Below are 72,089 nucleotides of genomic sequence, written 5' to 3' on the forward strand. Positions count from 1 at the left end.
TTGTAATTTCCATGTTGCATTTTTATGCCTTAGGAAATAATTAATTAGGCTCTCATGATTGATTTAAATTGATTATTTGATTCAGGACCTTGATGAATTTTATTGAATTTAAGCACATCAGTCGATATTAGGGGCCCATGGTTTTGGATGACCATTTTTAGGGTATTACAGTAACCTCTGATAAACTTATGATAAAATATCATAATCAGTGTCTCATAAATAATGCATGAAATGAAATATAAACAAGAACATCACATGAAAAAAATTCCACACACGAACACCATAAGTTTTTGACGTAGAAACCCAAATAGGGAAAAAACCACGGTGGGAGTTGGCACCCACAAATATTTGTACTCTTTTGAAGTATGCTCTATTAGGAGCTTACAATACACCCGATTAAGAGAAAACCTTGTTACGAGTCACCCAGTTAGGGGATTTTGTTAGAGTCAATGACAATCCCAAAGACACTAAGGGGGGGGGGGGGGGTGAATCAGTGTCTAACCAGTTAGCAGAATATTTATACTTATTTAAAAATTTGCATCCCAAAATAGTGTATCGGTAAATAAGAATTAATGCGGCAAATAAGAATAATAGAGACAACATAGAAAACACACCATAACACAAGATAACCCAGTGTGGGAAAAACCTCGGTGGGATTTGTGACCCACAATATTTACTCATTAGCCAATGAATAAATACTACTTACAATAGGGGGACTTCACATGCAGGGAGGCCAAAAACCTAGAGCTCACTGCTCAATAAAGAGTCACACTAACTACAAAATGGATTATCAAAATCCAATACAATGTACTACTTGAAAACAACATCTCGCATGCCAGGTTTAGTACCGGTTTAAGCTCAGTCAATAACCAAAACCTTCATTGTCAACTATATCACCTTATACAAAATTGCCTTATCCTTCTCATCCATCTACTAACTTACAAAAATGACCTATAAGATCTCATACATATATGAGTCTATTACAATGTACCATATTGGGTTTAACAAAAGATAATTACATTACAAAACAATAAACAAAATTTTATTCCATGTCAGCCTAAGTGTCGGTATGCATTGTTGTCTATGCCGGTGAAGTGCCTGCCGGTGTATGTAGAAATCTATTGCTGGTGCCGGTATTTGCTGGTGGGTTACCAGTTGGTTTCCATCAATGACAACATCAACTATTCTTATAAGAGTGTAGAATGCCAACAATCTCCCCCTTTGGCATTGATCACAACACTCATGAGAAAAATCCAAAAACTATTTCCAAAAACTAAAGTCCCAAAAGATTCCAAAATGATGTGCTCCCCCTAAGCAAGTGATCTCCTCTATATAAGAATTTTTCTCTCCACTACTCCCCCTTTGACATCAATGAAAAAGGTTGTCAAAAATAATCAAATGAGTGCAATAATTTTGCCTCAAAGTCTGTAACCGGTTGGTTACAATCTGAAAAATATCTACCCAAACTAAATTTAGACTCTGCATAAACCTTTTGCTATCATTCAAAGTTGCCTCTGTCTGTTGGATCGTGCTAGTGAGATAATGCATGTGTTCTTCTGATGATTGCTCTCCTTGAACTAATGCCTTAGATATTTCAATTCTCTAAGTGATAAGATTGTCCAACTTAGGACCAAGTTTATTTTTAAGTTCTTGGGCATTTGACCTTATCCTTGCCTTCTCTTTCTCAAGTTTCTCTAACTTTTCCTAAAAAACTGCCATTTCCTGCTCAAAAACTGATATATTTCCGGATGAACCAATTATATTATCAGCTATATCATCAATTTCTTTCTCTATTTTTATGATCTCCTCATCTATGTCCTTTGTCAAAAGGTGAGGTTTGCATGTTTCCCTATATAGCTCCTTATACTCCAAATATGTAGAGTTAAGTACTGATAATAATGTATTTAGGTGTTCTATACACTTCTTTATAGTGTCTTCAAAGAATGAGTTTTTCTCTTTTTCAACTCTCTCCTTAATTGTGTCCTCATTCACCTTATCAATAGTTATTACATTATTAGCAATAAATTTGGACAATGTGTCCAATTTACCTAAAGAATCCTTAATGTGATCTATTTTACAATTTGGTGCAATCAACTTAAGAATAGGTAAAGTGTTGTCAATTGCCTTGTAGGCCAATGCATTGCAATCCGTTATCTTCTTGATTGAATCCAAAAGTACCTTTGTAACATTGGTAGGTCTGAATTCACTTGTAGATGTGTCAGATGTTTGACCAATCATCTTTATTACCTCTTTGTTTCCATCAGATGTATCCATTTCGCTTGTATTTTCTTCTGGTGGATTAGTATGTATTTTCATCTCAACCTTTAAATATTTCTTAGATTGTTTCAATGTTTCTATGATTGCTAGTTTCTCTATCTCTATGTGCACCTCTGCCTCAGTTTGTTTCTTTGAAAGTTCAACTATCGGTTGTTCTGTCTTCGGTGGCCCTGTGCTAGTACCTTTATCTTCAGTAGGTTTTTTAATCTATGTCGGTTGATCTATTTGTGTTGATGTCTCAGTTTCAATAGTTTGTACCAGTTCCTCTGCTATGTTGCTATTGTCAACACTGTCTACCTTAACCTTTAAATTATCCTTATCCACAACAATATTTACCTCTTGAGTATCCACATTCATTGTAAAAAGTATCTCTGACTCAAGACTAGTATCATCATGTCTTATTCCTTCAGTGTCAATAATTGGTAGATCTTCTAAGTGAACCAGTGTAGTATCCAAAGGTGGCGGTGGAAGATTGTCAGTAATCTTAATGTTTGGAAATCCACCAATTTTTCCTTTACCCTTGTCCTTTTGGTAAACCTTAAATGTCTTCTTAGGTCTGTTCATTTCCTCTTGTTTTTCTTTCTCCACAAAGAATATATCCCAATTATTTGTTGTTTCATCTACAATTTCTTTCACTCTTCCAGCCATCAGGCTCACTTGCTGGTGCCCACTAGCAAATACTGATCAGTTAGCCTCAGAAATAAGTTCATCTATTTCTTCTTTGGAGTTAACCGGGTGAGCTACCAAGAGTGCTTCAACTTTCAATTTCTTGTCTAATTCCATCACTGATAGCCTTTTAGCTTCTAATCTCATGTAGAGATCATTTGCTAGCTCATCAAAAACTTCAACCAAAACTTTCTTATAAATGTCCAAGTGTAGAATAATGATTTCCTCAATGGTGTTTCTGTTAGTATCATTTGAAGAAGTATACCATTTATTCATATTAGACAAATTACCTTCCTCTATTATTTCATTCAGTAAGTCATTCAATGTGGGGGTTGTCAGTGTCTATTTCTTCTTAGGTGTGAGTTTCTTCTTTGGTTCCCTAACCACCTGTTGTTTCTTCCTTAATGTTCTTGTTTTCTTCAGAGAATGAGAGGGTACCGGTGAGGGTTTTCTCTTCCTTTTCACTCTTTTAAATTTAGTTGCCTTGCTACTGTCACTATCAGAAGATGTGTCAACCGGTGAAATATGTGCCTCCGGTTGAAGTCCTTCAAGCTCACTAGCCAATATGCCACTAAGGTTCATGATATTTTATTTGATTTCCTTTACTTTCTTGGATGCATCCCTAATGTATTTTTCTCTTCTCTTAGTCCTTTTCTGCATAGACACTTTACTCTCTATGGTTTTTGCATTTCCAAAGAATTCTTCAGATGGCTCTCTTGGTGCATCAAGTAGTGCTTTTGCATACATTTCCATAACATGTAGATCAACCTCATAACCCATTTCAGTAACCCAAATAGTTATAGGGCTTATTGCTTCCATCCAGGTTTCATCTATTTTAATGACAAAATAGATTTCTTCACCATATTTCTCAACTATGCTTTGAGGGATCCTTTCCCTATCTCTCATCTTAGATTGGAATGTTTTAAAGTAATTTGTTATGTCATTATCTCTATCAGTTCCCATGCTGGTAAAGCTTCCTGTAGTTGTTTTCCTACCAGTATATCATAACCAAAGTCTTTGAGTCCTCTACTAGGGATCTCTTTGGTGAAATATAACATCAAACATACTAGAAGGTTTCCAAAGTAGAAAGTACCCTTCTTGTCTCCCTTAATCTTTTTCAGGTTGTCAATAAGCTCATCTTTTAACCATTCACACACATCTATCTTAGCATTGTTGTTTATCATTTTATATGCACTATAAATACAAAGACTGGAAACAAAATTGAGTCTGTTAGTATGTGTGGCTTTGTATCCAAGAACCATACTTACATATCTCACATTAATGTCCTTAATGTCATTTACTCTAAGTGATCTAGTGTTAGATGTTGCTCTAGTTAGGCTTATCACCATTTTGTTGGGAATCTTCTTTGTCTTATTAGGTCTACTATCAGTTGAGGGTAAACAAGTAACTGCCCTAATTGCTTGTCGGTTTATCTTACAAATAAAATCCAACCATAAGAATTCTCCATGTGCTCTACTCAATACAATCCTTACCACTTTCTCTGGAAATTGAGGGATATTCAGTATCTCCACAAAACCTAAAGTTTCCACAATCTTATGTTCAGGTTTAACAATTCCATGTTCCTCACAAATGACCTTACTAAACATTTTCATTAACTCCTCTTATCCTAGATCTTCTATATTGCAATGTATGTAAATTCTAGGGTCTTCTACAAATGCTACACCCTTAGGTATTTTTGAAAATGCTCCTACAGAGTCATCTTGCTTCACAATCTCGCAAATTATTTTGAATACGGGCCTAGGCCATTTCACATTCTCCACAATGGTAGGGTTCAGAATAAATTCAAGAACAGAAGATGAAGCAACCATTATGAAAAATACCTCTTATCCGGATGTTTGCTAAATTCTTGAAAAACACTTCTCAGATTCACCTTGAATGCCTTTGCTCAATTTCGCACTCACAAAAAGTTTGAATGCTCAGTGAGTTTGAAATGAGGGTTTCCCAGTGCTTTATAGCCAAAAAGTTCTCTAAAACATCATTAAATGCTGGCCAGGTTAAGTGAAAACTTAATATACCTGCTGGTAAAGAAGAAATGTATATTCTCGCCATCAACCAAGGGTAGAATGCATGATCTTGAACTTGTCACAATAACCCCAAGGGATTGTTCCTCAATTAGATGAAGAATCTCTTACTGGTGGAGGATTACTCTATTCTACTAGTGAAGATATAGTTTCATCAATTCTCTAATCTCTTTTCTTAATCCACTGTTTAGAAATTCTTGCTTTACTTCTTCTACCTTCTCTTTTCCCTTCAAGCTAGATCTCATATTGTTTGTCAGTGCATTCTTGCTTCTACAAAATTTAGCAATATGTCCAATCTTGTTACAAGCATAACAAGTTACATTATTCCTTTTAATAGCCTTTCCATATCCTTGACCATTTTGTGATCTGCATTGATTAGATAGGTGCCCAAATCTTCCACAAACATAACCTTTCACATTCATTCTGCAATTTTCTAAATTATGACCAGCTTTGTTGCATTTGGAACATTGACCGGTGGGTGAGTTCATATTCTGATTATTTCTAAATATACACTGATTTTCTCTATGACCATATTTGTTGCAATTGAAACATTTTCCATTAAATTTATAAGCATTAGGTTGTCTTACTGGTTTGTTCTGATCTTGATTGTTTGCAGTACTGGAACTTTCTCCAACTTCAAATCCAAGTCCATTAGTATCTCCATTAGGCTTCTGACTTCTCAGCATGTCATCAAGCTCCTCTGAACTTTTCTTGAATTTGTCTTTGTGCTTATTTGTAGTAGCCAACTCATTTTCCAGAATTCCAACTTGTCTCATAAGCTCAGTTTTATCACGTTGCATGTGAATCACATGTGTCTTTAACATATCATTTTCATGTGGCTAAGTCTCATATTTTCATTTCCAGCATCATTAAGTCTCCTAGTCAAGTCTTCTTCATTCTTCTTCCTATCTTCAATACCTTTACTTAACCTCATAGGCATATCTTGCATTTCATTCTTCATATTACTGTTTTCTTGTCTCTAAGAGTTTCTTTTTCATCATCATCTTTCTGCATCTTCTCATGAAGTTCTTTTCTTTTATTTTGTGCTATAGCAAAGTTCTCCTGAAGTCCTTTAATGAATCGTGCAATCCTTAGATAATCTTCAAGTTTGATATTCTTCAATTTCTCTGCATCAAAATCTTCAATGGCTCTTTCCAACTTTTTTCTTAAGTTCTCCATCTGTACCGGTGTCAAAATCTTCCTCAAGTTGTTAGGCCTTTGAAAATAGAGGACCAGGCTCTGATACCAATTGTTAGAATCAATGACAGTCCCAAAGACACTAAGAGAGGGGGGGTGAATCAATGTCTAACTGGTTAGCATAATATTTATACTTATTTAAAACTTTGCATCCCAAAATAGTGTACCGATAAATAAGAATTAATGCAGCAAATAAGAATAATAGAGACAACATAGAAAACACACCATAACACAAGATATTTAACAAGGAAACTTAGTGTGGGAAAAACCTTGGTGAGATTTGTGACCCACAATATTTACTCACTAGCCAATGAATAAATACTACTTACAATAGGGGGCCTACACATGCAGGGAGGCCAAAAGCCTAGAGCTCACTGCTCAATAAAGAGTCCCACTAACTACAAAATGGATTATCAAAATCCAATACAATGTACTGCTTCAAAACAACATCTCTCATGCTAGGTTCAGTACCGATTTAAGCTTAGTCAATAACCAAAACCTTCGCTGTCAACTATATCACCTTATACAAAATTGCCTTATCCTTCTCATCCATCTACTTACTTACAAAAATGATCTATAAGATCTCATACATATATGAGTCTATTACAATGTACCATGTCAGCTTTTACAAAAGATAATTACATTACAAAAAAATAAACAAAATTTTATTCCATGTCGGCCTAAGTGTCGGTATGCATTATTGTCGATGTTGGTGAAGTGCCTACCGATGTATGTAGAAATCTATTGCTGGTGTCGGTATTTGCCGGTGGGTTACCAGTTGGTTGCCAGTTGGTTTCCAGTTGGTTTCCATCAATGACAACATCAACTATTCTCATAAGAATGTAGAATGCCAATAGATTTGCCTTGCAACCTGGTTAGGACCTTAATGATCTGTTAGGATCAACCTCATGAGAGGATTTAACACTCTTTTGAGAGCTTCCCTATTAGGGGACTTAAATGTTTAAGGCTTGTTAGAACCTACTCGATTAAGGGATTTAACCTGCTGCAACTATTAGGGAATAATAGTAAGAAAATGATCTGTTTACTTTCACTTCTCTGCTTGCTTGACTAGATCTAGTTATACTGAACACTCTGTAACTCTTAGGAAGATCTCACAGTTCACTTGGATGACTTAACACATTCTCTAAGACCACCAACACAATGAACATCAACTATGTCAATATAAATAGCCATCTCAACTAGGTCGGTCACAAAACTAATTACATCATAAATTTGCAATCAGATCACAATAGATCATCATAGATTGCTATACAGATCATTACAACAAATTACAATGCAATAACAATTGTTGGTTGTGATAGCTCTGAAAATTGATTGCATGAGAATTTTCAATTTTGAGCTCAAATATTGATCTTTCTGGTTTTATTTGCATCCTCTGTCAAGGTTTAAGGTCTAGGGTTTCGGGTTTTATTTAAATTTCTTATGTCTTGTGAATAAAACCCTAGCAATGATATATCTCATTGTTACTTTTTCCCACTAAAGAAAAGGGTTTTTTACCATGGGCGGGGCCTTTTCATTTCCTAAGCACTAAGTTGTGGTAGACTGGCTTTAGAAATGATTTTCCAAAAGTCGGTGCAAAAATTTCCCTATAGTCAGTCTCTTTTGATATTTGTGCCCACGCCTGCATTTTCCTAAGTCTAAATTCCTAAGTATTTTGGTCGTTTGATAAAAGAAGAATAGATCTGATGGTCCATGCTTTCTTGTGGTTGAAAGTGCAGTGAAGATAAAGATCGTGACATCACGAGATGATGCCACATGTTTTCAGTGGAAAAGGACAAGCTAGCGGTGTAACTTGTTGAAGCCTTGTATCACTGATTCTTAGGTGGTAAAAAATGATTTACTAACAGTCCTATCAGTTGGCATGTGTTCAAGATGAACAATGATGTTATATTCTGAGATAAAAGGTGCCCAATTTTTAATTATGAAAGGGTTAATGAGCACTATTCAAAGCAATAAAGTGTGAACAGATCCGAGGACCCCTATATCCCTGCGATGGAAGTCATAGGGAGGTTACGAACCGTGGCATCATGAGATGATGCCATGTGTCTTGAGCTGACCAGGAAGACCTACGATGGGGTCGCTGACAAAGTCTGGTCGAAAGATGATATGGCACTGATTAGTAGTGACTTAGTGGGTCTGTGGATACAGATGGAAGGTCAAATACCATATCAACAAATAATGATCATTTGATTTACTAGGCTGGGAAAGATTTATGACTGAGTTTCAAATTTGAGATTGAAAGGGATCATTAAAGATATTGGTCATAGCTCGCACAGGAAAGATAGAATGAATAGGATGCATACTTGTTGACATAGGAATGATGGCAATGAGTTTTAAAATTTGAATGTCGACTCACCCCTGAGGAAGCTTGTGTGAGGTATTTTTTGGGTAAAGGACTAATTAGACAATTAAGAATGATATCTCAGAGATGTGAAAGGATCAGGATAAGCAGTTTTAGATATGATGGATCACGAGTTCTCTGATGAATTAGAAGATTTGCTTGTTGACAGGAATCCTGAAGCAGAAGAATGTACACTCAATAAGGAATAAGATCAGAACATAATCATTCACTCAAGGTGAACATATGCAGGTGTCAATGGAGTGATAGCCTAGAAATGATGGTGACCTGAGTTGTAGGCATGATTGTCAGAATCCATAGCTGGCAAAGATGAGCAAAAATATAAGGATAATGACTCTTCACATGGATTAGCACCGCCACTTTGAATGGAATTTTGATTATAAATTTACTAGGTTGGTGATAGAATGGGTAGAAACAGATACAAACTTCTTCATTTTTTTTAGAACAGTTTTTCATCAGTAAGAAGATGGTGTTCGAACAAAATTATGTATGGAGTCATTGCATGTTTTGTGACACTGGATGGATGTTTTTTCTCTGGTATGAGGTTGCTCATTGTCAGAGGGGCCGTAAAAACCTTTTCTTATCAGGAAAATCCACCCAGGACATCTCCTATGTTCTTACACTGCAATTTGTTGGCAAAGTATTCCAAGAGGGAGCTCACAGGGAACTGAAAGAAGGATTTGTTCGAGTGAGGATTGGCACCCAGTCATCTCTACAATGACATGGAATATACAATGCATTCTCAACAAATTATATTTACCCCCAAGCTCCTCTTTCCATTTCCTCTGATCTGGGGAATAAAGGCTTAAGATTTTCCTCTAACTCATGGGAAATCTTATTTCTTGTCAGGATCTGTTTTCCTTTTTAGGAAGGGAAATGTTGTGTAGAGTAGACTGAGCATCTCAGGGTCCATCCAGAAGTGTTGGGTGATATCGACATGACTCAAGTGATTTTGTTTCTACTGCTAATCAGTTGAAGATTTTGGTTCCACCTCAGCATGAGCACTAGCATGTGGATAAGGAATATTTTGTAACAGAATTGTGTATAGCCTCTAGGGCTTGATTTTGGTGACAGGTGTCTTTTGGCTTGAAGCTAGTCGCTGCCTTGTTTTCTTTAAAAGGGAAATCAAGGCCAAAAGTTAGGGTTCCAAATTTTCTGAGAAGGATCTCTGTAAAAGTAGATCCATTCTACAGGGTTAGGTTCCATATAGTTTTAGAGAGTCATAAAAATAGTAGGAACTATAATATCATTTTGTAGAGATAAAGTAATGAAGTAGTTACAAGTTTCCTTTTCAAATGGGTTATTCTATAATTGAAATTTTCATCTATTATTTGATAGAGGATAGCTTATGATATCAATGCAAATATATTATCTAATCTTTACTCTCCTATGTGCGATTTATCTTCTTTTGAGAAAATGGGATTAACGGTTTCATTTGTTTATTACATTGTTATGATGTATGTAGTTTTCCATTCTATGCTTTAGTCTAAGGGGTTAATTAAACTGCTTGAATGAGATTATAGAGAAATAAGACTTGTACTAGGAAAAGAACAAAAAACTACCTCGGACTTGCCAAACTTGGTGAGTTTGAGTATGAGACATGCCCCTTGAGTCTGGCGAGCTCTGACTCAAACTCATTCAAGTCCAGAGGGTGAACTTGCCAGACTCATTGAGTTGGCGAGTTTGGCATAAACGCGCCAAACTCGGCAAGTCCTGTGCCTGGGACTCGATCAGCGGCAAGGCCCAAACAAAGGCCAAAAAAATGCATTTTTAAAAGTTTTTTTTAAATGAATAATCTCATCTTTGTTCATGACAACCTCCACCTGAGAATAAGAAAAATTAGGGTTACAACATGTCATCCAATAGAAAAATAACACCTGATGCCTTTACTAAATAATAAGTCTTTTTGGCCTCGCAGAACCTACCCCTTGACCCTGCCTTGGGGGTGCTGCCCCCAAACCCCATTGAAAAATATCGGGGAAACTATGTCGATAGAAGTAGGGAAAATTTAACCTCTGAGTCTGACACTGATTGGATCGAATAGGTAGATATAGAGGCTGAGGCTATAGCCATGGCAAAGGAGGAGTAGAGAGCATGAGAAAATATAGGAGATACTGATAGTGACACAGATGTTCTTGATGTTGGTGAGCATGGCATGGTATCACAAGGAGCAAATATGGTTGCCGAGTCATCTAGGATCTACCTTAAATGCCTTTGTAGGGGACCAGGGTGAGAGGGTGCATGCTCCTTTGAGCCATAGGCTTGCAGTTGTATTTACCTTTGGTATTTGTATGGAACATTTGATGATGATCATATGATGACATGAATTTTTTATTCCATGAGTTTTGTAATATTGTATACATTTGACAATATTTATATATTTATGTTTGTTATTTCCTTCAGCTACAATATGCGTTTATGCTAATGTGATTGATGTATACTTGTGTACGTAATCAAATGAGCCGAGTTTGATGATGTTATTGTGTCTTTAAGGTGTATTCAATAAAAGGTGCATGAAACAAGTTTTAAATCTTTGAAAATCTTTAAATTTTTTGAGTTTTTAACTTTCCTGAGTCCAGCCGAGTCTAACTCTGAGTCCCAAGTCCAAGTCTGAGCCAAGTCCGAGTCCCATTTCTTTGGTACCATGATTTGATAAGTAGTTCGGGTAAGGGATTGTAGACAGGACGATACTATAAGGCAATATGGTTCAAGACTAAATCAAGTATTCGATACAAATTATATCAGATTTTGGAAATAACTCAAAGACTCTATAGCCCAAATGAACAAGGCACTGGTATTTGCTAGCAAATGTCATTAGGTTTTCAGTTTCTAGTCTATCTTCTTTATGATTCCTCAGAACAAATCTTTAAATATCAGAATATCACTGTTAATTTTTTTATGTATTTTCTAAAAGTTGTCCCACCCATCTCATGCTCCAGCCTAAGGTCGAGGATCACTGAAGGATTTTCCATCCTTGAGCATTCTCCCTTTATGTTGAGCCCTTTTATGAGATAATTTGCTTTGTTTTCAGTAAATTATCGAGTATTGTTACAGAGATCAGGAAGTTCATTGAAGGGATTACCCTCTTGGGTTTTGCAGAGCCTGAAGTGTAGAAGGATTTTGTATCCTTGTTGAAGTTGGTCCAAGCCTGATGGATATTGATAGTTGGAAGTGGCTTTCCATAGGTATTTTGAGGAATCAGCTTGATCTATGCCCTGTGGTAGTGTAAACTTGTTTATTTTGGGCACCAACAAAAATGGCGACTCTGATGGGGAAGAATGTGTTAGGATTCCCATAGATACTGAGAGGGGGGGGTGAATCAGTATCTAACTGGTAATAAGATTTTCTTAACTTAAAACATGTAGAGTAAATTAGAACTATGTATCGGTAAACAGAAAGTAATGCAATAAACAAAGATAAAAACAACCACATGAAAAACATACCATAACACAATATTTTAATGAGGAAACCCAGTGTGGGGAAAACCTTGGTGGGATTTGTGACCCACAATATTCACTTACTGGCTAATAAGAGAATATTACTACTACAAGAGGGGTCTGCACATGTAGGAAAGCCAAGTGCCTAGAGCTCACTACTCAATTACAAAATGGGAAGTCTCACTGACTTACAAAATGGATTATATAAATCCAATGTCTTGTACTACTTAAAAATAGCATCTACTATGCCAGATCTAGTACTGGTTTATAGCTCTGCTTCATACATAAACCCTTAACCTATAATTCGCATAATAGGTCTATCTTATTTCGCTTAATTACATTCCTCCATGCATTACATCTATCTTGTCACAATGTTCTACAATGAACTCTCTTATATAAGAGTCATTTTACAACTTCCAAGTCGGCTTACAATGATTTTACAATAATAAACAAAATATATTAACAACAAAATTCCTGTCAGCTTATGTGCCGGTATGCTTCGTTTCACTGTCGGTGTCGGTGGTCTATGTGCCGGTGTAGAATCTGATTTTGCTAGTGTCGGTGGATTGCCTTGCCGGTGACATAGGATTGTAAGGTTGCCATCAATGACAAAACCTTCAATCACCTACAATGTATCATTGGAGTGTGCATTTTCCAACAATCTCCCCCTTTGGCATTGATGACAACACTCATGAGAAAAATTCAAAAGAGTATCCAAAAATTGAAGTCCAAAAATATGTTACCAAAAATGTGTGCTCCCCCTAAGAAGATGATCCCTAAGTTATTGGATTTTTCTCATACCACTACTCCCCCTTTGGCATCAATGACAAAGGTTGTCAAAGTGTCAATAGAGTGTAGTTTCCTGTCTCAACCTTGTAACCGGTTGGTTACAATCTGAAAAAGATCTGTCAAAACCAGACTCAAGTTCTCAATGAACTTTTTACTATCTTTTCTTGCGGCCTCTGTCCTCTGAACTATACCTGTGAGGTGTTGCATTTTCTCTACCGGTGTTTTCCGACCTTGTACCAATGCATCAGATATTTCTTTCCTTAAGGATGCTAGGTAATCCAGTTTTGGACTTAGTCTTAATTTCATATCCTTAGCCTTACTTTTTATTCTCTCCTTTTCTCTTTCTATCTTTAGTAATTCTTCCTCAAAACCTATTATCTTTTGCTCAAAAACTGATAATGAATTACATGAATTAATAAAATTGACAGCTAGTTGATTTATTTCCTCCTGTATCTTGCTGATCTTCTTGTCTATATCAAATGTCAAAAATTTAGTCTTACAAGTATCTCTGTACAAAGTTTTGAATTCCTTTAATGTGCTACATAATTCTGGTAGAAGTATGTCAAACTTCCTTGTACACTTCTTTATTTTTCCTCAAAGAATTTATGTTTTTCCTTTTCTAACCTCTCTTTGAATGCATCCTCCTTTATTTGTTCAACTGTCACTGTGTTGTTGGTAATATACTTAGACAAAGTGTCAAGTTGACTCAAGGAATCCTTATTATCTACATTACATTTTGGAGCTATCATCTTCAGAATTGGAATTGTGTCATCTATAGCCTTATATGCCTATGAACTACAATCTGTTATTTTCTTTATAGAGTCTAAAAGAACTTCAATTACATTTGTTGTCTTGAATCCTATAGTTGAAGAGGCAACACTCTAAATTCCACTAGTGGGAGCAATATCCTTGCTTGCAGTGATCTCTGGTAGGTCAATTTGTGTTTCCATTTCCTTAAGTAATGGTTTGTTTTGCTCAACAGTTGTCGGTGGTACTGATTCTGTATTAACTTGTTCCTGTGCTAGAGCATGTTGCTCTACTTTTTTCTTTGTCTATTGTTTTGTGTCACTATCTACCGGTTTTCCTTCAGTGTTATCTGTGTTATCAGTTACTGGTGGCTCACTAGCCATATCTATCTTACTGGTTGTGTCCTTATCTACCACAATGTTGACCTTCTGAGTATCAACATCTACTGTATATAATACCTCAGAATTAGGATTTGTATCCTCTTGTGATATATCCATACTCTCATCAGCCGGTTGATCTTCAGTTGTTGTTACTGGTGGAGTATCTTGAGATGGTGGGGGTAGATTATCTATTATTTTGATGCTTGGAGGTCCACCAACCTTTCCTTTTCCCTTATCCTTGTCTTTCTGATATACCTTGATTGGTTATATGTAATATTAGGCAAACAAGTAAGTTGCCAAATCTAAATGTCCCTTTCTTATCCTTCTTGATCTTTCCCAGATTATCAATCAATTCATCTTTCAACCATTCACACACACCAATTTTCACATTATCCTTAATCATGTCGTGAGCACTCTTTATGCATAAGTTGGAAACTAAATTTAGTGTATTTGCATGTGTTGTTTTGTATCCTAGAATCATGCTAATGAATCTCACATTTATGTTAGTTACATCATTCACCCTTAAAGACCTTTTGTCAGATGTTGCACATATTAGGTTCATTACTAGGTCATTTGAGACCTTCTTTGTCTTGTCAGGTCTGTTACTGGTGGAGGGTAACCCTATTACAACTTTTACAGCTTCCTTAGTAATTTTCTGAACAGAATCTAGCCAAAAGAATGCACCATGTACCCTTCTCAATACTATCCTAATAACTTCCTTGGGGAAATCCGGAATGCAGAGAATTTTTGTGAATCCTAGGGTTTCAATTATTTTGTGTTCAGGTTTCACATTACTGGAATCATCACAAATAACAGTCTTGTACATGTTCTTAATTTATTCATCTCCTAATTCTTCTATATGGCAATGAATATACATCCTAGGGTCTTCTGCAAAAACTACTCCTTTGGGGATTTGAGAAAAAGCACCAACATTATCATCCTTCTTTTCTATTTTGGGAACTAACTAAAAAATGGGCCTAGGGTGCTTGATTACTTCCACTACAGTAGGGTTTGCTATGAATTTAGGTACAAAAGAGGATGCCATGATTATAAATACCTTTTTCTGCCTTTGGAAAGATTGATTGCGGAATTGCTTTGCTTCTTTGCTCGAAATGCCTTAGCTCAAAATTTTTGCACTTTTCGAATGTTTGAATGCTCAATGAAATGGAATGGAGCCAAAAACACTAATTTATAGTGTTAATTTTGCCAACCACCATATTTAATGCTTGTTGATTAAGTAATCACTTAACATATCTGCCGATATGGAAGTAATTTTAACTTCTTACCATCAACCGAGGGAATAATAGCATGTTTCACATTTGTTTGTCAAACCCTCAAAGAAATTTTCTTTAGTTAGATGAAGACTCTCCTTCCGGTGGAGTGTTACTTCCTTCTGTTGGTGGAGGAGTATTCCTATCAACATTTAGTTCTAATTTCCTGATCCATTGTTTTGAGAATTCCTGCTTTACTTCTTCAACCTTTTCTTTACCTTTCAAACTAGGACCTTTGTTGTTTACCGATGAGGACTTGCTTCTACAAAATTTAGCAATATGCCCAATTTTGTTACATGCATAACAAGTCACATTATTTTTCTGAATAGCCTTCCCATAACCTATGTCGATTTGTGTTCTGCATTGATTAGATAAATGTCCAAATCTTCCACAAATATAATATCTCGCATTCATTCTACAATTTTCAGAATTATGACCAACTTTGTTGCATTTTGAACATTGACCAGTGGGTGTACTGGTATTCTGATAATTTCTAGATCTACATTGATTTTCTCTATGACCATACTTGTTATAGTTAAAGCATTTTCCATTAAATTTATAAGCAGTAGGTTGTCTTACCGGTTTGCCATGATCTTGTGTGTTTGTAGTACCAGAGCTTTCACCAGTTTCAAAGCCAAGACCATTAGTGTCACCATTAGGTTTCTGATTCTTCAACAAGTCACCAAGTTCTTATGAGCTTTTCTTGAATTTTTCTGTATGTTGATTTGCAGCAGCTAGTTCTCCTTCCAAGATACCTTTTTGTCTCATGAGTTCATTTGAGTCATTTTGTGCATGCATTAGATCTGTCTTCAACATATCATTTTCATAACTAAGTCTTGTGTTTTCATTTGCAATATCATTCAATATTCTAGTCAAGTCTTCTTCATTCTTCTTTATATCTTCAATTTCTTTACAAAATCTCATAGTCATATCCTACATCTCATTCTTTGTTGTCATCTTTTCTTGTTTCAGCTTATTCATCAGATCAATAAGAGTTTCCTTTTCATCATTCTCATTTTGCATCTTTTCACAAAGTTCTCTTCTCTTGTTTCTTGAAATAGTAATATTTTCTTGAAGTGCTTGAATGATATCCTGAGCAGCCTTTAGATCATCTTCAAGTTTGATATTTTTCAATTTTTCTACATCATAGTCTGAGAGAGCTCCTTCTAGTTGCTTCATCAAGTTTTCCATCTCTACCGGTGTCAAGATCTTCCTCAAGCTATTAGGCTTCTAAAAATAAAGGACCAGGCTCTGAGACCAATTGTTAGGATTCCCATAGATACTGAGAGGGGGGGTGAATCAGTATCTAACTAGTAATAAGATTTTCTTAACTTAAAACATGTAGAGCAAATTAGAACTGTGTACCGGTAAACATAAAGTAATGCAATAAATAGAGATAAAAACAACCACATGAGAAACACACCATAACAAATATTTTAACAAGGAAACCCAATGTGGGAAAAACCTCGGTGGGATTTGTGACCCATAATATTCACTTACTGGCCAATAAGAGAATATTACTGCTACAAGAGGGGCCTGCACATGCAGGAAGGCCAAGTGCCTAGAGCTCACTGCTCAATTACAAAATGGGAAGTCTCACTGACTTACAAAATGGATTATATAAATCCAATGTCTTGTACTACTTCAAAATAGCATCTACTATGCAAGATACAATACCGGTTTACAGCTCTTCTTCATACATAAAGCCTTAACCTATAATTCACATAATAGGTCTGTCTTATTTCGCTTAATTACATTCCTCCATTCATTACATCTATCTTGTCACAATGTTCTACAATGAACTCTCTCATATAAGAGTCTTTTTACAACTTTCCAAGTCAGCTTACAATGATTTTACAATAATAAACAAAATATATTAACAACAAAATTCCTGTCGGCTTCTGTGCCGGTATGCTTCCTTTCACTGCCGGTGCTGGTGGTCTGTGTGCAAGTGTAGAATCTGATTTTGCTAGTGCCGGTGGATTGCCTTGCTGGTGACATAGGATTGTAAGGTTGCCATCAATGACAAAACCTTCAATCACCTACAATGTCTCATTGGAGTGTGCATTTGCCAACAGAATGAACTGTTGAAAATCTCTGGTTAGAAAATATTTTCTTAATATATAGTTGAGATTATCCCATCCGAGTCACCAACAAAAATGGCGACTCTACTGGGAAATGTTGTATAAAAGTTGTCTGGGTTTTTTGTGATTTGATGGTTGAGCATTGTTCCCACATCAAAGGACTAAAATCTTTTCCCATAGAGTGAAGAGTTTCTTAATTTGTTCCTTGTCGGTTTGAGTCAATTCTCATAAATGTTGTTGGAAAATCTGTTGTAGTTCATCTTTTAAGAAAAAGTTTTGTCCAGATCTGTCCATGTTTCAATATTTTTGAAATACCTCACAAGTTCTGAGTGGTGAGTCTGAGACTCTGAGATCTGTGCACCAATGTGCATTTGTTTGAAGAAGAACCAAGGAATTTGCAGAAGATATGAAGCAAATTTGATCTCTTATGATGAAGTACCCTGACAAGCTGAGGACAAAATCTGTAAAATGCCATGTGATGATAAGGAAGTATTGCAGTGTTGTGTTGAAACAAATCTGACCTATGAAGAAATTCCCAGTTGTTTGATTATGTCTCCTCCGCAAGGAGATGGTGACTCTATCAAAGATCAGTGTTAAAGATTTGAAGGATTGAAGGTGATTTTACAAATCCCTAGTAAAAGAAGGCAGCAACAACTTCAACGTTTCCAGGTATTTTGATTTTCACGAGTCAAGTATATTTGCATGAAAATTATGTGTAGAAATGTTCCCTAGAGAGTGAGAGAAGCATTGAGGAAGGGAATGGTAGTAATTATTTTACATACTCCTGTCACAATTTTTACATTCTTTATGAGGTTAGATGGAGTATATTTTGAGCTATGCAGCGTAATAACTTAAGGTTTATAGAAAAGGAAAGAAGTAGGGAAATGAATGAAAATATGTATTATGTGCTTGTGCTTCCCTATGAAATATCGAGTATAAATGTGCAACCTCTGTAAAATCACCATAGAGCTTTCTTTATGGAAAGATATAAGCAATTGATTTTTAATAGTATCCAAGGTTTCCCAAATTTTGTTCCTACAAATGTTAGAGAACAACTTCCAGGATTTAGTGGGCAAAGGTTAGAATCAACACGTCAGCATTTGCAGGAGAATTTTGAATTAATGGGAGATTTTGAGATAAATCAGGAAGATGTTTTCATGAAGCTGTCTATTCAATATTTGAAGGAAAATGCCAAAGATTGGTTTTCTTACCTGCCAGTATGTGTTTATCTCATCATGGGATGAATTAAAGGTAGCATTCATGGAATAGTTTGGTGAAAGAATTAATCCAAGCTTAGTTATGAAAATATTCATGGGTATCCAGAAGGAAGAAGATGAGTTAGTACCTTCTTTTAATCTTAGGTTTGCTAGGGCATTGGATGACATTCCTAGCAGTTATAGACCAAATGATGTAGTATGTTTAGTTGTTTATTTGGCAGCATTTAAAGAGGAAGGGAGTTATTTGCTGAGAGATAAAGATCATACAAACTTGCATCAGGCTTATAGGATATCAATGGATATTGAAAACAACTTGAAGTGTGGAATCCCTAAGATTTACCTATCTGCAAGGGTATGCTATCCCAAAATATTAGAGGTTAAAGAAAGGCATGAGTCAGAAGGCAAAGATCAACATCAAGGCATTTACATCCCTATTGATCATATTATCCTTGTATTGATTATGATTTGAATAAAAATGTGAGTCAAGAGAACTTGTCCCAGATAGTGGTTATTCCTCATGTTGATGAAGAGAAGGTTAATGAGAAATTATATGATATATTAGATATATAGATGGAGATGATGTCGATCACTTCACCAAATGACAATAATAGTAGTTTCTCTAGGAAGAAGATCCCACAAGAGGTTCATTTGCAGTCTTGTGTTTCAGGTAGATGCAATATTTTGAAGATATTATTTCAGTCTCTTGGGAATTAGTTATATATGATAATGAAAATTCGGATGATGAGATGCCATCAGCTTTTGCTGATAATATCTGTGAGATAGATAGTTGTGTGGTGTGTTCAAATAATGAGGAGATTTTATTAGACCAGTTTAGGGATCAACCCTATAGTGAACTGGTTTTGTGTAAGGAATTTTCTTCATATGAAGAATGGGAGATTGAAGAAGATGAAAAAGATTATGTTGAAACCTGTTGTCCTGATGCTCTTGAGGATTTCTATAAAATTGATCTAGAAATATTTATGACTAGCGAATGTGAGGGTGATTTTCCTTTTGATGTTATGAATGCTGACATTGAATATGAGAGTGTGGAGTTCATTCATATTGACCAAGGTTATGAAATAGATGAAGAAGATTGTTGTTTTGTTACCCCACATGATATTTTGAAACCAGAATTGGAATGTTTTAATGTACATGAGGATATTTTTGTTAAAAAGGTGAATGATGATGTTTCTTCATCATACAATGATATGAATGTACACAAAGTTGATCAAGAACCACTAGTTACAACATTGAAAAATAGAAGTGAATTAGAATGGTTTTCAAATATCGACTGTTCAAATATGGATATTTGCAAAATAGTTATTATATTGGATGGACCAGCATATGAGAGATTTTCCTTTGATCTTTGTAATACATTTGTACCATGTTTGCAAGGATTCTTTAATGATAAGTATGTTAGAGAGGTGGAAATAGATGAAGAAACCAATTTTCATGATGGCAGTTGCATAATAGAATATGAAGTGTTTCATTTCCTTTTTCAGCCTGATGAGGTAGACATGAAACCTATTGAATGTTGTTATCAGCACATCTCCATTTCAGATATTGAGTATGGGTTTTGTTTATTTCAAGCAATGCCTGATGACAAGGTTTAGATAAATGGACAATGCATTGAGATAAAGGTTTTTTAAGACATGTTGAGGAAGGACAATTATATATCAGTGATGTCTCCAGATTGTTCAAGATGCAACGTGATTATAACTACATTTTTGATAGAGGAAAACATTGGTTGATATTCATAGATGTCAATGGGCCATCACATGTAGTTTGACCCTGCACGCCACAAGTAATTTGGGGTAAAGTATTTTTTCTAACTCTATTCCCAATGCAATGATTAATAATTCCCTCTTGAATTGCCTGTTCATGGACAATTTTTGAGGTTCTACTTTCCTTCAAAGTAGCTGTTATCCATGAGAATTAGTTAAATTTTCTTTGGTAGTGTAGTTTCCTTTTCTATTGAAGTTACCTTATCTAGGTAATTTCTTTTTGGTCTGCCCTGCAATTGGTCTACTTCACCAAAGATTTTGATTTCTCACCTCATTCCTCTGAAATGAGCATCCCCAACTAGAGCCACTGATAGCTCTAAAAATTGATTACATGAGAATTTTCAATTTTGAGCTCAAATATTGATCTTTCTAGTTTTATTTGCATCCTCTATCAAGGTTCAAGGTCTAGGGTTTTGGGTTTTATTAAAATTTCTTATGTCTTGTGAAGAAAACCCTAGCAATGATATATCTCGTCGTTACTTTTTCCCACTAAAGCCAAGGGTTGTTTACCATGGGCGGGGCATTTTCATTCCTAAGTGCTAAGTTGTGGTAGACCGGATTTAGAAATGATTTTCCTAAAGTCATGTGCAAAAATTTCTCTATAGTCAGTCTCTTTTAATATTTGTGCCCACGCCTACATTTTTTCTAAGTCTGAATTCCTAAGTATTTTGGTCAGTTGATAAAAGCATAACATATTTGACGCTCCACACTTTCCCATGGTTGAAAGCGTAGTGAAGATAAAGATCATGGCATCATGAGATGATGCCACGTGTTTTCAATGCAAAAGGACAAGCTGGTGGTGTAACCTACTGAAGCCTTGTATCATTGGTTCTCAAGCGGTAAAAACTAGTTTACTAATAGTCCTATCAATTGGCACATGTTCAAGATGAACGATGATGTTATATTCTGAGATAAAAGGTGCCCAATTTTTAATTCTGAAAGGGTTAATGGGCACTATTCAGAGAAATAAAGTGTGAACAGATCTGATGGCCCTTGTATCCCTGCGATGGAAGTTGCAGGGAGGTTACAGACTGTGACATCATGAGATGATGCCACGTGTCCTAGACTGACCAGGAAGACCTACGGTGGGGCTGCTGACAAAGTCTGGTTGAAAGATGATATGGCGCTAATTAGTCATGACTTCATGGGTTCGCAGATATAGATGGAAGGTCAAATGCCACATTGACAAATAATGATCATTTGATTTGCCAGGCTAGGCAAGGTTTGTGGTTGAGTTTCAAATTTGAGATTAAAAGGGATCATTAAAGATATTGATCGTAGCCCATGCGAGAAAGATAGGATGAATAGGATGCATACTTGTTGACTTAGGATTGATGGTGATGAGTTTGAAGTTTTGAATGTCGACTCACCCTTGAGGAATCTTGTGTGAGGTCTTTGTTGGGTAAAGGACTAATTAGACAATTAAGAATGATATCTCAGAGACGTGAAAGGATCGGGATAAGCTTTAGGTTTAGATATGATGGATCATGAGTTCTCCGATGAATTCAAAAATTTGCTTGTTGACAGGAATCCTGAAGTAGAAGACTATACACTCAATAAGGAATAAGATCAGAACAAAATCATTCACACAAGGTGAACATATGTAGGTGGCAATGGAATGATAGCCTAGAAATGATGGTGACCTGAGTTGTAGGCATGATTGTTGGAATCCATAGCTAGAAAAAATGAGCATAAAATATCATGATAGTGATTCTTCACATGGATTAGCATCACCACTTTGAATGTAATTTTGATTATAAATTTACTAGGCTAGTGATAGAATAGGTAGAAACAGATACAAACTTCTTCATTTTTCTGAGAACAGTTTTTCATCACTAAGATGATGGTGTTCGAACAAAATTATGTATGGAGTCGTTGCATGTTTTGTGACACTTGATGGATTTTTTTCTCTGGTATGAGGTTTCACATTGTCAAAGGGGACATGCAAGCCTTTTCTTATCAGTAAAAGATACCCAAGACATCTCCTATATTCTTACTCTGCAATTTGTTGGTAGAGTGTTCCAAGAGGGAGCTCGTAGGGAACTGAAAGAAGGATTTGTTCGAGTGAGGATTGGCAGCCAATCGTCTCTACAACAACATGGAAGTTGCAATGCCTTCTCAACAAATTATATTTACCCCAAAGCTCCTCTTTCCATTTCCTCTAATATGGGGCATAAAGGCTTTACATTTTCCTCTAATTCATTGGAAATCTTATTTCTTGTCGGGATCTGTTTTCCTTTTCAGGAAGGGAAATGTTGTGTAGAGAAGTCTAAGCATCTTAGGGTCCATCCGGAAGTGTCTGGGTGATATCAGCATGTCTCAAGTGATTTCACTTCTATCGGTAATTAGTTTTGGTTCCACCTCATCACAGGCACCAACATGTGGATAAGGAATATTTTGTAATAGAATTGTGTACAGGCTCTAGGGCTTGGTTTTGGTGATAGGTGTGTTTTGGCCTGATTCTTGTTGCTCCCTTGTTTTCTATAAAAGGGAAATCAAGGCCAGAAGTTAGGGTTCCAAATTTTCTGAGAAGGATCTTGTCATGCCCAAAATTTAGGGCGAGAACAGGGTAAATTTTTTTTTTTAAATCACAACTTAAAACATTAAATTGACAAATATAAAATATTATAACATGTTTTGTCTTACTATGTTTAGAGTTAATCTTAACTCCTAGCTCAAGTAAGAAAATTATTAGTTAAATAAAAATGTGGAATACTAAAATAATTAAATACTATTTTAACTCATCAAAATTAGCCCAATAGATAATTCTGAATCCAAAAATCTAATTTGATAGAGAAGGATACCATTAACTCCCAATAGTCTTTATTTGTTATTAAGAAGCATTTAAATTAGTGTCGACACCTAGATTTATAAGTGTCTTTATTTTTCTTAACGATAATTAAATATTAGACTAAGCTAAAGCAACTAAAGGGTCGATTATATTTGAAATGAATATTTTCCTTTTATTTAATTAAAATTTAATAATGATCCATAGATTTCAATTCATAAATATCTCAACCCATTTAGATTCACAATTAAATATTAACTGCATTAAAATTTAATTCATATCATCTCAATATTATTAAGTTTAAAAATAAATATTAACCTCATTAATATTTAATTTATGACATCTCAATATTTTTAAATTTAAAACAAACAAAAAAAAATATTAACCTCATTAATATTTAATTCATAAACATCTCCACACACACACACACACACACACACATATATATAGATAGATAGATATTACAAATAATAATATGATAATATAATGATATGATATATATATATATAGTAATATAATATATATAATAATATATATTACATTCCCTAGGGTATTGACCATGCAAACCCTAACCCCTTTTTTTTTAATTATAAAATAAGGCTCTCCTTATTTTATTTATTTTTATTATTTTCATTTATAGCCACATTTTATCCTAGCCCTAACTGGGCTAGGGTTTCTTCTTTTCTTTTTGTTGTTTTCAGGACTGTGCAGGGCCGAATGGGTGGCGGCCATGGCAAATGGCAGAGGAAGGTGGTGCAGGTGGAGCTTTGAGGGGGCGGTGGTGAGCGGTGCGGCCATGGCCCCCCACTGTGCATTGCACAGTGTTCGGCCCGGCTGAGCCACTGTGCACTACATAGTGTTCGGCTCTGCTGACCACTACACAGTGCTCAGCCCGCCGACCCACTATGCATTGCACAGTGGGTTTGGCCCAGGCCGATTTTCACCCCCCTCCAAATCAAGTTTTTTTATTTTTATTTTTTTTTTCATAAAAAGTTTGTTTAATTTTTTTTTTTGTTTATTAAAAATACAATAAATTATATATATATATATATCCTTTAATATATATTTATTTATATATATATATATTAAATTTATATATATATAAATAAATATATTTTAATTGCATATTGGATCAAGGATTTTTTTTTTTTTTGTAAATATATAAGGATACTGCTATTCTGAAACATTTTCGATAGATAAGATTATAGTCATCATATTTAAATCAAAGTGTATATATATATATATATATATATATATATATATATATATATATATATATATATATATATATATATATATATATATATATATATATATATATATATATATATATATATATATATATATATATATATATTTATTCCTTAAATGCCATGCAGCAAAAAAAATAAAATCAGATAGTTCTCTTAATCCTTAGATTTATTTCCTACAATTAAATGATTGACAACATTCCATAAAAATTAAATAGCAAAAATAGGATATTATCTTAATTTAATACACTATTTAACTCTAAGTTTTATTTTCTGCAAATTAGTAGAATGACACATTTTTCAATAAATCTAAACAACAACTATGTAAATAGGATATTCTTTAAATTTAATAAACTATTTAACTCTAGGTTTTATTTTTTGCAAATTAACAGAATGACAGATTTTTTTTTAATAAATCTAAATAGCAACTATATAAATGATAGAGTTTAATATGACGTATTCAATAACTGCATTAACCTAGATTATTTGAATTAAACTTAGAGACGTGCATGAGGAAATAAACTAAACACTTAAGTTCAAAGTGACATGCATGCTATCAGTACACCTTTAAGAACAGTACAAAACGTAATACTCCACATAAATATTTCATTTTTTGCAACCAAATAATACTTAATAAAACAATGTATTTCCTTAAGGTATATTTAAAACACAATATAGTCAACTCTTACGGTGGACCTCTCATTTCTTTTATATGAGGACCTTAAAACTAATAGTTACATTTATTTTCAAAAATAATTATAGCATAGCTTCCCTTTACATTACTGCAACAAAAAAAAACATAACTTTCCATCTCCAAATATTTTCTTATGACAAATAAACCCAGCAACTTCTACGTGTCCTTTTCCTTTCTTTCAATAACTTGCAAATAATTTCAAAGCTATGACCATGCAGTGTTCACCTCCCAGCCTAGGCTAACTAGTAGCTACCCCCGAGCTTGGAAAACCAAGCCCTAGATAGGTAACACACATGCAAACACAAAAGATAAGAGAATACACAAACTCAAACACAACCCCAACCCATGTTACACTACACCACACATTTGTGGTGCCTTTTCAAGGGTGGTAGTGGACCAAGTACCCTAAGGAGACTGCAAGTATGGTAAAACATACAGCCACCTCATGGCAAACCAAAACATATAGCCACCTCATGGCAAACCAAATACATCAAGTATAATAACCCCACATTCCTTATGCCCCCCAAGGCATTCATGCCTTATTTCCCTCCTTATGACCCCCAATGCATAAACAAGCCATGCAGCAAGGGTCACATAAAATCCCTTGTGATCTCTCTCATAACAAGAGTCTCTCACTCGAGGGCTGTCACTTTGACCACCCACAAGACCACCCTCTCTCCCAAGAGTAGGAGGTCTTGATTACTCCCAAAACACATAAATTGCATAAAACACAAAACACCAAATAAATTTCCAAGGAATACATGCAAGGAAAACTAGCCCTTAACACAAGCAATTCTTTTAATACAACATGCAATAAGAAAACATTACAAGGAAGGTAGAACCAACCTTAAACTACCCAAAGGTATGCTAGATTTGTTGAGGATGAGTAGCCTAATTCCACCAGACTTTCCTTTCTACACCTAGCCAAATTCTTAATTCTCAAATCTATCTTTTTTTTTTCAAAATTCTTGATCACCAAAAATGGAGAGTGGGTGATTACCCCCAAAATCTCTCTTTCTTGCTTAAGAAGCCCTTTGTGAGAGTTCTCACAAGTTTCTAAAAACTGAAAAGGAAGGTAAGGTAAAATGGGAAAGGGAACTATCATTCGAAAAGGAAGGTTTACAGCTTAGTTCAAGCCTTCTAATTTCAATTTTCGCACAACTTTGAAAAGTCACTTTTTTGGGTGTCAAAAAGGTCACATGGGAGTAGAAACTTGCCTAAAATTACCCCTAACCCTTAGGTATACCTTATGGGCTTGAGGAAACCCTATTAAACTACTCCTAGGTGTCCATTTAACCCTTTTTTAACCCCTCTGAAGTTTATTTTTGGGTCAAACCTATGTTGACCATCCCAAAGATTCTTTACCCAAGACATTTATGGAATCATATTAAATTAATTGAAAAAGCTATAGTTAAACAACTCCCTCCAAGAGACAAATTTACAAACTCAAACATAAATCAAACATGTGTCAAGTGACACAACGAAAAATACTTTTACAAAATTACACATGAAATCTTGTCTCTTGTTGGATTTACACAAATAAACAAAATTCAATTTAACATTCATGCAACAATCACTTTTACGAATAAAATACGATACAAACGGGGTGTTGTCTCTCCGAATAGACAAACCCTGGTTTTATGAACGCACATAGGTCTAGGTTTGGTTCTCCATAATATTTCCATGGTCACATGGATAATTTTCCTGCGCATCTCAATTACACATTAGTAATTCCAAATAACCTCATAAAATATAAAACACGTGAATAAGTATACACATCAACACTTTGCATACAATGTACACTTAAACAAATCAACACATCTTATATCCAAATAAATCCACATAAGCAATTATCATAATTCTCATAATTTTGATTCACATATAAAACATGCATCCTATTTCTATCATCATAGTGAAGTCCTGCAAATCCAATAATGACATATATCTCCTCAAAGTAGTCATATTCTAGAATCATACAGAGTTCTATATCATAATGCATATAAATGAAGCATCAACATACGTCAATGTTATCCAAATCCTGGAATCTTATAAGTTCTAAATCCATAATGCATAAAAATGTACACCTCAAGGTGAAATGATTATGTAACCTGGTTCAATTACTTTTCTCCCCAATCTATCTATCTAACATAGCCCGTACTATTGAATTATAGCATTTATTAGTAGGGTCAAACATGGTCAACTAAGTTAATCAAATCTTGGTTGGGGAGGGCATTACAGATCTCTGTAAAAGTAGGTCCATTCTGCAGTGTTAGGTTCCATATAGTTTTAGAGAGTCATAAAAATAGTAGGAACTACAATGTCATTTTGCAGAGCAAAAGTAATGAAGTAGTTACAAGTTTCCTTTTCAAATGGGTTATTCTGTAATTGAAATTGTCATCTGTTATCTAATAGAAGATAGCTTATGATATTAATGCAAATATATTCTCTAATCTTTACTCTCCTGTGTGTGATTTATCTTCTCTGAGGAAATGTGATCAAGGGTTTCATTTGTTTATTGCATTGTTATGATGTATGTATTTTTCCATTTTATGCTTTAGTCCAAGGGGTTAATTAAAATGCTTGAATGAGATTAGAGAGAAATAAGACTTGTACCAGGATTTGATAAGTAGTTTGGGTAAGGGATTGTAGACAAGTCGGTATTGTAAGGCAGTATGCTTCAAGACTAAATCAGCTATTAGATAAAAAAATTATCTGATTTTGAAAATAACTCAGAGACTCTGTAGCCCAAATTAACAAGGCACTGGTATTCGCTAGCAAATGTCATTAGGTTCTCGGTTTCTAGTTTATCTTCCTTATGATTCATCAGAACAAATCTTTAAATATGGGAATATCACTATTAAGTTTTCATGTATTTTCTAAAAGTTGTCCCACCCATCTCATGCTCCAACCTAAGGTCGAGGATCACTAAAGGATTTTCCATCCTTGAGCATTCTCCCTTTCTGTTGAGCCCTTTTATGAGAGTATATGCATTGTTTTCAGTAAATTCCTGAGTATTGTTGCAGAGATCAGGAAGTTCACTGAAAGGATTACCCTCCCGGGTTTTGTAGAGCCCGAAGTGTAGAAGGATCTTGTATCCTTGTTGAAGTTGGTCCAAGCCTGACAAATATTGATAAATGGAAGTGACTTTCCATAGGTATTTGGAGGAATCTTCTTGGTCTCTTCCCTGTGGTAGTGTAAACCTGTTTATTTTGGCCACCAATAGGTTGATCATAACCCATCAAGAAAATTCAATCTGTATCCTCAAAACACTCTACTATGCATTTCGTTGATTCCCAAGAAAATATTCCTTGAATCGCACCAAAATAACTATCAAATCATTCACACGGGTTGTTCCATGGTACCAACTTCATGTAGACTCATCGTCGATCATCGTCATAACAAAAATCATTACCAGTTTGATGATTTCTTCATAAGTCTTTAAACCCTACTAAAAACTTTTAAAAAAATTCATCAGAATTTTGAAACACACCTTTTGGTAACCAGCACAAGTTTTGGTTCCAGTCAGATACTTATTTCCATGATACAAGTTCACCATCCAGACCGCAAATCACCAATCATCACCGATCAACCTATCTAATCAAAACAATTCTTCTTTACCGGTTAAAGTCCTATTTCACAGACTTTAGTTCACTACCAGTAAACCATGTCTTCTGGTAAAAAAAATCACTTAGATGACAAAACAAAACATCAGGAACATCAGTTGCCAGCAATGATAATACAAATAACTGATCATGTCATCTATTCATTGAATCTCAATCTCTTCATAACAAATAGACTTCTATCCTTTACCAGTGTAGTCATCCAACTTCAACTGCATGACTTGATATGCATCAGTTATGCCAAATGCCAATAATCTCCCCCTTTGGCATTGATGGCAACACTCACTAGATATACAATTAGAATAACATCATCATCTGCAACTTGCTTGCCGATATCACATCTCTGTCGGTTCTCCTCTTGTCATCTCCCCCTTAACTAATGCTTCACTCAATCTGATCTTCAACTTCTCACATATCTGCCATATCTAATTTCTATTCTTTTCTTCTCCCCCTTTGACAACAATTTCAAATATGTAAATGAATCACTTGTCTTCAATTCTGTTGCTTCCTCATTCATCATCTTTGCTACATAAATCAGAAAAACTATAACAGAGCATTATATCAGATCTTTACATCAGACTTGCTCCCCAAAGGAGTAGCCTGTACCTTCATCAATCCTTAGTGAAAAATAAACATGAATTCCATAGGATTGATGGATCTCTATCATTTTAGTTCTTCCAGTATAGGGGTCTAACCCCTAGTTTACCTCTAAGAAACTCAAAGGTAGACTTTGGTAGGGCTTAGTAAAGATATCAGCCAACTGGTCTTTACTCACATATTCTATCTTCACCTCCTCATCTTGAACTCTTTCACTTAGAAAGTGATACTTCAATTCAATGTGCTTGGTTCTAGAATGAAGTACAAGATTCTTATAAATGTTGATTGCACTTGTATTATCACAATAGATAGTCACTGGTTCTAACATATCTATCTTGAATCCTTCTAGCACATGTCTCATCCATATTGCCTGCATGCAATTCATGGATGCAGCTACATACTCAGCTTCAGCTGTAGATTGAGAAACACAAGTTTGTTTCTTGATCATCCATGCCACTAATCTTCCTCCAAGTAGAAAAGATCCACCGGTTGTTCTTTTCTGATCATCCACATTACCTACCCAATCAGCATCAGTAAAGACATCTAAAGTAAAATTACCTTTATAGGGATACCATAAACCATAGTCTACTATGGCTTTGAGATACCAAAAAAATCTCTTTACAACCACCATGTGACTTTCTTTAGGCTCTTTTTGAAATCTAGCCACTAATCCAACAACATGAGCAATGTCTGGTCTGCTATGGACAATGTTGTTCACCAAAATTGGTTAACCCAAGTTTACCTACAATTGATTCTATGAAATAGCCAGTTTCAAACAATGGAATACTTCAGGACTTGGACAATATAACAGAGGACCCTAATTGATCCTCTTGCACTTCAGGTTCTGCTAGACTTAGGGTGGACACCCTTTGATGCATTGAATCAGACTCATTTACCCACATATGACAACATCAATAAAAGTAGATAGATCTCATAAGGCTTAACAACTAGGAGGTTATTGTAGATGGGCTAGATCTACATTGATGTCTCAACTAAGTTGAAGCATGAGATACGTGGAACATTTCCATAGAACAAAAAACAAATAAAGATATTGTAATTTTTATATTTTAAGATCTCCAAGAATCCCCAGAATTGCAAGACCAGTGCCTTATCCAAGGGCAATAGAGTCATACATCAAACTGTAAATGAAAACTTCTACCGCAAATCCACCTTCATCATTAAATTTCCCTGCATTAATGCCTTACAAAAATGCATTACTTAGCTCATTCACAAAATCATCAAATCTTGAAAATACATTCTGTTATTCATGATTAGTTATAGAATTTAAATTCTTCCTTGAAGAATCCCTGCAAACAATCATAACAATCTCCTTGAGATGACAAATTTCAAGCCTCCTTGAGGATTTAATTTGAAACAAAGAAATATATATCTCATAGACAATTTTTGTGTGAATTTATGCATGCCTTACATACATAAGAACCTGCAACTAGAAACACCTACAACAAGAATTAAACTCCATTACTGAAAGAAAAGCACTACACTGCAAACTTGGAAGTACTCAGAATTGGAAACCATGAAGATCTGGAGCCTTTCTCCAAATTTTTGGAACCTCTACAATTGAGAAGAAAATGGGAATAAGGAGGGGAAAAAATATCAGAATCCATCAGAACATGCCAAGTGTCCTTTTTCCATAACTACAAGAATATATCCTTTTCTTCCCTTGGAAATCTCTCTCAAAATATCTCATTTTTGTTGAAACTAACTACATGACTAGATTCCTTGTCTTGAGAGCTTTCTGATGATATATGATACTTTCTATTTCGGGCAAAAATAACCCCCTCAGGCAAATTAATCACTCATGTCGGGTCCATCATTTAAATTTTTCAATTTTACACTATAGTCTCAACTATGCATTTAACTTTAATTTTTTGCCAATTTTACTCCTAACGCCCTACCACGTGCCGACCTGTGATTCGCTGATGGGGTCCACTTGGATGACACCTCACCTATCTGCCATTTGTCTACCACATCATCATCACCTATCCAAACCTGCCAGCTGGATTACCACTCGGACCTGCCACATCACCTTTCGCCATTTCGTGAAGGGTAACTGGCATGAATCTTCGCTTCACAAAACAACACGCACCGTGGATCTTCGACGAACCTGCACAATCTTTAACATTTCACCATTTTGTGAAGGGTAACTAGCAAGAAATTTTGCTTCGTGAAACAACGCGCATCATTGATCTGCTACAAACTTACTCACCAGTTAACTCACCATTTCTCTGCAAAATTTACCTCAGGAACTATGCACATGGTGGGGTCCACCTAGTTGTCAGCTAGCCTCCTTGATTGCCTTGGGAATCATGCACACACACGTGGGGTCCACTAGGTGCCCAACCGACACCATGCATCAAAAGCCTTTAAGCTTTGACATTATAGTTGAGTGTGTTCTTATATTTAAATATCAAAATGTTTCCCCACCCAGTCAATGTGGGATAATGCTCTTTAGCTTGGTAATGCAGTTTTTGAAGTTTTGTTGAGCGTTTTCATGGCTGCCAATGAAATTCACTTGGAAGTTCTTTGCCTTTCTTGCTTGCTGCATGGGAGGAGAGGAAGAAAATTGCACTTTTTTGGAAATTTATGAAATGCTCAACATTGCCCTTTACATTTGCTTTAAAGTTTTTTAACTCCTCCAAATGCCACACGAGGGAGGGAATTACACTTTCTAATCTGCATTTACTTAAAATTTTAAAGCCTTTTAACTTGCCTCTACCAGCCATCACATGGGGGAAGGGAGGGAGGCAACACTACCAGTTGCATTTGTTGTTTCATTGCCCTCTTTCAACATGACAATGCACAACTTCGGATTTAATACCTCTTAACATCTATGGCAAATGCATTTGCTTTAAAAAATTTAAAACCCCCTTTAACCACCACATGCCTGTGAAGATGTTGGAAAAGTCATGGATTTGGGCTTTACACCAGCCATTGCATTTGGATTGATTCATTGCTGCCAAACACCACGTGCCACAGGGAGGATGGAAAATGGCTGCATTTTCTATTTGAAAGTTTTAATGTTTCTCACAACAGTACCATCTAAACTTCAAAATCCATGCAGCCCATTTCATTTACTTTTTAAAAAAAACTAGAGCCTTGTCAATTGAAATTGTTTAAAACCTTTTGAAGGCTTCTCACACGTGGGAGAAGGAAGGAGACTCTGCACCTGCTGATTGCATCTTCCTGGAAGTTTAATAAAACATTATTCATTGGGCACCAGCTGCCAGGAAGATTGGGCACTATGCCTGAAGGTTTTGATTCCTAGAATGTCATAGTACCTTACTTCCTTCACCATTGTAATCGAACATAAAGAATCCTAATGAGGACCAAGCTAATGGTGATATGCATTTCCATGAATTTAATACCATTTTCGTCATAAAAATTAATGCACGAGCATGAGCCAGGTCGGGCCCCAAAGTGGGCCTGACTAAAAAAAAAATTGTCTAACCTTTGAAAATACCTTAGGAACCTTAAAAATACCTTTGGAATTGATCGACACCATTTTCTAATCATTATACTGAGTTTCACAACTTTCAGGCACCTACGCCACATTTTCGCATTTAATCCCAAAGACGTAATTTTTAAACTACTCAAAACACCTTTCTGGACTTCACAAACTAACAGGCATGTACTCTGATATACAAACATAAACTTTGCTAAGCGGTTTCTCAAGACAAATCCCGAGTGAAGAAATATTAATGGTCAAAGATGACCAACTAGCTTTGTCAGCACTATGAACCTGATAAAGTCAATGCGCAAGGAACTCATGATGCCTTTCTTAAAAATATCAAATGATCTCCATAGACCCTTAAATTTGAGGCGGAGGTACCTAGAAGTACAGATCAAAAATTAGAATACTCAGTTCGACCAAAAGGCTGACTGGGTGCAAATGGTGTGCTCATGAAAATAGCAACTTTAACTGATGTAGCAATGAAAATACAGAACACTAAATAAGGTGGCTCAAGAAACCCTTTTGAAAACTAATCAAACAGATTGGCAAGAGCTTGAAATTTGAAACATAACTTTTATTTTATACCAGAAATAGCCCGGAAATTTTTTTTTGACATGACATTCACCAGGGCAACTTGTACACATGTGCAAAGCAGGGCTCTGACTAGCAGTTGAAACAGGGACTTGTGCAAACCATAAACTGCAAACGGATTGAGCTTGCTAAACTGAGCAAATGGATTGCTAGAGACTTGAAATTTGACATGTGGACTCACATTTATGCATATAATTCAATGCACTTTTAAATTCAATATGAAAATTAACTGGGAAAAATTTATAGGTGCTCAAAGTAGGCTACTTAATAAAATCTGCATTTGCACCTAACATGCACTTTCAGCTCACCCCTTGAAATGGGTACCTGATAAACTGATCCAAACTAAAATCTGAAACTTGCAACACACTGCATAGGCCAAATGAAAGGTGTAGGACACATTTCCCAAGCCTTACCCTTTGAAAATCAACTGGCTCCATTTTACCCTCTCTCTAACTAGGCCACCTGAATGAGATTAGGTGCCTTTCTGAAAATGAAATAGAAATTTTTTTGAAATGGGCCTCTCAAATTACTCAAATTTAATGAGTCCCAATAGACAACATAGTGTAGCTTGCCAATCATAGATCTGTACTCTTTTTCACTAACATCAAGAGAATCATCTTCCTTTGACAACTTGCAACCAGTCACCATCGATGTCCCTGCCAGTTTGCAGTCTTCCATGCTGAAAGTCTTCAACACCTCTTTGATATGCTTGGTATAACAAATAAAGATACCACCATCCAGCTGTTGAACCTGTAAGCCAATAAAGAACTTAATTTCACTGATTAGAGACATTTCAAATTCCTTTTTTCATTATATTAGCAAAGTCCATACACATATCATCATTGCCACCAAAAATTATGTCATCAACAAAGACTTCTGCTATCAACATCTTGTCTCCATCAGTCTTCAAATAAATGTTGTTGTCCTCACTAGTATGTTGGAATCCAATCTTGATCAAATGTGCATGTAATATCTCATACCATTCTCGTGATGCCTTCTTAAGGCCTTACAAAGCTTTGTGCAACTTACACACCATGTCTTTATCATCAGTCGAGGAAAATCCATTTGGTTGTTCAATGTATACTTCTTCTAGAATCCCATTCAGAAAGGCTTACTTGAAATCCATTTGGTAGACTTTGAATCCCTTATATGCAACAAATTCCAATAGCATTCTTACACCTTCTAATCTAGCAACAGGTGCAAATGTTTCACCATAATCCTCACCTTCCTCTTGAGCATACCCTTTGCAGACTAACCTTGCCTTGTTTCTTACAATCCTTCCTTCTTCATCCAATTTATTCCTAAAGACCCATTTTGTTCCAAGTACATTCTTATCCTCCAGTCTAGGAACAAGTGACCATGTCCGATTCTTCTCAATTTGATCTAATTATTCATTCATTGCCTTAACCCAATCATCATCCTTTAGTGCTTCCTTAACTATATTGGGTTCAATTGTAGATATCAAACATGAGTTCTCTATGATCTTTCTCCTGGTTTGCACACCTGCATTCTTATCACCAATTTTTTGCTCTTGTGAATGATTCAATCTGACATATCTAGGTATTTCCTATACCGATTCTACATCTTCTTCATCTGGTTCTTCATCTTCTTCCTCACTGTCATCGCTCATCAGTTGAGCACCTAGTTCTGCATTTGTTGGTTCTTCATTATTCTTTGCTTCTAGCCCAATAATCACAAACTTTTCCTCATTATCATCCTTTTCAGGTTCAAATTTGCTTGTACCTTCAGACTTATCAGATAAATCATCAACTTTTACATTAGTAATTTCAATAATTTTCTTAGTTCTCTTATTGTAACATTTATATGCTTTACTCTTAGAAGAGTAACCAAGAAAAATTCCTCATTAGATTTTGCATCAAACTTCTCAGTTTAGTTATCTCTCTTGATAAAACATTGACTTCCAAAGATTTTAAAATAACTAACACAAGGAGTTTTTCCATACCATAGCTCATAAAGTGTCTTATCCTTACCTTTTTTACGAGTTTCCAGTTTAAAGTGTATACAGCAGTACTGACCACTTCTCTCTGAAACATTTTGGATACATTACCCTATAATAACATGGTTCTTGCAACTTCAACTATTGTTTTGTTCATCCTTTCTACTATGCCATTTTGTTGTGGTGTCCTCGGAGCAGACATCTATCTCTTTATACCTTATTCATCACAATACTTAATGAATTCATTAGATGTGAATTCACCTCCTCGATCTGTTCTTAAACACTTCAAGTTCTTACTGGTTTCCTTCTCAACCAGAGCTTTAAATGATTTAAATTTTTTAAATTCTTCTGATTTCTCTCTCAAAAATGTTACCCACATCATTTTAGAATAGTCATCGGTGAAGATCATGAAATACATATCACCATAATAACTCTTTGTTCTCATAGGGCCACAGAAATCAGTATGTACCAAATCTAAAACATTCTCATAAATACCCTTATTGCTCTTGAAATAAATAGAGGTCATCTTACTGATTTGAAAATCTTTGCATATCACACTATCCCATTTGACAAGTTGGGGTAATCCTCTTACAACACTAGACTTTCTTATCTTAACCAAATTATCAAAATTAACATGACAAAATCTTTTATGCCATAACCAATTGTCTTCCATTCTCGCAACAAGATAATTATTAACATTACTATTCAAATGGAGTAAGTTACCTCTAGTTTACTTCCCGGGAGCAATCAGTTCACCATTACCTCCAAGAATTCTGTAGACTCCACTCCTAAACTCAAGCAAATAACCTTTATCATTGAGTTGACCAACACTTAAAAGATTATGCTTAATACCATCAACCCAAAATACATCATCAACATTACTCTTTCCATTTAGAGAGATTGAACCTCTACCTCTCACCATGCAAGGAGAGTTGTTTCGAAATATAACAACACCTCCATCAAATTCATTAAGGGTTATGAACCTACTTTTGTCTCTGGTCATGTGGTGTGATATTCCATTATCTATAATCCGTTCATCACTATTCTCCATATGAGATACTAGTGCCTTTTTATTAGACAGTTCCTCCTTCACAACTACAAACATAATTTCTGCATTGTCATCTTCTTCTTCTGACTCCTCATTGATCACACCTTCATCTACTACAACAAACAATTTTTCTTGCCATTTCCTTTGAATCTTCTAAACTTTTATTTCTTATCGGTGTTAGGGAAGTTGGCAACAATATGACCAATTTTACTACAAGAGAAACACTTCAAAGGTAGATTTCCTTTATACTTACCAGTGCCTCTTGGAAATCTCTTTGCTAACAATGCCTCAAGTTCCATCACTTGATCTTCATTGCCTTCATTTCCTTGGTTTCTTCCATGACTTGTCCTACACTCATGATTTTGACATATATCTTTTCCTTTTCTAGCAAATGAACTAGTAACATAAGCTTTAAAGGCAAATTCAGTAGATTTTGTCACACTATTATTATAACTATTTAACTCAAAAGTTGTAAGCTTACCAATCAATGAATCAATAGTTACCTTATCCTTTGAAATAGATCTAAGTTCTTTGATTGCTGATACTCTTATAGAATACTGAGGTTGAAGAGTTATGAGCATTTTACTTACTATTTTATGATCTTCTATTTTGCCTCCAACACTCTTAATGCCACCAACAACTTCTTTGATTCTCTGACCATACTATCCAATATTCTCTCCTTCAAGCATTCTCATGTCATCAAACTTTCCTCTCAAGCTTTCCTCCTTGGCTCTTTGAACATGCTCATCTCCTCCATACATTGTCTCTAAATTTTCCCAAACCTCACCTGCAGTTTCCAATCCTCGAAAATCAATATATTTTGAATCAGATATAGTACTTACAATAGCTTCTAGGGCTTGCATGTTATCTTTCTATTCTCCAAGTTCATCCAATGTCAATGAAGTAGTGGTAGGAGAAACATATTTTGTTTCAACTTGCTTCCAATATTGTGCACCAAGACCTTTGATGTAGATCTTCATTATGTCTTTCCAAATCTTGTAGCTATCCTTATTGAACTTGGGACCCTCTTTCTTCATCATCTTGAATTCCTTAGAATATTTTCCTCAAGCGGTTAGGCTTTCTGCACACAGAGGACCAAAGCTCTAATACCAATTGTTAATCCTATGAGGATCCGGTTAATACTGAGAGGGGGGGTGAATTAGTATTAAGACTAATTCAAACATTAGCTCAAAATCAAAATTATCATATCTGAAACCATTTAACAAATATCTCAAGTTTTGTAATAAGATCTAATAGCCTTTTCATCAAATTTTCTTAACATATTAATCAAATCATTTACCAATACTTTCACCACCAAAGAAATCATATAAACTTGATCATTGACCAACTCATTAAACTTATCAATAAGATCAAATACTTTCTCAAACAACTTCTTATAAATACCGGTAACCTCATATAAACTTCTAATAAAGCATCATAACCAGTGTCTCAGAAATAATGCATAAAATGAAATATAAATAAGAACATCACATGAAAAACATTCCACACATGAACACCATAAGTTTTTGACATGGAAAGCCAAATAGGGAAAAAACCATGGTGGGAATTGGCACCCACAAATACTTGTATTCTTTTGAAGTATGCCATGTTAGGAGCTTACAATACACCTGGTTAAGAGAAGACCCTGTTAGGAGTCGCCCGGTTAGGAGATTTGCCTTGCAACCTAATTAGGAGCTTGATGATCTGTTAGGATCAACCTCGTGAGAGGATTTAACTATTTTGAGAGATGCCCTGTTAGGGGACTTAAATGTTTAAGGCCTATTAGAACCTACCCAATTAAGGGAATAGATTTACAATTAGATTAGAAGAGATCATCATAGATCGCTATATAGATCATTACAACAAATTACAATACAATATCAACCGTTGGTTGATCATAACCCCATAGAAATCCGATCTGTATCCTCAAAACACTCTATTAAGCATTTCACTAATTCCCAAGAAAGTCTTCCTTGAATCGCGCCAAAACAGCTATCAAATATTTGACGTGGGTTGTTCCGTGTTACCAACTTCATGTAGACTCGTCATCGATCACCTTCATAACAAAAAACATTACCGGTTTGATGATTTCTTCACCGGTCTTTAAACCCTACTAAAACCTTAGCAAAACTTCATCAAAAATTTGAAACACACCTTCTGATAACCATCACAAGTTCTATTTCTAGTCAGATATTTCTTCCCATGATACAAGTTCACCATCAAAACCACAAATCACCACTCATTGTCGATCAACTAATCCAATCAAAACAATTCTTCTTACCAGTTAAAGTCCTATTTCACATACTTTTGTTCATTGTTGGTAAACCCTATCTTCCGGTAAACCAAATCACTTAGATGACAAAACAAAACATTAGGAACATTAGTTGCCAACAATCACAACACAAATAACTGATCATGTCATCTATTCATAGAGTCTCAATCTCTTCATCCAAAATATACTTCTATCCTTTATGGGTGCAATCATCCAACTTCAACTGCATCACCTGATCTACATTAGTTATTCCAAATGCCAATAGTAGATTCAACATGAATTGTAGTATGATGAGATGATGCAGCGCTTCTTGAAAGAAATGAAAAAATGCACTTGCCATCTCTAATGGGTTATATGTACTATTGCTCCAAAGTGAATCAATGAAACAAGACTACTCTTTCTTAGATACCAATGCATCTTTGACCTCACTCTCATTTGTATCTCCATGTTCAAGTTCAAGTGTTACTTTTGGCATCTTGTTGGCTTACAACCAAGCTAGATGTCTTATAGGGCATCCCCTTGATATGATAGACTCTGACCTCTTCTTATGTGTTGTACCTTTATCAATGAATTCCTCAACCATGACCTCATGTTGAGTGGAATGAGTTTCCTCATGTGAGTCAGGTGAAAACATGGTTGCATATCTTGCTTCATCATGTTGCTCAAAAATTTTAGATTTGGGAGAATTGTCAATACTTGAGAAAAACTCCTCTAGTATGCTTATGAAAAGGTCTTCATCAAGTTCCTTGGTAGTTCTTTCATGCATAATATGCTCAAGTTCATGACCTTAAAACATAAATGCATTTTTCTCATGTTGTTCAACTTGAATGGTACCTTTATGTATATCCATATTTTCACATCTCAAGACATGATTGTGGATTTATTCCCCATAGTATCTTTCTCAATAGCTCCTTGATAATGTACTAACCGGATATGAGAGTCACCAGCTATGTCTACTTCCTCCTCTTGGAAGAGATTAGTGATATCACTTTGTTCAGGTTCAGAGTTTTCTACTGCCGCATTTATTGGTGGTGCCTCAAGTGCAATCCTTTCTGGTGGTGAAGGAAGCTTGTTCTGACTCCTTGCAACATAATTGGAAGCATTATTTGGATAAGTCCTTGGGATATCTCTGTAAGAGATAAAAGAGGAACCTTGTGATAACTACTTCTTAAGGGCTAACACTTCATTAGCCAAACTTTGCACCATGGGATCTATTATCTTGGTACATGATGATTCTATAGAAGAGTTTTCTTTGGACCCATTTGGCTCTATCTTTATCTTACCCACAAGGATAAGATCATCTTCAATATCAATCACAGCTGCAAGGTCTCTTAGAACTGCCCTTCTTTATAAGAAACTCACCTTAGGTAACTAAGCATTGATGAAGCACTTTAAATTTTCAGCAGTGGGTTGAGCCCCCATTGGAACTTTGTTAGACAACTTGTTAAATTTAGCCACAAACTCTCGCATGGATTCTTGTGGCTCTTTTTTAATTTGGGTCAACTATGCTAACAATACATGAGCATCTTTTGTAGGCTTGAACCTCTCTTCAAACTTTTTTCTGAGTGTTTTCCAATTGGTGATGGTTTGTGGTGCAATGATAGAATTAATCAGTAGCAACACCTTGGAGTGTTTCAATTAACAACCTTACTAAAACATCCTCATGTTCAACACCAAGAATCCCACATGCAATGTAGAAAGCAGTGATGTGTTCATCTGGATGTTGTTTTCCATCTCCATAGAACTTGGGGAGGTTCTTTTGCAAGTCACCAGGAAGAGCATGTAGAGGTGGAGTCAGATTCAATGGACCAAAACCATCCCCCAAGGACCTTGAGAAGCCATTTTACATGTCCTTTGTGAAAACTTAGCAAATTTCAAGAAAATAAATTACAATGAATAGTATATTGGTATACTTCAACCAAAAGCACGAGGCCTTTGGATGCGTATTGTATCCCCAACAAAGTCACCAAAAACTGTTGGGTACAAATTTTGTAAACTCGGGGAGGTTTACAAAATGTAGGTTTTCACCACAGTATTGTAATACCCTAAAAATGGTCACCTAAACCATGGACCCCTAATATCGACAACATCACCAAGATCCTAACCAATGGCAATTAAATCAACCTTGAGTACCTAATTAATTAATTCTTCAATCATTAATGTTACCTGGTGAATTAATCACTCTATATTAATTAAATATTTATTTAATTAATTAAATCATTCCAAGTAAATCATTTTGATCAATTATTCTATTTATTTAATTAAATATCCTAGCATATTTAATTAATAAATAAATTTTCCATTTAAATCACAAAAAAGGAATTAATTTAAAGGAAAAGAGGAATTAATCTACAAAAGAAAGAGTTAAATTAATCTGCAAAATAAAGAGTTAAATTAATTTGCAAAAGAAAAGAATTAAATTGAGAGAAGAAATCAAACTTAGGATATTTCTTTTTCTAAAATTGAGATAACTTGAGAAATTTCAGAAAGGCAATTAAATTGAACTAATCATTTTCTCTAAAATTAAAACTCAAAGCTTTTCTTAAGGAAAGAGGTTCAGTTACATTGAAAAGGCTTTTTCTAAATAAAAATCTTGAGCTAATTTTATCTCAGTGCATGGAATCAACTAAATTTTATCTCAAGTGCATGGAATCAACTAAATTTATCTCCAATGCAAACTCAAACTTATGATCTGAATGCATTCAATCAAGCTATAATTGGAATCTATCTCAAGATTAACTTAATCTAATCTCTCAATTATTTCAATTAACTTGTATTTTGCTTTTTCTGGAGGGATCTCAATAGCTCCTTGTTAATTGATCTTGACCGTTGGTCTCTCTCTTAAGTCTCTATAAATTTATCCCTTCATCTCTCATTCAACACACCCTGGAGATTTATTGTTATTGTGCAATTTTTGCTTTGGAGTGATTGAAGATATTGTACTTTGAGATTATTGCATCTTAGTTTAGATTTTTTCAAATTTAGTTTAATCATGATTTCTTGAATTTATCTATCTTAATATTTATTCATCTAGCTTAATATTCATTCATCTATCTTAATCTTGCATATCTAGCTTAATCTTGCATACTTTTAGGTTAATCTTGTCCTTGTATAGATTAAATCCTTTGTCTTAGTGTAGTCTAGTCACTAGTATTGCTTAGACAAATATGAGAGCAATTCTATACTCGCATCTTTTAGAAGGCAATAGGCCGATTTGTTATGTTTTTTATATTCATGATTATATCTGTCTAACCATGCATGCAATGACTTAATTGAAGTGTTGTGTCTTACAGCTTGCAGACTTTATCCACTTTTCACACACACAAGTATGTGAGACAATATCTCTTAGAAGACAAGATATGGTCCCTCCTACTTATAAGGGAAGGCTCTCCCTTTCTACTGCATACTAAATTTAATACTATTTTCACTCATCCAAGATGATACAATTACTTTACTCTATTTTTTCAGAGTAAGTATCTACCCAATTCTCTATTTAGAATAGAGAAACAAAATAATTTTAACTTGTAGTAATCTTAAGAATCTATGCTAATTGGAAGCAAAGTGTCCATAAGACACTAGTACATTCGGGGCTGATTTCCAATGGCCTATCATTGGAATTTTGACTATTTTTCATCGGACTGCTGACAAACAAAGCCGTCAAAAACTCAGAGTCAGTCATTTCGACAGTGCCATCTAACATCAGAATTCCAATGACATCCTGAACTTTTCTGATGATAGCCATGACCGCTCATCTGGCGAGAGAATGTCATCGGGCGTAAAGCATCCTTGTCGGATGGACATCAGAATTTCAACACCTACCAAGAACTTGCAAAAATGAGGATTATGACGAGCATTCAACAATAAAGTGTCATCAGACATATAGCATCCTTGTCGGATGTTTCGTCGATTAGCATTGGAATTCCAACACCTACCAGGAACTATGCACCAACAGGGATGTTGTTTGTCTGATGATTTGTTCATCGGTACAAAGTTGGGAGGATATAAGAATTTCGATGGTGATTTATTTTTATTTTTTTAAATAATACGCATGCCAATTATAATGGTGCTTCTTGGTTCCCTTTTAGCATGTCCTACTAGATGGACCCAAGTAGTTCAATTTCAAGTATACTGGGATGAATTTCAATGCCATTTGGAATCCCACATGAAGCCACATTGATATTTTATCCATTAATGGTATTCATAATGCCAAGGGTGGTAGGTTGAGAGGGGTAATAAAAAAAGACAGGAATGTGGTTTGAAGGTAGGGGTTGGAAAAAGGGATCGATGATGGCATGTACAACTCTAAAGTACCAATGAAGAGATGAGTGAAAAAGAAACTAATGGTTGGGAGATGTGGTAGGGGAAGGTTAAGTACCTTGATGGGGATGGAGAGAGAAGTAAAATTGAGAAGGGGGTCCTTTTGGGAAGGTTAACTTTGTCACTCTAATTCCTTACACAAACTCATGAGATTTACTATTCTTTCATACTTTGACCTTTAGGGGACTTAGACCAACACTTGGAAGATAAAGGGGAAGGATCTACATGAAAAGTGATATCAAGGAAATTTTCAAAGTCAATAAATGTGCATTTCAATCCATGACATGAGTTACATGAAAAGGGGACATGACAAGTCTAACCTAGCCAATTTATCTTTCCCTCGAGCAATTCAAAGCTTGGATATTCAAGAAAGTGTGGGCCTTCCCATGTTGCATCCTTAGTAAGAATATTATTCCATCTAATCAAGTACTCTGTTATGGTTTTTCTCTTGAACTTCCTTTTTTTGGTCTCTCTGATTGTCTTAGAGACTAAGATGAGGAGGTATCTTCGAGGAAGGTTCAATATGTTTTCCCAGTGCCCTCTTCAATTAGAATATATAAAACACATTATGCATTTTAATTTCATCTAGTAATTACAACTCATATGCTACCTCAACTACCTACTTTTGGACCTTATATGGCCTCTAAAAGTGAGGGCCAATTTTTTCATATTTGATTGCCTTTACGAATGACTTCTTGCAAGGCTATAATCAAAAAAATACCAACTCTCCTATTTCAAATGTTTCATCCATATGATGTCAATCAACACACATATTTTTGTTGATTTTATGGTTGTCAGAGATTATTTTTGTGTGGCTTTGAAATGTATTAGCCTTGTAGGATCAAGTCACTTGCTCCTTGGAACCTATTATCAAAATAAATAGCATATTTTAATCCTCATACCCATATAATATCATGAAAGGGTTCAACTCAATGACAATATGATGAGTTGTATTATAGTGGCACTTCTCCAAGGGGAGCCATTTTATCCATGCATGTTGCTAGTCCATTGCATAGTTTATTATTGCATGCAGAGCTAAACAATAGCATAAATCTCTATCATATTTTAGGTGCCTACACACTATATTAGAAAATGTTTCACTATGGTAGGCAACTAGATGCTAATGTTAGCCAAGATTTCTACCCATACATGCTCTAAGGCATCTATTTTAATCTCAAAAGATTGCTACAAATTAGACAAAACAAAGAGTGGTACTTCCTCTTATTCAGTATAAATATCACATAATACAACCACAGTGTCCTAGGATCATCCCTAATGAAACCAGAAAGGGACCAGTAAAACATCCTTCACCAATTACTATTTCATGTATATCGGGATAGCTAACCCAATCTAGTAATTCCAGTATTGAAGGAGGTAATTGAAATATCTATACCAAATGCCAATATTGAGAAGCTTATCGGAATAACTAACAAGGGTAGAATAGCAACATTTTGCAATAGCGATGAGGTGAAGTTGTCCCGACAAAGAAAGTATAAGCGTAAGTGTCATTTGAGCTTATTGGGATAATCTGTGAAGTCAGAATAACATACTAGAGACATTCTGATGAGTGAGAAGTATCCCGATGACATGCAAACAAGGCGGTATCAGGGAAACTATCACGACTATACACCTATGGTTGGAAGATGGATATTGGTGGAATCTATGGCAATATAGAGAATGATACGCTTATCGGCAAAGCTGATAAAAATTGGAGTAATAGGATCATCAGAAGGCTGATAGAGCATCCTATCCCGATAATGAATATATCTAATAACATCAGAATAAGACACTCTGATAATGCATCCTCTTCTATGTACCTATATTGGTATAACTTATAAAGATGGGATAACATCTTTCTTCTTTGCCGATGGTAAAGGTAATTTTGATAAAGCACTGCTTAAGAGGTATTTGAGATAGCTTACATAAGTGAAATAGCACATAAGAATCTCTCCAATCAATGAAGTTATCTCGATGATTTACAAATGAAATAACATCGGTAAAATTATCCCGATCTGACATTCACAAAACAAATAACCCAATAGAAGATGGGAGAAGGATAAAACCCTTATCGGGATAACTTGCAGTATTGGTAAAATGAACTTTGGGTATGCCGATAGTTAAAACAATGTCAATGGACACCGATCGAGACATTATAGGTGCGGACAGATAAAAAATAAAACAAATTGAAGATTACTTGTCGGGATAGCTCAAGCCAAAATGACACAAGAGGTAGACGATTACTAATATAACCATATTTATCTATGGCAACTAATTTATCAGAAAAGCACCAAATTTGGAGCAGTGATGGAAGGAGTTAAGCCAATGTTCTACATCATCAAAAAATTCAAATTTCTAAAAGATGGCACATTGATTCATAGAGTTAAGGCACATTTATTGTTGCACGAAAGACTCTTTCTAAGAAGTGTATTTAGGAGAATGTTGCATTCAGAATTACAGAGACTTTGAGATGATATTGAGGCAGGTTGAAGGCACATTGGACAATGGTTAGTAAGTGCTCTGATTGATTTCCCTGTTATTGTTTCAAATAGTCTATTAAATTGCCTATGAAATGGAAAACCCTAGTGGTGCCGCAAAGAGACAAAGAGGGGAAACAAGTAAGGGTAAGGGAAAGAAACAAAAAATAGGTGAGACAAGTCCTAAAACTAAGGATGAAGATAGAAAACTAAATCAGGACTTGCTGGATCAACTGCCAGGTTCCACCCCAAAACCTAAGAGATTTGCTGAGTGGAAATTAGAGGATAATTATACTGATGTGGGAGATGTGTATACAACCATTAGGGGATATGAATTTTTTTTGTTTCACTATCACAGATGAGAGAAACCAGAACCCATCTGCAATCTATGGCAGTTAGGTCTGGGAAAACTTGTAGTCCCAAATGTCTTTGTTAATATTGATCTCCTAAAATTGTTAGCACTAAATTTTAATCCAAACAAAAGAGCAATATGTGACCGAGATTGAAATCCTTGTTTCTTCGTGTCATAAGAAGCAGTTTCTGAGGTTTTTGATTTGCCTGGAGTTTATGACCATCCCATCATTCTTGAAAATTTGCTAGAGGAATATAGAAGATTGGATACCACTTATGCTGGGTGGAGATTACCATTTCATTTGTTGAATCTTGAGGTCCCATTGGAAATAAAGGAATGTCTAACATTTCATGTAATTATATTCAAGGACTACTTCAAATACACATATTATTCAGTAGGACAAGTACAAGGGCTAAATACTCTAGATTTCATGAGAATTGAATATGTGGTCATTGCAGAAAACATTCAATCACAGAAAGCCAAAGAATTTGACTATGCAACATTCATGACAGGACAACTTGTCCTTGGACTCACAACCATCCAGAGGGACTTTTCAAAAATTTACTTCTCGCACTATTCCCTACTATGCATATGGTGCTATTCTATGGGCACGAGATGGGTCTATGGCCTGAAGAGATGAATATACGAAGACATGATGATAACAACCATTCTCTACCAGTCCAATTATGGACTTCAATATGGGATTGCAGATTTGTTAGATCTAATTACATTCATTTTGAATAATATTTTGTTAAAACACTTTACAGGTTTTATAGTTATCCTTACCACTCTGCACCTTCAAAAGATCTAAAGATATTCTTGAGGCATGTAGACTTTGGGGGACCAAAAACTGTCAAACACAATTGGGGAGATTGGTACTGCTTCTTTGATGTAACCATGATAAGGGTTTATGGCTTTGAAGATGCCCCACTATTGTCTCCTAAAGTAGTTCCCAACAAGATAGCTTATTTGGAGATCATAAGGAAATTGGGGGAATCAAATTCTATGCATCTTTCTTCACATGATAAGCAATCATTTCTGCCTGGGACTCTATGCATAGAAGAATTTGTTGTAAATGGCAGAGAAGGGAAAGAGCTCGCATGGAACAAATTGTTCCATTATAACATGAAATTGGGAGCACCAAGAAAAGGCTTTGACCTAGAGGGGTATATTCATTTGGTGAGAAAAAAGCATAAACTAGGTTCCTATGAACACATCTTATATCTAAGAGATGACTTGATAAGAAATCTGGATGAAAATGATGTTGAAGTGGCTATCGATGATCACAATAGAGATGTTGAACAAAAGGCTAAGAGAAGAAGATAGTAAACATATCATCTTTAGAGGATAAGGAATCATCCGAGGAGCATGAGCTCTCATTTGAACAATTCTCTAAAATACTGATTGAGGAACACATGCCACCTGTAAGAGATCCTAATGAAGGAGCCCTTGTGGAAGATGATCCAAGGCAATTGGCATGTTATCTTATTGAGTTTCACTTGGTTTCGAGAATAGTTTAATATTCTCTACTTAATAGAGCCAACCACGTGAAGGTGGAAGCTCATTTGGCCCCTCCCCCCCAACATCACTCTAAATTCCTCGTTAACATATATCATTCATTCATTCTTTCTACCATTAATAAAATATAACATTCATTAATTAATATCACATAATATTCATTAACAAATAACATTGATTAAAATTAATTAACACACAACATTCATCAATATTAATTAACACATATCATTCATAACCATTCATTAGCACATAATTCCATTCATTAACACATTAAAATCAGTCATTATCAAATAAGGTAGATTAAAATCATTTCCTTTATTGTTTTTTATTTGAATCTATGTAAAGAATAAGTGGAGCATCGTGTTCTTCATCATTTCCCCCCTCTTCAGTTATTCTGCCCTCTGCTCATGATCTTGATGTATGTCTAGTCCTATACTGAGGACGAGGACACTAAAGCGAAGGGGAGTCCTTTGCAATAAAAAAGAAATGGGTTAAATTCAAAACATTTTTTATTATTGTTACAAGTATTTCATTAACATTGAACATAATCATGGTGATCTTTACCTGATGGGGCCACATCATTTTGTCTAGCCTCAACCTCAACATGTTGAACACCCTCTAGATCCTCTGGAGTTGAAATACTAAAGGTTACATTAATGTTGAACACCAATTGAAATTAAATTTATTTAAAGGAATAAAAGTGGTCCTCTTTACCTAATTGGGGAGCATCATGTTCCTGATATTGTGTACCCAGATCATGCTCCACTTGGCCACCACCGACGACATGCTCTAAAATATTAACAAAAAAGGTTACATTAATTACTACACTAACTACAATTTAAGATGTTTAATTGTATTAATTACATAAAAAAAATTGAATAAAAAATGAATTCCTCCACTACTAGGATTCACATTCGGACCTTCATGTGCAGGTTGTATTTCACGATAAGCGGGCTGCATTCCAATGTCATGCACATTGGTATCATTGCTTGCTTATTTAAAACAGATATAGTCACTTTATGTTGGAACTCAACATCAATAAGATTATTGGTAAAGTATTCAATTTGAAACAATTTTCATTTATCTTATTTACTTGTGTGATGGATGCAGCAGAATCTTGTGTTTTCCCACTCAATTCTCATAGCCATTCAGCCATGACTGTATAGCCTTACTGGTAGGCAATTCTCTTTTCGTCTTCTATGGGCGCTCTATTAAATTTACAGCCCTTCATTTTTGCTTGGTATCATGAATTTTGCTTGCATTATTTGATTAAAAAAAATCGTTTGCAATTTATAAATATTTTGATGCAATATTTCATTTACCGATACTTACAATTCATGTGACAAGTTTCATATAACCACCAGAGCCGAGTTTGTGTTTCTCGTGCTTTTCTTATCTTGCCTTGGTTGCCTTTGACATGTTACTCAGTCTATGAAAAGATTGAAATATGTTAGATTATATAAATATAAAGAGTAATTAATTAGTACATAATTACATTCTTAATAGTATCCCATACCTTCTTTTGGCATTTGTTTGTGTATTTCCTTTTTTTCTTTCAATTCTCTCCTTGGCATCCAAAATCAGGTCCTTCCACTCCTGCTCTAGAATCATGGGGGGGACGCTCATACTTTACGTTCTTCTCTAAATGGGTCCTATATTGGTCCCTCACATACTTTAGATATGTGCCATCTTTTTCAAGGAGCTTGGTTTTGTTGAATGTGTCATTTCCAAACAACTCAACCATACAGTTTGTCAATTCATCTTTTAACCTTTTTTCTTGGTCATTCCACCTTTTAAAGCAAAAACAAACCTGTTAGATTTGGAAATGAGTTGAAGCTACCTTTATTATAGTTCAAGAAATGGATCAAAGGAAAACTATTCTAGCAATGATATGAAATCAAAATAGTGGATTAGGGTTAGTTCACATATGATGTTCCACCTTTTACATATGGTGGGCCCAAATATCTGCAATGCAATGTCATTAATATTTTTATAAAAAATATCATTTCCTGCAAAAAAATCATGGGATCATTGGTCCAAAATGAGTGATCAGTAAGTAAATTACAATTAGATTATATAAAATAATAATTTTAAAGTACCTGGAACCTTTTGTATCTTTAAGGGAATCAATTCTTCGTCGCTCACCACCAATGTGGCCTGCAATGTTCCCATACTAGCAATACGAGAAGATCCAGGAAATGATGGTATGTTATCAACAGTAGTCACCTCTAGCACATCCTCATGTGCATCTCCTACTGTAGAAAATGAATTCACTATGAAATGCCCTCAAGAAAGAATGCTTAAAGGGAAATAAACACATAACAAAAGATAGAGAAAAAGAGGGATCTACCAATAGTGGGCGGGCCAACATGATGTGTAGTAGAGGATGTCTGCATGCTGCATGTTGCCAATATTGCAGTCGACAATACAGGTGGGGCTAACCTCTGAGGAGGCAACATTTGCACATGAACATTGACATCACCTAAATAATAATACATTAAATATATAAAATATTAAATATATGAAAACTGCAAGAATTGTAAACAAGGATGAACCTTTATTATGAACATTGATAGTATCAGGTATGATGTTTTTTGGGTACTCAATGTGATAAGCCAAGAAAGTGATAAGCCAAGAAAATCGTCATCACCTGAACTACCTACAATACCCTGATCATGGCCACCAGGTTGATGAGACACATAAAATCCAGTAAAAACAACACGTACATATTTTAGTTAATGACATAAAAGAGAATAAAATATAAACCATTATTGAACTTTTGTTATAATTAAAGTTTTCATTACTTCTTACTTGCAAGTTTTGTGCTATCCGCATCAAATGTTGCACCCTCTCTTTTATTTCATCAGTTTGATGGCTCATGGATGCCAAAGCAAGAATCTCTCTATTAAATTTTCTAACAGACTTTTTCATCATTTCTATAGGGTTTGTGGTTGATGTGATGTCATCATCACATAATACTGTTGAGTAAACATTCCTATAGAGGTGCTAAGGTAGTGCAGGTCCCTTTCCCTTTCTCCAAATATCCGTTTGTGACAAGAATATAATTAACACTACCAAAATTACTCCAAAACACTCAAGAAAAGAACATAATAATGTAACAGTTTTCTTCTATCTAATTTGTACAATTAAAATGAGTTTTACCTGCTTGGTAGAAGTGTCATGACCTACATCCCTATATGTGCTATGTGATGGATCCATTTCGCCCTGTGACAAAGAAAAAATATAAAAACGTTAGTGAAATGAAACCAATAGACTTAGCAAAACAACTTAATAATAAAATGGTATATTGGAGTCATTAATTGGAGGTTTGTTAATTTAAATGGTATATAGTATGTACCATCCCCATGATAGTAACTTTGTTTGTATCTATATGATTCAAATTATAATCGATTAGCAGCTCTTCCCCTGCACTTATTGATTTTATCGCACATACAAATATATGATTTCCCTCACGTGCCTCAAATATGCAATTGGGTTTCTTATTAGTTGACACAAGTCACGTACTATTTATAAAACCTGCAATATTCCCTATTGATTTTGGCCTTCCATCAATGTATACAACCACTCATTTACTTTGATCATTATCTTTCTATTGTATATAATTTGTTGACAGTGCATGCCTACGCATATTTTTTTATACTGAACAATATGCATCCAACTTTTGTAACTGTAACAAGGTTTGACATACTCCATCAATTCAACAACTTTTTTGTAATAGGCCTTTATTCCATCCATGGAAAATAGGCCCAAACCATTCAATGACGAAGGTGCTATGCAATATATCCTCTCGCTAACACAAAAATTGGTGTTTATTGGAGGAAGTTCCTTGGGTACCCATTATTTCTCTAGATGTTTGTACCTCAAGGGCACCTCGATGTTGCCTTTTCTCTCATCATCATATGAACATGACCACCCTTGATCAAGGAAAAATTTCATGTGTTTATTGAATTTTCTTATAATATTTTGACCTCTAGTTGATCTCCCTATTTTAGACCTACTACATGTCTCACTTTCGTTGACTATTCCTACATTTCCCTCACCCGAGGAAGACACATATGACAAATACCTATTTGGTGGTACCTACACTCCATCAAATGAGAGAGTTAGTTGGTAAGGAGAGAGATATTTTGCAAATGAGGGTAATGTTGATGAAGAAGTCAGCCCTGAAGCTAACGTTGAGATTAAAAATTAAATAAGTCCAATTGGGGCCTCAAGTGTTGATAACTGTATTAGATTTGCTTCTAATGTCGAGGTTTGAAGAACTGAGTTAGTTTGTTTTCCTAGTAATTTTTTTAAAATAAACTATTTCTATAGGGTGTATTGACTTATACCTGTCAATCCATGAGACTATGCAGGATCCTCTTCAAAGGGGTTCAGGTTCCTGCACATGTAATTCAATTATCTTATGTTAGCTAAAAATTACATGATACGTATACAAAAAATTACATAGTACACAACATGAACAACATGAACTTTGTAGACAAGAAGAGTAATAAAAAAAAATATCATCATCATAATCATTGTAAATTGTTTAATTCCTTACCTTTACTCTATGTAGACTATGCAGGATCCTCAACTAAAGGGTTGACAATGTCTGTAGTCAATTACCCATTTCCACCAAGGGTGATAGCATCGCACAAAATATATACATGAAATCAGCACCATCAATTGAGCATCATAAGCATTACATTTGTAAGTTGATAAACAATAAATACATATGTATCATAAGCATCATAAGAATCACATATGTATCATCATATATGTAATTGAGCATCATAAGCATCGTGTCATCATAAACATGTAATACATCACACATGTATCATAAATCACCATTCATCACATAGCTAATAAACAATCCACATTCTATAAATAAACACAAAGTTCAAAAAATGTCACATGTATCATCATAAACATGTAATCCATCGCATATATATTTTAAATCAACATCCATCACATAGCTAATAAACAGTCCAAATTCCATAAATAAACACAGTTTAAAAAATATCACATAAATAGTCACTCTCCCTATCTCCATCTCCTTGGGGTGGCATAGTTCTACTATTAGGACCTGCTAGAGGTGGAACATGAATTAAAAACATTAAAAGGTGCATCATGAATTAATTATGTAATGGTATTAGAATTCAAAACATAATGAATTAATTATGTAACCATATAAGTGAAATAAACTTTATCAAGAAATCAATATTAAATAGCTAATATACTAATTGCATACCTCATACATTTCATTCGTGTCATTGATCTTCTTCTTCATCCAACTCACCATCATGACCATCATCATCATCATCATCATCATCATCATCATCATCATCATCATCATCATCATCATCATCATCATCATAATCATCATCATCATCATCATCATCATCATTATAATAATAATAATAATAATCATCATCATCATCATCATCGTCGTCGTCATCATCATCATCATCATCATCATCATCATCATCATCATCATCATCATCACTACCACCACCATCATCATCTTCATCGTCACCATCACCATCACCATCACCATCACCATCACCCTCACCATCACCGTCACTGTCACCGTCACCGTCACTGTCACCGTCACCATCACCATCACCATCACCGTCACCGTCACCATCACCATCACCATCAGCATCATCATCATCATCATCATCATCATCATCATCATCATCCTCATCATCCTCATCAGCTTCTTCTTCTTCATCATCATTGAGTAACAGTCGATCGTGATCATAATCTACATCATCTTCTACTTCTTTAGTATCTTCTTCTTCCATCACATTATACTTTATCAGCCTTCCTCTTGGATCGTGTCTAACAACAAATGACCAACCTGGTTTATGTGGAATCTCTAAGTAAAATACCTACTCACATTGGCTTGGAATAACATAGGGCTTGTCCCCAACTGGTTCAAATGACCTTGTATTAACCATTATAAAACCATTATCATGTTCAATAATAGTTGTATCAGGATCATTTTTATTCAGTCGTAGCCTGTACCATTTGATGACGAACAAAACTAATTTAAAGGAATTAAAGTCACACTCAAGTATATCATCTAGAATGCCATAGTATCGATTTTGGGACTCTTGAGGATGTATGTCATTTCTCAATGAAATATTTGTCACCTCAAAGACTGCAGTTATCCTAGAATCACAAGCTTTCTTCGTGTCATCCAACTTTTTTATGCGAAATTTATGACCATTGTAGCACATAGCATTGTGGTGTTTGATCTACAATATCTCAAACATGTAAAAATTATTGCATCGTGAGTTGATAAACATGTGGGTGATTAATAAATTTAACATACCTGTTTATTTCTTAAATCATATGCTAAATCAATTTCCCTTTGCGTAACATTGGAATCTCCATTACGATGAGCTTCTTTAACCAATTAAGCAACACCTTCCCATGTTAATGTGCGACCAAAATGTTGATAATGTTCAATCCATGCCGTCATCCAATCAAGATTTTTTGCAATATATAAATGTATTGCATCCCACTCTCAACCAACTATACAAAAAATAAATAGACATCTTACAACCGATTTATTTTCAAGATTAAGAATTAATTAACTACAGTAACATCTTATAATTACCTCTCACTTTCCTCAATCTACCTTTCCCCGTCAAGTACTCCCCTTTGAATTTTTTAATGGGGTTGGGAACCCAAATGCGATCCACATGGATCTTTGTTGCAAACTTAGGAAGATATTCAGAAATGTACACCATAGTCTGGTATACCATATATCCCTCTGCCATAAAACCCTCAGGATGTGCTCTTTGTCAAACCAAAGCCTTCAAAAATTTCAAGTGCCTCTCAACCATCCACATTGACCTAGTGTGTACAGGTTCACACAATTCAATCTCCTCAACTTGGTGTATGAGGTTGTGTTCTTTTGCATTGAAAAAAGCTGAAGGTAGACACTTTTGCATTTCACACATTAGATAAGGAATTTTTCTCTTCAATTATTCTATATCTTCCTTATGGATTTATTTACATGACAACCACCTACAAGATATTCAAGATGCGAAAATATATATTACATAACAAGTAAAACAAATCGCAAATGTAATATCTATACAACGAATTGAACAAATATCACTACTTACCTCATGTATTTTCCAAGATCATATATGACTTGCTTGACATTATTGTTGAAGTGGTCTGGGAGAGATATAGGTAGAACGTACTACAAGAATTATAAAATTATCTTTTCATTTTTTTCCAACATAATACAATGAAAAATACATGTGCAGTATATAAATATATAGTAAATACACAAGAACATGAATTACCTTAAGGAAGGTATGCCAATCATGTGTTTTCATCCCTGGCCCAAATTCACTTTTCTTTGATATGAGATTGTTGGTCCGTTAATAACCAAGGAAGATCACTTATATTAATTTGGTCTCCATGGCTATTTGATTGAATGATATTTTTCATTGCATGATTGGATTCCTGAATGTCACTACAAATTTTGACAAATTTTTCTTTGTCACGCCTTCCATCCAATATTTCCCATAATGTCTCTGTTATATTCTTTCCAATATGCATAGTATCAAACAAAATACACAATTTGTAACTGCTTGTAGTAGGGCAGCCTACTAAATTGTCAGGGATAACTTTTTAGTCCCTTAGGAAGGTGGTCATTAATGCCTTGATGACCTTCATGATCATCAATCACATCATCAGTAAACAAAACATGATAGAAAAGATGTTTTATGACATAAACCATTAGATAGAATGGCATTACCTTGATGATTAATTCTATTATATTCCAACTTCCACAAGTGAGGTGTCATTCTTCGTGGATTTGATGTATTCTCTTCTTTTCCATTGAAAAGATGTTTTTTCAGTATTTCGATACTTGTGATTTTTGTGGAGAAAGTGTCTATACTCATCAAACACCTGCTTTCCTAAACTTTATGAATGACTAGCTTTCATCTTTGGACCACAAACTAGACATGCAAATTTTCCCTTTGTTTGAAGACCTACAAGATAATGTATAATTGGATTAAATATGTTAATTTTTTTAATTATAATTATCATGCAAAACTTGAACACTATAACATACCACAAAAATGTGTTATCCTTAGGGCATCGTGTATTGTCCATACAAGCATTGCATGGAATTGAAATTGTCTTTGTCCTATTGGTCTAGAGATGTCATACATAGTGACACCATTTCATAACTCCAGCAACTCATCGATAAGAGGCTTAACTTGGTACTTACCTAATTGAATGAACAAAAACATTACATAATTATTATGACCATTTTACTGCAATATTTATAATTAAATGTAGACGACTATTAAATGATAAAATACTTGAAACAATCATTTCCAACATTATGTGCTCCCTCTTTATTGACATCCACGGAGGAATGTTATTGTTCATAACAAAAAATGGCCATACTGAGTAAATAGATCTCAGCTCTCCAAATGGATTGACACTGTCCGCTACTAATGAAAGCCTAAGATTACGAGGTTCTTTAAAGTGTGGCCACTTTTCCTCTATGTCCATAAATGTTGAACCATCTATAGGCATTCGAATAATGTCATCTCGACTTCTATTGCATGCATGGTAATCCATAAATTGTTGCCAAGCTAGTGCACTTGAATAATTGTTGCATGCGTGGAATAATAGGAGTATAATGAAGAACCTTGCGAGGCACCTTTTTGTTATTTGATCTATTTGATATCTATTGGTATGACATTCAGGGCATTCAGTTCAAAATTCATGTTATTTGTGATATATAATATGATCATTGGCATAAGAATCTATTATTTGATACTCCATTCTAATATCTTTCATAATGGCAGATAATTATTGGTATGAGCAAGGTAGAATATTTGATGGTGGTAACAAAAACTCACCTATCAATCTACAACAAAAAAATATAATTTGTTAATATAAAGAATATTAATGGTACATGATTCACCATTTATTAACTATAATGACATATATGACATACCTTAACATACGTGAGATTGTTATGTTGGATAAACCATTCATAACCTTCAAGCTCACCAACAACATATAGTGGAGAGAAGAGTTGTCTGCGGGCCTTCGTAAAGGGCCTCATATGCCTTCTCAAGTAGAGGTAAATCATGAACAACATCAAGGTCATTTTCATCATCATGATCAGCTGCACTAGTACTAAATGTGTCATGGATCAATGTATTTGTGCCATCATCTTCAATTGTGTTTTGTGGCTCATGATCATCATCTTCCATGGGATCATTATATTCAACTTCGATATTAACACCTCCATTGTCCTCCGCTTCAAAAACCATATTCTTTGGGTTGTGTTGATCCATATCATGTGCTCTGGGGTACTCGACCTCTATAAAAATGATAAACATAAATAAACCATGATCATGATCTCATCATCAAGCGATTTCTTATGTATATAAATTGTGATATAATGAAAAACTTACCAATGGATGATAATCATGTCCCCCTTCAATGTGACCATGTAGCCTACAATGTTTCTTAGTTGTTCTGATTAGAAGTCTTCTAGTCTTTAACCACTTACAAATTTTGCAGGGACAATAACATTTTCCATCACCTTTTCTTTTCAAGTTAGACTACAATCTAGCAATTCTCTCCTTATTTTGTTGTTCGCTGATATTGTCTAACATGGTCTTTCTTCACAAGCAAAAAAGTCGGGCTATAAAACTAGTTATATAGAAGTTGAAATGTTAGTTATGAATCACGATTTAGTATAATATACCAAATTAAATTACTTGAACATAGAAATAATGAAAATTTAACCAAACCCATTTAACTCTTCTTTTTCATCTCAAAATATATCTAATGGCTTTGTGGTGATTGAGAATCCTAGGAACAATATATTCTTTATAGATCAAGATCTTCTCTAGGTCAACATGTACACCATCTTCATCAACAATGTACTTGAAGTACTAGAACCTCTCCATGCTAAAAGAGCTTTTCTCTATATTGGCATAAAGCTTAAGTTGATGCAAGTTGGAAAGAACTTGTCACCTGTTATTCCCATATCTTTTTGAACATAAGAATGTCATACAAGTAGACAACCACAAACAACCCATGAAGAATCTAGGTACATCATTCATCATCCAAATGAATGTTGTTGGTGTAGTGATTATGCCAAAGGGAATCAATAACCACTCAAACAAGCCCTTCTTGGACTCAAAGAAAGTCTTCCAAATGTTAATTAGCTCAACAAGGAACTGATGGTTCCCTAATTTCAAATTAGTCTTGTTGAAAAATTCATCTCCTCAGAGCTGGTTCAAGAGGTCAGCAATTTCAGGGATCAAAAAACTTGTTCTTTATAGTGGTCTTGATTAGGTCCCAATAGTCAATTTGAATCACCATGTCCCATCTTCTTCTTGGCAAGTACAAAATGGGCTTCCACAATGAAAAAGTAGTTGGTCAGTATGACCCTTTTGAATCAACTTCTCAAGTTGTTGTTAAGTATTAATGTAGTCTTAAGACATCTCATGACTCCATTACATGTCCACACTTGGGTTTACAAACACAATTCTATCAAAACAAAAATAATATCACTGGTAAAACTATGACTGTGACAGTTAATACCCTTATGACAGTCATAGAAATTTAATCTATTTCCTTTGGTTTTGATCCAAAAACCCTTCTGAATGTTGCATAGGGTCCCCTCACCCCTCTCTCTATCATCAACCACTTCAAAATACCAATCTCTTTGTCTTCCCACCAAATTCTTCACTCTTACTACATTTTACTGTCTGATACATAGAGATATTAGACTGTCCTCATGCCCAAACATGTACCAAATCTAATTTGGAGCCCTACACACAACATAATATGATACATAGCATAAAAAAAGGTCTTCCCACACATTTGGGTAAACTTATATGTGTGGGAGACTAAACTATACATTTTTTACTCCTCTCACTAAAACCCCAGGCAGGGTTTTGACAATTTTTGGAAAACCTATGATATATTATTTAAAACACAATGAAATTCAATTCCACAAAAAGATAAAAAGAAGATAAATAACTTCTCTACCACATCTAATTGACTTCCCATCAAATTATGATGATTTTCACAATGAAAAATGAAGAGAATCAAACTGAAACGTCCAAAAATGCACAGAAAACCCCAATTTCATTAAGAAAAACTCTTGGATGGCATACCAAAGACCTATTTATGCCCATACAAGGGGGTTTCAATCTCAAACCATCATAAAATAGCTTTCCAACCATATTTTTAAGAAGGTGCTACAAGAAATGCAAAAGTTGTCATGGCAAAATGACAACTTTTTGCCCAATGGACCTCAAACTTTCACAACTAGGTCCCAATACATCAAAATGGCCTCAAATGGCCTTATTTTCAAAAAAGAACATAAAATAAACAAGAAAATCAAATTTTGACCTTATTGGCCAAACCTAGGCCCCTAGGGTGCTCCTACACCATATACGAAGTTGAGTATGATATGGAAGGAAGAAGTTTTAGGGATATGCAATAATTACTCAAAACTTACAAGACTTGAAAGAGAACACTAATAATCACAAACAATGTGGTGATTTTCAAAATAAAGATTAAAAATATTAGGTTGGGGAACTGGTATTTACATATGTATAAATGTAATAATTCTAAGAGGGAACCTCTCACATATTAAAACATAAGTTAATAACATATTAAAACATAAGCCGATAGAACTATGTAGGGTTTTTTTAAGGGGATTTATAATAGATGTTTATGAGATATAACACTGAGACAATATAAGGAGAAAAAAATGTAAAAGAAAATGAATATTTGAATGGTATGGCAGCTTCCAAAGAGGGTAAAGCATGAGGTATGGATAATGAGGATCATGAAGACTTGAGATGTTTTCTACATTGCAACACCACTTCCAATTTAAGCTATGGTATTTCAAGCTTCATGGTAAAGAGCAATTCAAAATAGTGAGTAAATTGAGAGCATGATATGCAATGACCACTAGTTTCAAACAACAAATAAACAATGTTATCATCCCTTTGGCAATCATATAAAGCAAGTTAAAGCATCAAATAGTAGTTTAAGGACAAAAAGGATAGAGCATTCAAGATCAAACCAAGTCCAATACAAAATATTAGAAACAATTCACAAAATGGCACAATGACTGTCAGTATAGTGAGATGTAAACAATCTAGAGTATAGTATATAAACATCCATCTACATATGCAAATGTGATAAGGCAGTGTGCTTGGGATCACCCATACATAAAATTGAAAGAGAACAATCATTTCATTCATCATGAAATCAAGAATAAGGAGCAGTCTTTTCAAATTTTTATTGTCCAAGAAAGGACACTATAGAATCCACGTGCAGGTTTAGAGTTTGTATAGGGATTAAGGTGCAGGTGCAGGGTCAAGAGTGCGGATCTAAAAAAGAGTAGCTATTGGATAGTGATTTTGTAAGCAAAGAGAAGTCATGTTAGCAATGCATAAGTCACATTGCATGGTATCAAGAACATGCATGATTAAAGGCATTATAACTACACCTAAGACAATGCATTTGTGACAAAATATTGATTGCTTTGAAGCTAATAGTAGTCAGGGATATAGTGGTAAGTACAGTGCATCCCTTAGAGATTTACAATAGATGACAACCTAAACCATGGGAAAAAAGTATACAAACAAATCTAAATATAGTACATGCAGTGTTTGGTATCTTAACAATCTATATGCAAGGTTTATGAATAGTGTTGCATCCATGTGTAACCTGATTAAAATATCTTCAAAGGTGCTGATAAAAGATCTTCATCATGTGTTGCAATTTTATGGTTTTTATTATGAAGAGTGTTTTTGTGTACTAATATGTTATTGTAGAAAAACTAGTTGAAACTCCCTTTGTGGGTTGCTTGTTGTTGTTTGAGTAAAGCCAACAACAAATCCTCCAGTCAACCCAATGATCTCTTGACTATATTTCTTTGTGATCTTCTATGGTTTGTCTAGGTATAGGAATTTATCATGTAGGTGGCTTAGAAATAGGTGGACTCACTCATGTTCTTGGGTGAAGTCTAAGAAACACTTAAAGACATCAAGCTTCTTCTCTGCAACCCTTGCAATTCTAGTTTATACTCATTATTTCTCTTCAAGAGCTCTCCTCGGAGTGGCTCAAAGCTATTGTGGTTGATTTCCTCCAATGGTGCATGTATATATCTCTCAATATTTTTGTGTAGATCAAATCAAGTTTAGCTACAATCGCACAAATGGAGCCATTTAATAGAGAGGCCTATGAAGAAGAATATGCGAATGACTCAGATTTTTGGAAAAAAGTACAAACATCTCCAAGGACAAGGGGTTGCAAAAGAAGGTGAAGATTCTGCCTCAAATGGTGAGTGTTGTTTGATCTGGAACATGCAAAAGTATCTCTATGGTGAGTGTTGTTTGATCTTGCTAGGGGTTTCCAGAGGTCGACGAAGCCTGCATGGGATTGATTGCACAATTGACTTGCCCTCTTCTTTTTTTTAAGTAATTCCCATTGTCATCGAAATTTCGACGAATGCGGAGACTTTTTTTCAAAAAAATAAATTTCATTACTAATTCCTTCCGTTGAAACCAAATGTAAAATTATCGTCGGAATTCTGACGAATTCGGGCATTTTTTCAAAAAAAAATCAAATTTGGTCACAATATACCTTCTCCATCAGAAACCTCTGTCGGAATTCTAGACCAAATGTATTAGTGAGAGTACAAAGCCTCTCATTGCTCCCTTTTTTTGAAAATAACTATGGGATGAAAAAGTAATAATAAAGGTCAAAGTACTCTTTTTATCACTATCCTATCAACCTTTACAAATAGATGACTCTTTCTTACAATAAAATTTCAAGTACAACCAAGCAGAATTAACCGAGAAGCTCATGAAAGCTGAAATACTTTCAATGACTTCCTATAAAGTGTAATGCCTCGCTAAGAAACCCTAAAGGATTAAACTAAAAACATACAAAAAGAGTGCAAAACATTTTCTTTTAAACATTATTGAACTAAAAGATGCATTAAGATAAACATCATTTAAATTACACAAGTGAAAGTCTTAACTTAAACTCCTAAAGGGTTCCCAATGAAGATCACTCAATAAAACTAATGAAGAAAATATAGATTGATCTTACTCAAGATAGAATGGTTAAAACATGAACATAGCATTTAAATTTCATTAGGAGATTACAATCAACATTTTTGAATTCATAAAACTATATTTATTTACATTACATTTTGAAAGCTACATTCATCATAGTTCTTTACATTGCATTTAATCCATAAACCCATTTATACCAATAAAAGATCTATCACCTAGGTTACATCATAATTACATTGCATTTATAACACCAAGTCTCATAAGAGTACATAATGATTACATCAAAATTACATCTTGCCATGAAGGCATACCTAAACAAATGATACATCCAACCACATAAGGTACAAGAAATAAAAAAATGCTCCAATAAGAACAAAGAGGATCCAACTGGCACATGAGATGAGAAAATCGAAACGAACCACTAGAGCACCTACGAAGCCAACCCTCACATGAAAGGAATGAACACCCGATGGAAAGTGGCACTACCACCCAACCATGTGGCTTAAAAAGAACCACCCCACCATGCTAGGAGATAGCAATAAGACACTCTAGAAAACCACAAAGAATGCACACATGATCTAAACATTACATCGGGTAACCACATAAAACATACACACCCAAACATGACTCCACAATAATACTCGAGGTGACATCAACAAGACTACACATCAGTGAACATAAAGGGAGAGTGTCATCACATAGCTTGGAATGGTTATCCTAGAAGGCCTCCATAGGGCTCGTCCCCCATCCTGGGTTATCCTGATAGCCTCTCCCAAACCCCCGGCCCCATCCAAATCTCATGCGGATCCAAAAAACCTTTCGTGATGATAAGGTGGCTGGTTTTGACATTCCAGGCCTTCTCACTGCATCTTGAGTCTATACGAGCACTCAACCATGAGTGGGGTACAATTATTCTTAATTAGTATTTAAGCTACCCAAACCCTCTAATAATTTATTAGGTTATCACTTAATTATCTAACTTCCAAGGGGATTACCCTGTCAACCACTTTGGGCCCGGGCCCCACTCGGAAGCCACTCTTCCTTGTGACACTATGCAATCCCAAAAGAACTCCAAGGAAAAACATACAAGCCAGCCATACACAGGGAGTTCAAAAACAACTGAAGAAAAGCACTTGGTCACACAAACCCTTCCATCTAGGTTTAACCAATTGGAGATAATATAACATAATTTGATCAACTCACATGATGTGACCCCATGAAGGGACAAAGAAAGAAAATCCATAATCAACACTTAACACTTAATTTGCATGATTAACTTGTGTTCAACAACATTCCAATATAGCCTCAAGAATTACTCTTTTGAAATTAAACACCAAAATCCTCCAACATAATAAATATCAAAAAGGGTTTTACTTGTGCACTAAAACATATTACCATTTTAAGGAATAATATAGACAATTCAAGATTATAATCAAAGACTATTATTATCCAAATGTAACTTTTCAATTAAATAAATCCTCCAAGATAAGAAAATTCCACCAAGATAAAATAACATATTTTATTCACTAATCTAGTATAACAATTCTCAAAACCCATAAATACATCGAATTGAAACTTTATAAATACAATTATATACAACTAATATATACATATATAAGTCGAATCTGATTATCAAAAACAAAATTAAATAACCTCATATTTTCAAATGATATAAAAATATACTAATATATATATATATATATATAATATAATAAATAAAAATAAAACTAAATTATTTTTTATTTTGATGGGCCCACAAAATGGGAAGGAGGGGAAGTGTGGGTATGGTGGGACCCATGAGTATGGGTTTCCACCCCCACAGTTGTCATTACCCATGCTATGATAGTGCCACAGTCATGGCACCCCCTGTGGGTTCCCATGTTGTGGGAATGCCCACGGTCATGGATTCCCATGCTGTGGTATGCCCACAACTGTGGGTTCCCATGTGGGATTTGTAGGTTCCCACCGTGGGTATGCCCACAGGGCAAAAATCAAATGCCCAAAAAAAAGAAAAAGAAAAAGAAATAAACCATACCCCCTCCCTCCAATTTTAATAAATAAACAAAACTTTATTTTTCTTTCTTCTGTAACTCAAAATAGAAAATATTAAATTTTACTAGACCAAAACATAGTTACATAAGAACAGTAAAACAAAACAATATCTCCAGGTAAAAAAGTTTTCCCCATTTTGCCAGCCACAACATAAGCATTAAATTTGAAATTTCAATTTCCCCAATCCTATTTTTTTTCTTCTTGCTCAACAAATCCGAGTCTCTCATTAAAGAAATAAAATAAACTTACCAAAAAATTCACAATTCCACAATTAATTTTCAAACACTTCCTCTTTCCTACAATAATCTAAAATAATTTTCTCTACTAAACATAGAACACAAAAAAAATCACAGAGATTTTTAAACAACACTAAAATTAAAGAAAAAGAGATTTAAAAACCAACCTTATATGCTTTCCTGGAAGAAAATTTAAGAGCCTTTCCAAAGATTTTCACCAAACTAAAACCCCTTCAAAAATTTCTCCAACACGTCCATCAAAGTCCACATTCAACAACAGAGGAAATTTTCCCAAAATGAAAGAACTCCATATTTTGGAAAAATTCCCCAGTATAAAGGATTTTTACTTAAAATCTTTTCCTTCCAATTAATATTGAATTTATTTCCTCCAATTAATAACATTGTATTTTAAATTTAAAATTACATTTCCTCACACACAAAAGGCCATTTAGATATTTTATATCTTTTTAAAAGTAAAAATGACTTTTTACAAATACACAAGACACAATAATAAATCCACTATATGATATATACTAAACAATTAATTTAATTAACCAACCTAGTATGCCTGATTTATTTATTTAGCCATAAAAAATGCCCATATTAATTTATCCCTTAATTTAATTTATAAATGGCAATACACATTAATTATTAATAACCATAAGGTATTAATAATTAATTTCATATAAAATAATACTTGAAGAAATTTAATAAGTCACAAAACGCATAACACACAAACTCATCTTAACAAAACAAAGACTTGACTCACATACCAACATAGGAAAGGTTGACAAAAGACTAACAATGCTCACTATCGAGCAATGCTAGGGATGATATTTAGGGCCTTAAGACTATCTCCTTTACTTCCATCAGGTTAATTAGGTATGCTCAGACCTGTGGAGCCAGGTGGAGTTGGCACCTTGTACCTATAATTATTGCATCACTGAACCACACATACGTATATATTTACAAACATGGTAAGCACACTAGTGAAGGAGAATCGTGACTTTCCATGTCTCACGTAAGTGAGTGATGGAAAATAATCTCCTCACACCCCATACAAACTCCACACAAACATGAAGACGGATACATAATGCAACTCATACATAAGGTAAATATGTTAGTCCATGGTTATTAACACATAAATAAAGTTAACATCTAATCAATCATATGGAAATAATGCATAATCAACATTCACTGAATCACACATCAAAGCATAGCCCATAATAACTGAATATCTGAATAAAAACATCACCACATGGTGTATTGACAAAACCTACTGAAAAGTCAACCATGGTCAAAAATAGTATCGAAAAAGTCTGATCAAGGGAGGGGTACTACATCTTCCCCCCATAACTAGGCTTACTCCTGGAAGCCTAAAATAGATATGGATAAAGATCTCTCATATTTACTAAATCCTCCCACATAGCGACAATCTCGTCATTTGGGTCTCACAGGACCCTTACTTGGTCGATGGTATGAACCCTGAGGGTCAAACCCCGATGCTAAAGAATGCACACGCGCTCCATGGAAAGCTGCCCATCCCTAGCATGTAATGCATTCCAATCAAGAATATGGGTCACATCAAGATGATATGGTCTAAGAACAGAAACATGAAAGACATTGTGGATGTAGGATAGGCTCGGTGGCAAGGCAAGACGGTAGGAAATAGGTCCTATCCTCTCAAGGATCTCAAAAGGGCCAACAGAGCGATGCACCAACTTAGAACCCTTTCCATAACAAATCAAACTCTTTTGTAGATGCACTCTCAAGAATACTCGGTCTCCAATAAAAAACTGATGATCCACTCTATGAGCATCGACATACTTCTTTTGCCTATCCTATGTTGCTATAAAATGCACACGAATCTGCTCAATCTACTACTCCATCTCTTGAAGCGTATCCGAACCTATACGCACCCTATCCTCTAATTGATCCCAACTCAAAGGAGTATGGAAAGGATGACCATACAATGCCTGGAAGGGAGACATACCTATGGAGCTATGATATCCATTGTTATAAGTAAACTCCATGAGATAAAGATAGTCCTCCCAGAGCGACTGTTGGTCCATAACATACATGCAAAGCATGTCCTCCAAAATATGATTCATGCACTCTGTCTGACCATCAGTCTTTGGGTGATAAGATAAACTAAAGATCAGCTGGGTCCCTAAAGCATGCTAAAGTAAAGACATGATCCCTATCTGAGATGATCTGCCTAGGAATCCCATGTAGTCTCACCACATCCTCCATGAAAACTCATTCCACCATTGTTGTTGTATAAGAAGATCCTATAGGGACAATGAGCAACTTTGTTCGATCTGTCTAGAATGACCATGATGTCATCGTGACGACACAAAGAAACTAACAACCCTACTATGAAATCCATGGAAATGATATCCCATTTCTAATCCAGTACCAAATTAGGTTGTAAAAGCCCCGCAGGTTGTTGATGCTCATCCTTAATCCATTGACACTCCAAAAACTTCAACATAAAAATCAGCAATGTCACGTTTCATGCTAGCCCAATGATATATCTGTCTCAAATCTGCATGCATCTTCTTGAAACCAGGATGTACTGAGTAAGGTGCATGATGGGCCTCAGTCATGATAAATGTATGAAGTCCATCCAACAGAGGTACATAGATCCACCCAATATGTTGGAGAAGACTATCTGCCTCGAGCTTATATCCTAAATATCTTCCCTCTGATGGTCTTCCAGTCTCAATCACAACTCTAACCTCTTGATACAAGGTGTCCTGTGGAATAATCCCAAGGATTCTCTCCCTCCAATCCACCCCAAGGGATAATGCTGACACCTCATGTCATCTCTGACTCAAATCATCTACCACTACATTCTCTTTCCCTTGAATATATCAAACCTCAAAATCATATTCACAAAGGAATTCCATCCATCTCCGCTATCAAGCATTCAAGTTTGGCTGAGTAAAAATGTACTGCAAACTACGGTGATCACTATGTAGCTCAAACCAACGCCCTAACAGAAAATGTCACCACCTAACTAGAGCATGAACTACAACTACCAACTCTAAGTCATGAGTAGGATATTTTAGCACATGTTCCTTAACTTTGTGAGACTCATAGGCTACAACACGACCATCCTACATAAGCACTTCTCCTATGCCTTCTAGAGAGGGATTTGTACAAACCATGGAGTCTCTTGATGGATCAAAAACTGCCAAAATTGGCACACTAACAAGAAGTTCCTTCAAAGTACGAAAGTTTGCCTCACATTGCTCCAACTAAACAAATTTCTTTCCTTTCCTTTGAAGAGAAGTGATCGAGTGAGCTATCTAGGAAAAAATCTGAACAAATTGATGATATATCAAGCCAAGCCCATAAAACTTCAAACCCCAGAGACATTAGTCGACATTGGCCAATCTACAATGCCTTGGATCGTATAAGGATCCATGGATACACCTTCTCTTGAAACCACATGACCAAAATATTTCACCTTAGATTGGAAGAAATCACACTTAGCCAAGTTGGCATAAAGTTTATTCTCTCTCAAACACTACAATACTTGTCTTAAATGGTCTGCATACTCCTCCATAATTCTAGAGTAAATCAAAATATCATCCAAGAAAACAAGGATGAACTGATTAAGATAGGTGTGGAAAACCCCATTCATGAGGCTCACGAACACTAAAGGCGCATTTGTCAACCCAAATGGTACCACTATGAACTCATAGTGACCAAAACGGGTAGGAAAGGTTGTCCTATAAAATTTTGCATCATGGATACACAGCTAATGTTACTTAGATTTCAGATCAATATTAGAGAACACCTTGGCTCCCTTTACCTGATCGAAGAGATCATCTATACAAGGCAATGGATACCGATTCATGATGGTTACCTTATTCAACTATAGATAGTCAATGCATAACCGAAGGGAACCATCCTTCTTCTTCATGAAGATAACTGGTGCACTGCAAGGAGAAACACTAGGATAGATGAACCCGTTGGCCAACAACTCCTCAATCTATAACTTCAACTCACTCAACCCCCGAGTGGTCATCAAATACGGTTCTCTCAAAATATATTCTGCTCCAGGAACTAAGTCAATGCGAAAGTCTATATCTCACTTCAGAGGTATACTAGGAATGTCACTAGGGAACACATCGACATACTCCGGAAGAAGAGGGTGACTATCAAAAGTGACTTCTTAACTTTTCTCCTCATCCAAGTCCTTAAGAGAAACAACAAAAACCTGGAACCCCTAACACATATGTTAGATAGTTCAAATAACTGGAAGACAACTAAGAGGGGGGGCTGAATCAGTTGTCACAGATTACCAGAACCTTAAGCAATTAAAACTTTAATACCGAAACCCAAAACATTAATACCAAAATTCTTAAACCAAATACCAGAATAGTAGTCAAACCAATTAACCATAAACAATAATTAGAGAATAAATACCATCCATATGACACCAAGATTTATATGTGGAAAACCTAGTAAAGGGAAAAACCACAGTGGAAGCCTACCCACAATCAAATAATACTTCTACAGTAAGTATGTGAATTGAAATTGAGGGGTCTCCACTTGTAGGAAGGCCAACAGCCTAGAGTGCACTGCTCATCACAAAAGGAGTCTCATTGACTACATTGAAATTCAGACTACAATTCGGAGAAGTGATTGAACTGCACATATAACATCTTCTATGCTTGTGTATAGTTTTGGTTAAGCTCAATATCGAAGGACTAAATCCTCTTACATAAACCCAATTTGATCTCCAATGATCGACCAAATTCTCTACTTGAATGATATTATATTATTCGCACATTACATATCCATTTCCCATAACCACTTATACCTATCATGATCTACAATGAGATCTTATATCATATATATATACAAACCCTCGACCATAAACAATTAGGTCAACCACTAGACAATAAACCAATTACATAATTACAAAACATGTCAGCCTTAGACCAAACAAACAATATTCAACACATAAGACATCCCAAAAATGTATCGAGATGTCCAATCCACACGCTTCATTAAATCGGTCCATAACCTAGACCAACTGGGACCCAATATAGGTCCACGTGCTAAAGCAATGATCTCCATCTGCCAAGTCTCAAACATGATCACCAACAACATCTTGAAATTCCACTAGAAGCTGCACCAACACCACTTATGCATATCATCAAGGTTCTTCATCAAAATCTTTGTCGATGAAACCCTCACTGGAACCACAAGCCAAGCTTCCAAGCAAATAGGACATCATCCGATCACCAGACCAAAACCAACTAATTGAATATAAACATGAGTATTATGAATAATCCAATTCCATAGCCAAACCATACCGGAGCCTACTAGATCATGTCGGATCCAAACCAACCAGAAACTACTCAACCTACTGGGACCAGAAGGGTGCCGGTAAAGCATCCAAACAGCTAGTGTTGGCATCAATGACAAAACATCAATGCAACACATAATCAATTCCTCCAAATGGCCAACAATCTCCCCCTTTGGCATTGATGGCAACACTAGATGTGAAAATCATCTAAGTACCAAGAAATGCCAAACAAGTCTCCCCAAATGGAAGACAGTAAACAATCTCCCACTCAAAGATATAACAATGAAGTTATGAAATAAAGACCAAACTCCCCCTATGAATGATTTCTCTTTAAATCTCTAAATTACACATATATCTCTCCCACTAATGTATACAACTCCTTAAGTTTTCTTCTTCACATCAATATCTCTCCCCCTTTGACATCAATGCCAGAAATCTGACAAAAAATATCAAAGAAAAAACATAAACCACTGAATCACAAATCTAATTACTCCCCATGAGAAGTAGCATCCTTACATCAGTGCCAGAATGAAAATTATCTCTGATAATTCATACCGAACTGATGCCAAACCGCATCAATCAAGTCTCTACCAAAGTGGAAGAAACTCCCAATCTATCTCTGAAGTACTCAAATGATTCCTTAGGAAAAGGTTTAGTAAAAATATTTGCAATCTTCTCTTTAGTGTTCACATAAACCAGCATAACTTCATTTGCTTCCACCTTTTCCTTCAAAAAGTTATACTTGATAGATATGTGCTTTGTTTTAGAATGAAATACTAGATTCTTTGATATGTCAATAGCAACAAAGTTATCATAGTGAATAACTATCGATCCATCACAATCGACCTTTATATCTTTCAACATTTTCTTCATCCATAAAACCTGTGTACAGTTAGTAGCTATAAAAACATACTCAGCTTCAGCAGTAGATAAAGAAGTACATGATTGTTTCTTTCTAATCCATGAAACCAACTTCTTTCCAAGAAAGAAAGCTCCACCAGAAGTACTTTTCTGGTCATCAACATATTTGACCCAATCAACATTTGTATATGCACATAAAGTAAAGTCGTCATCCTTAGGGTACCACAAACCATATTCTAATGTACCTTGTAAGTATCTAAAAATACTTTTCACCGCACTCTCATGATTTTCTCTAGGATCACTTTGAAGTCTCGATACAATACAAACAACATTAATTATGTCAGGCCTAGTTTGATTCAAATAATGAAGACCTCCAGTCATAGATTTGTATCTTGTAGGATTTACCGGTGCAGAAACATCTTTTCTTGTCAATTTCTCACTTGTAATCATAGGAGTACTTACCGGTTTAGAATCTCCCATACTAGATTTCTTCAACAGTTCCCTAGCATACTTAGTTTGATAGATGAAAATACCTTTATCAATTTGAGTAATCTGCAAACCTAAGAAAAATTTCATTTCCCCAATCATAGACATTTCAAATTCATTCTCCATATTGTTAGCAAATTCCTTACACAACTAATCTTCACCTCCAAAAATAATGTCATCAACAAATACTTTAATAATCAGTATATCATCATCAGTAACCTATAATATAAATTATTGTTAGCATTACCCTTAGTAAAACCAATCTTCAAAAGATATTTATCAAACCTTCCATACCAAGCTCTATGTTCCTGTTTCAATCCATATAAAGCTTTCCTTAACCTGCATACCATGTTTGTGTCATCTGATAGTGAAAAACCATCAGGTTGCTCAATATAAACTTCCTCATCAAGATCCAGACTCAAAAATGCACACTTAACATCCATCTGATCATAAAATTTGTAGTTCTTATGGGTAGCATAGGCAAGAAATAATCTCATAGCTTCAATCCTAGCTACAAGTGCAAAAGTCTCACCATAATCAATTCCTTCCTTCCAAGAATATCCTTTACAAACCAAACTAGCCTTATTCCTTACAACTTGACCATCCTCATTCAATTTATTCCTAAAAACCCATTTACTTCCAATAGCATTCTTTTTTTAGGTCGGGGAACCAAAGTCCATGTGTTATTTTTCTCAATCTGATCTAATTCTTCTTCCATAGCTTTCAACCAATATTTATCTTTGTTAGGTCCCGGGAAGGACAACTAAGAGGGGGGGTGAATCAGTTGTTAACTAGTTCTCAGTAATTTATAAACCAAATGCAAATTATTCCAATTAAACCTTAATGTCGGTAAACATAATGTAAACCTCCATGAAGACAAGTGTTGACATCAATGACAAAACCAATGCAACACATGACAAAGTCATCCATAATACCAACAATCTCCCCCTTTGGAATTGATGGAAACACTAGATGGAAAAACATCTATGTGCCAAAAATAGAATGCCAAAAATAGTAAATCAATCAATCTCCCAAAGATAGATCAATACAAAGTTTATTTCAGAACCAAAACCAAAATACATATATCCAAAGAGTAAGTCTCTCCCCCAATGAATAATGTCTCCCTCAAGAAATAATGTTTTTCCATAGATATCTCTCCCCCTTTGACATCAAATGCCAAAGCAGTTAAGAATTCAAACTTAACATTCAACCAACTACTCCTCCTAAGAAGTAGCTCTCCTCCATCAAATCCGGAAATATATATTTTTGTTTATTTTCTATTGGTTTGATGCCAATCATCAATGTCTAAGTCTCTGCCGGTGGGAAAATTACCCCAAACTACTCTCTAAGATATTCAAAAGTTTCCTTAGGCAAAGGCTTTGTAAAGATATCTGAAATTTGCTCTTTAGTATTCACATAAACCAACTTCACTTCATTTGATTCAACATTCTCTTTCAAAAAAATATACTTAATAGAAACATGCTTTGTCTTAGAGTGAAATATTGGATTTTTTGATATATCAATTGCTACTGAATTATCACAATAAATGATTATTGGTTCTTTGCATTTTACCTTTATATCCTTTAATATTTTCTTGATCCATAATACCTGAGTACAATTAGTTGTTGCTGCAACATATTCTGATTCTGTTGTTGATAATGATGTACAAGTCTGCTTCTTACTGATCCATGAAATCAATCTTCTTCCAAGAAAGAATGCACCGCCAGTGGTACTCTTTCTGTCATCTATATCACCTTCCCAATTTGCATCAGTGTATGCACATA

The sequence above is a fragment of the Cryptomeria japonica genome, chromosome 6 (genome assembly GCF_030272615.1).
Source record: "Cryptomeria japonica chromosome 6, Sugi_1.0, whole genome shotgun sequence".
Lineage (NCBI taxonomy): Eukaryota > Viridiplantae > Streptophyta > Pinopsida > Cupressales > Cupressaceae > Cryptomeria > Cryptomeria japonica.